The sequence below is a fragment of the Theobroma cacao genome, chromosome 10, assembly GCF_053813885.1.
Source record: "Theobroma cacao isolate CCN51 chromosome 10, ASM5381388v1, whole genome shotgun sequence".
NCBI classification, from domain to species: domain Eukaryota; kingdom Viridiplantae; phylum Streptophyta; class Magnoliopsida; order Malvales; family Malvaceae; genus Theobroma; species Theobroma cacao.
This window is the reverse complement of record NC_142648.1, coordinates 9,977,867-10,049,955: the sequence shown is the minus strand read 5'-3', so window position 1 is coordinate 10,049,955 and position 72,089 is coordinate 9,977,867. Positions and strand designations below refer to the sequence as shown.

General features: G+C 32.6%; 2 protein-coding genes and 1 long non-coding RNA gene across 4 annotated transcripts in view; 1 reads left to right on the top strand and 2 right to left on the bottom strand.

Moving 5' to 3' along the window:
• LOC18586698 (pleiotropic drug resistance protein 2) overlaps nt 1-1,901 on the bottom strand; it is an 8,922-nt gene extending 7,021 nt beyond the window's left edge. Inside the window, exons 1-4 of the mRNA XM_018128626.2 lie at nt 943-1,901; nt 662-782; nt 393-481; nt 137-221 (exon numbers count right to left, since the gene is read on the bottom strand). Coding sequence (XP_017984115.2) covers nt 137-221; nt 393-481; nt 662-782; nt 943-1,337 — 690 coding nt within the window. The 5' untranslated portion in view covers nt 1,338-1,901. The remainder of the gene's footprint in view (nt 1-136; nt 222-392; nt 482-661; nt 783-942) is intronic.
• A 32,464-nt stretch (nt 1,902-34,365) lies between these two features.
• Nucleotides 34,366-39,319, bottom strand: LOC18586695 (Enhancer of polycomb-like transcription factor protein). 2 transcript variants are annotated; one of them, XM_007010206.3, is made up of 4 exons: nt 37,836-39,319; nt 36,303-37,619; nt 35,227-35,338; nt 34,366-34,897 (listed from the first exon to the last, which is right to left on the bottom strand). In XM_007010206.3, exons 1-4 carry the CDS (start codon nt 38,469-38,471, stop codon nt 34,608-34,610), a joined length of 2,355 nt encoding a protein of 784 aa, XP_007010268.3. In that variant the 5' UTR covers nt 38,472-39,319; the 3' UTR covers nt 34,366-34,607. The 2 variants fall into 2 exon arrangements, with proteins under 2 accessions (XP_007010268.3, XP_007010267.3); XM_007010205.3 differs by having other exon boundaries at nt 34,366-34,846; nt 37,836-39,313.
• A 9,170-nt stretch (nt 39,320-48,489) lies between these two features.
• LOC148760363 (uncharacterized) lies at nt 48,490-54,317 on the top strand. The gene is made up of 3 exons (XR_016023148.1): nt 48,490-48,687; nt 52,699-52,791; nt 53,343-54,317. It is a non-coding gene; the product is annotated as an uncharacterized LOC148760363 (long non-coding RNA).
• Nucleotides 54,318-72,089: the final 17,772 nt, after the last annotated feature.

Genomic DNA, 72,089 nt, shown 5'->3' with positions numbered 1-72,089 from the left:
AAAGGTGAAGGACAAGGACAGAAAGAAACAAAAAAAAGTAAAAAATCCAAAGACTGTTGAGATTGTAACTTGTAAGAACTCGGAAGTCATGTTTTTAATTGTATATCTCATTCATAAACTACAGATGCTGACAGACCCTTAAATCAGTGTCGGTCTTCCCAGCAAGTGCCTGCAGCAATGTAGTTTTGCCAGACCCTGGAGGTCCTAGAAGTAGAGCCATTCTGTGTAAGAGAAAGAAAATGAGATAAATTGTTAGGAAAATTCAAATTAATTGAAGTTCATCTGAAAGCTCAACGTGTGGAATTAATCATCTTGAGAAGCATGAATAATTGATTGGTAATTGAGAAATTTAACATGACGCTGTCTTAATCTTAGGAAATTGAAAACGATACCTTGATGGTTTCACTATTCCACTCACATCACGGAGAATATTGACCACTCTTTTCTTAGAAGGGAAAAGCTTGATTAAGCCAAGTGCTCCCTATTTATCAGAAAACATTACAAAATTTTTCATCAGTACAAATCCAAACTTAGGACTTGAAGTGTATATATGTACATATATAATTTCTCCAGAAACATCTTTAAAAACTTATAAAAATGTTAAACAAGATTCCATTAATCCAATTTACAGGAGCATTTATTTGGGGAGAGGAGAAATCACCTCAATTGTGTTCAAGGTTGCATTCAGCAAAGTTGGAAGAGCCCTGGTTCCAAGGTAAGCATCTCCTTCTATAGATAAATGCTCAAACCTTACTTCAATTCTTGGAACATCAATTCCCACCCTTTTCAATGAAAGAATAACATCTTTTAATAGACAAACCAAATTAATTCAAAATTTCAGAAAAGTAAGGAAAGAGGAACTACTACTGCACTATCAAAGGATAAATGTTGTAATCCCAAAAAAGAAACAGGCTAGTATGAGATATAGATATAGGAAGTCACCTATCATTTCTCTCTCTAAGTCTAAGAAGAAACCTCTCATTATCCTCTTCAACAACCCTTAGTACACTTTGCATGAGATTCTTCTTGTCCTGCATATCAAGATTGGTAATATCAACTTCCTCATAGCCAACCTTTCCTTCATCCAGAACATGCTTCAGCATTCCCTTTCTCAAACGATCATAAGTAGGAAGTCTTTCAATGGCAGCCCACTTGAGCTCCTCCTCATCTTCTTCCCTCCCACTTCTCTGGAAAACATCTGTCTGACTATTCCATGCCTCCCGGATACTAGCTGAAGCCCAACCTCTTCTGCTTCCTGAACCCAAACTCATTTTCCGGCTTATTGACGGGCTGCTCATCGACCTGGCAAGGTCATCTCCAGACAATGCTGATGCCATGATGCTTTTTCTTTTTCTTTTTTTTTTTTTTGACTGCTATTACAACTCTTAAGATTATAGATTACCAAAAATGTTTTATAAAGCAAACTTCAAAAGAAATCAACATACGAAAGTATTGAGGGTAGCTTAGTTTTTGAGAGTCAACAATTGTTAAGAAGAAACTTAAAGCACCACAGGGGAAGCGCTGGATAAAGGAAGAATGGTGCTTGGTGGATTCTGAAGGTTGCTCAAGGCATGGTTTATGTAGCTGAAGATGGTTACAGGGAGAGTGTTGTACTGACAGAAAAGGGTATTCCGGAGTTTGAAGAGAGTTGAAAGATTTTCATGAAATGATCCTGAGTTTTGTCAAGTTTCATGAAGACTTGAGTCATCACATTGTCTAGTATTTCCCAGGGCGTTTCTTTCAAGGAATCCTCGACGGCCCGAAGAAGACAGTAAGAAAATATTGATTAGTAAATGGAGACGTTCCCTTCTCTACAGTTGGCGGGCAGACAATATTCTGGTTTTGAACTTTGACCTCTTTGAGACTTCCATAGAAGCTAAAGCTAGTATCCTACCCAATCATGCTAGACAAACATTCCATATTTTGGCCACCAACATATTCTACACTTAAAATATTTGTTAGGCTGATTACAAATTATTAAATTATCCACTTGTTGGATGCCTACCCTTTATCTTATCCGATTAATATTTTTGTGGTTTTTGCTTCTTTTCTTCCATGCGAAACATCCCAAGGTCGAGAGATCAGCTCCAAACGTTTTCCATGTTTGGAGCGAATCCCTCTTAGTGTTCGCTCCGATTGTGAGATTTGTGTGTAAATTAATAAAGAGTCACATTCATTCTCTTGATTGGAGGAAAGGTATATTCCAATTAAACATTTCAAGTAAAATGTCCTAATATAAAAAAGGTTATCTTCTTGAAAAACATAAAATTAATTTATCTTCCGTTTCTAAACAATGACATAACTTAGAAATCAATCAAATATTTAAAAAAACTATTTGATTTATAAACAATATACTTGAAAAAAACTCTCGAATTATTTAAAAACATTCAAATAAGTTTTTATTTTATTATCTTCAATTAAACTCTTACTTTTTTTATTTTGAACCAAATGAGCTCTTATAACTAATGGTTAACTAATTATTGTTAATCTTATTACTCAAAATACCATTTGTCATTTAACATACACTTTTTAACATTTTCCTTAAAGAAGTGAGTTTTAAGCATTGCTTGGACTCTCCCTTGAGAAAACGAGGCACCAACTGATTAGATTTTTTTTTTTATAATTAGAGGAACCCTACTCTTTAAGCGAGAGATCTTATACATCAACTAATAAGTCAAATATTTAGATGCAATTAGATTTTATCGATTGATAAGAAAGAAAGTTGCAATTATGCAATTTGTTTTATTGCAGCTCATGCGTGGCCTTAACAGCAAAACTCACAATTTTGTTTTCATACAGCAACTAGACATATAAGCGGATTGGTAGTCCTTAAGTAAGGTTTGCATTTGTCACACTATGCCAATCCTTTAACAATGCTCCCACTAAAATGCTAAGAAAGTGTTTTCATAATGTGGCGAATTGATTAAAGTAAGAAAAAAAAATTATTAGAAGGTAATATTATACTCCCTCTGTCTTTCTTTTTCCCATTTTTTAAATGTCTCAAAATAATTTTTCCCCAGTTTTGAAAGTCAAATATTCTTACATTTTTTATATTACAAATTTATTTTTTATGAATTTTTTTTCGCATTAAAGGTTATTGAACATCAACATTATTAAAAATTAAAAATTCAATATAAAATACACGAAAGTACAAACTTTTGGATTAATTTTTGTGACAATTAAATAAAGAAATATTTAAAGATGGAGGGAATAATAGTATAGTAAATAAAATGACAAAGTATACCTGGCATATAGGTACCAAAAACCATAAAAACAAAAGAACTCAGCACAAACATGAATGTTGCTTGTTGAATTATAAAGTTAACTTGGAACCAGAGGGTAGTATACATAGTTTTTAAAATATTTCGGAACAGAACAAGAAAAGGAGGTCAACGAAACACAACCAATAAACACATTTACTGAAACCACCGAATCAGCAGATTCCTCCATACCCTTCGCCGGCAACGCCACCTTTTCAAACTCATTAGTATCTATAATCAACACAGCCAACCTGAACTCCATACTGTGAATCCTCGACGTGGTTGTGGCCGGTACATTCGCCTTGCTTGTGACCTGCACCATCGCACAAGCATGGTCAAACCGCCTGTGCTTTAATGGATGATCATCAACCCTCAAAAACTTAACCCAACAAATCTCCAAGAACCTAAAAAATTCTTCATGCCACACATGCAGTGGGACACTCTCAATCCAAACAAAAATTAGGGTTGTTAACCGATAGGGTACCTGTTAATTTTGAGGTATCCGAACTCTAACCCTATAAGTAATAAAGTACTCAAACCCTATTAGCTACCAAAATATTTTTCAAAATTACTACTCTAACCCTAATCCTAATACATCTCCACTACCTTATAATAACCTTAATACATCTCCGCTACCTTATAATTATCTTAATCCATTTAAAAACCCATTATATAAAAAAATTATTAAAATCCTCTTCATGGGTATGTAATTACTCGAACCCGAATCCATTAATAATTAAATTAATAAAAATATACAAATAATAAAATTTAAATTTAAATAATCAAAAATAAATATCTCAAACATAATTAATAATTTTAAAAGTTATAATTTCTGTAATGTTAACACAACATAGAAAGTGAATATGTTTATATTTAAACTGTAAATATACTAAAAGTATTTGTGTGTATATATAATAGTAATTATATTTCTTATAAATAAACCCAATACATATAAAGTACATGTATTAAAAGATATTACAAGTTGATTAATAATCATAAATATATGGGTTTGTCCTTAATTATATGAAATTAAAAAAACTAACTAGGTTTCAAAACTATTATAATCTCATAACTTATTTTTAGATTTATATATTATAAGTTTATATAAACAAATATATATATATATTGTAATTAATAATTTTATAAGTTATAATTTTTGTAATGTTAACACAAAATAGAAAGTAAATATGTTTATATTTGAAGTATATATATATATATATATATATATATATATATATATATATATACAAACACACTAAAAGTATTTTAGTATATATATAATAATAATTATATTCCTTATAAATGAACATAATATATATAAAGTATATATATTGAAAGACAATTACAAGTTAATTAATAATTATATTTTCTTGAATTAATTTAATTAACTATATGGGTTTGTCCTTAATTACATGAAATTAAAAAAAATAACTAGGTTCAAAACTATTCCAATCTCACAAATTCTCTTTAGATTTATATATTATAAGTTTATATAAACAAATGCATATATATTATAATTAATAATTTTATAAGATATAATTTTTATAATGTTAACATAAAATAGCAAGTAAATATGTTTATATTTAAAGTATATACATACTAAAAGTATTTTAGTATATATAATAGTAATTATATTTCTTATAAATTAATACAATATATAAACTATATATATTAAAACATATTACAAGTCAATTAATAATCATAGGTTCATGAATTAATTTAATTAATTATATGAGTTTGTCCTTAATTACATGAAATTAAAAAAAATAGTTAGGTTCCAAAACTATTCTAATCTCAAAGGCTCTCTTTAAGTATTTATATTATAAGTTTATATAAACTTATGAGTAAATATATTTATATTAAAAGTAATATATATAATAGTACTTATATTTCTTTGTAATATCATATAATATTCATATTATTTAAACATAATTAATAATCTAATAATTTTTTAACTTAAATTTATTAATGTCATCAAATTAATAATTTGAGTAACCATACTTTTTGTATATTTGTTAGTTTTTAACAAAAGGAATTGCTTGCAAAGTTGGTAAAAATTATACATTTTTAATTTAATTATTTAAGTAATTATCAAGCCCAGCTCTATTATATACTTGTCATGTCATTCATGTATTTGATAGCATGTCTGCATACTTGGAATGCCTCGAAGAATCGTTAAAAGTCGGTATCGTACCTAATGATACAATTAAGTCGATTAAAACCTCGAACTAGTTTGAATAGAGATTTTAGGATGTATTTGAGAGTTATTGAACCTTAGAATGTCTTATTATGGTGATTCGAAGTTCAAGGATTGATTTGGAGTTAATTCAGGAATTTTCATAACATAGGGGCAAAATGGTCATTTTTTCACCCGAAGGCAAATTTGGGATGGTGGATGAAATTTTGATCAAGTTTGACTATTTGGAACATAATTTGAGCTTGAGAAGTGAAAAATTTTAATTCTGACAATTTTTTGAACATAAGGGCAAAAAGGTCATTTCACGTGTCCATAAGGACATAATTAGAATTTTTGAAATTTTACACCACCTTGACACTTGTCAAACCCATGAAATTCATTTTATACTTTGGATAATTGAGGGATTTTATGTGGTGGAGAAGAAATGCTTAATTATTAAGTTTTATGTATGGACTAATCACATGGTGACAAGTGTTAAGCTTTAATATTATTATATTTTCCTTTATAAACACAACTAAAACTCTCCCATCTCATTTCTCTTGGCCAGCCAAGGCAAGAACAAAAGGGAAAAAGCATAGACCAAACCCTAGAGAAGAAAATCAAGAGAAAATTCATTGGATTTCAAGGAATTAAGCAAATAAAGGTAAATTTTCTTAATTCTAGCTTGTGATCTACCTTTCCTATGCATTCTTTTTTAATTACCATGGTTAAAATTCAAGATCTCATGAAGGATTCATGACTGACCAAATTTAGGGAGAGAAGATTTGATGATTTATTTGGTTAGATTTCAAGGTATCTTAGTGTTTTTAGTTGTTTGGTGATGTTTAGCATGAAAAACAAGCAAGAAATTTCATGCCCTTCACCCACACTCTTGGGCTGAAATTTTCAAGAGAGAAATTGGATAATGGACTTTGATGAATTTCATGCTATTTAAGTGTTTTTAGTTGTTTTATGATGTAAGGTGTAAAAATCAAGCATGAAAATTACATGTTCTACACTAAACCTTCAATGGCTGAATTTTACAAGGAAGATATTGATGATGGATTTTTGTGATATTACATATTATTTAACTTGTAATTGATGACTTGGAGTGTTGAAAGTGGAATCAAGTTAATTGGAGTTGAATTGGATGTATTGGCCAATTAACCGGTGTATAGATTGAATTAGGCCAATACCATTTTATTTCGATACATAATTGAAGCTACTTAGAACACCATATTTAGATAATAATCTGAACATTTCGTATCCCATTTCATGCATTCATATAGAGCCTAAATTAGTTTTATAACGGTTTAGTACAAATATAGTAAATTGCTTGTTGTGCATTATGTTTAGGTGGTGAAACTTTCGATAAGGGTAAGGAGATTGTACCCGAAGATCGAGACTAGAAGTACTTCGACTCCTGATATTGTGAGTAATCTTATTATCGTCTTAATTATCTAAAGTAGTTTTTATTCGTTTTTGTGATTTTATAGAAAAATGAGTTTAAATGGTAAATCCTTATGTTTTATAAGTAAAACGTGATTAAATGAAATGAGTTTTATAAATCATTTTGAAATTGAATGATGATTTTAGAAATTGAGTAATTGGAGACTGTTTGTTTATGTTGTAAATTTATGGTTTGAATTGAATGGCTTATGGTGATATTGGCATGAATGGCTGAATTGGAAATTGTATGAATTGTTTGTTTTGCCTTAACAGGCTGGGTACTAATATAATTGCCATATCATGCTGTCGAAACTTTTATTGATTTGGTGGGATATTGATTAGTCACTGCAGTGGCGGGTTTTCGTGGACCAGCCTATTAGAGAGGGGCACGGTAAACCCTATTATATTCTACCTCGATACTAGAGGTGCGGAGGATATCTCCTGAGGTAAAGCTTTAGAGTTCACTACACGCTAAACCACCACGTGAGGGTGAACTCAACCAGCGCCAAGGAACGGCTATGCTTTTAAACGTAAATATGTGTTTTATGCGTATATGAACTTTTCTTTAACAGCCTTGGTGGACTCGGTTGAATGCCCCGGCCAAGGTATCCCTGAGAATGAGTTTTGGCACGAGCCAAATTTTTAATAAATTCATAAGCCATGTTGATTATTTGAGTGAAATGAAATTATTTTATTTAGTTGAAATGAGTTTGAAACGTTATGAATCATAGTACGATGAACTATTTTAAGTTGTCTCCATTTACTCAACTTTAGATATTTTAGATGATGTTTGTTTACTCACTAAGTTATATAAACTCACCACCCTCCTTTTCACTCATTTCAGGCTCAGGATAGTCTGTAGATAACTGATTTCGTCGAGGATCTACTTTAGGATTTACATCCTTAGAAATCCAAGGTCTACCATCTTGTACATATTTGTTGATTTTAGGAGCCCACATGTCATTGTAGAATATTTTGTATACCTGGCTACGTGTGCCACTGTATGTATGAATTTATTTTGCTTTTACGTTACAAAAATTATTTATGCAGGATTCTATAAATATTGTTTTATAAGAAAATGAAATATTTTTTCAATATTTTTATTTAGTTTGATTAGCCATAATTTCATTCTTAATGGATGATTTAGATTACTAAAATTATCTTTAGATAAGAAATGTATATTTTTCGATCGTATGTTATATTTTTACCAAGTTTCAAAATTTTTAGGTGAAAATGACCAAAATACCCCTGTATGGTAGAAATTATTTTTTGTTTGTTTTTATTTAAAAATAGTTTATATTCCCTTAAAATATGATATTTAGTAACTATTGCTCATAGGGGAGATGTAAAACTGATGCGAGAGCCTTGCGAGGTTTCGATCGACATTCCGGGTAATGAATGTCTATCGAGACATCGCGGCTGATGTCACGGGCTCGAAGGGAGTACCGGGTCGTGACAATAATAATAAAATATTTATAAATGGTAATTGGGTTCGGGTAACGGGTAACCCAAGAGGTGGTACTTGAACTCGATACGGGTAGTGAAATCACTACCTGAACTTGTCCTAAACTCGATTATCAGGTACCTTAACCCTATATAACTAGATCGGATATCTGTGGGTACCCTGTAATAGGGTACCCATTACTATCCCTAATAGAAATTGTAATCCTCTGTTGGTTACCATTTTGGGAGTAAGGGTATTGATACTTAAACCACTCATTGAAAATAGCTTTGAAATTACTTAGCAACTCTTTCCTTTCTGGTTTATCTAATGGGTTTGGCTATGAATGGTATGCTCAAAATATGCAGTGGAAAGAAAACTAAAACTTTATAACTAAACAACCAAAACATGCCTCCACCCATGGATCACTTTGGTGATATTTAACACATAAAAGCACAAAATAAATTATTATTTAGAAAGTTACCTGACAAAGTAATTCCGTAATCACAATGGCACTCCCCGAAACAATCTGACGAACACCATAAGGAGCAAAAACCCTAGCCAATCAAGTGTTTGGCCTCCAACAGTAGTACACACGATTGCACCTGAACCTTCAACAAAGGAGGGAGTTTTCAACTATACTTTGTGCTAGCAAAAAGGACAACAATTGTCATTTTCTTCTTTTTCACAATCTTAGCAGAATCTATCTTGAAAATTGATTCATAAGTAATTTTCTCTTTTACACAAAGGGAGTGGTGGCAAAGAGAGAAAACGTTTTTCTTTTTCTAACAAAAACTAGGTTTTCTTCAATTGTGAAAAACTCTCATATGAAAAATAGTTAAAAGGTGACTTATATAGTTAGGTTAAAATAACTTCAATTTTACAATTAAGCCCTCAATATTATAACACATTATAATATTAGGCCCATTACTTAATTAAACTCTTTTAATTAAGTTATTGGAAATTAAAATCAAAATTAATTTCCTTTATATTTTGCAATCAATGTCTTATAATTATATTATAATTATGTCTAAAACTTAATTAAACTCTTTTAATTAAGTTTATAGAAGTTAATTACCTAGCATTTGATTTAAATCTAACTTAAATCATCACTCTCCCAATTTAATTCAAATGCAACTATTATGTGTGACCCATTAGGTTCCCACCATGTTAGCAATGGAATTGATTTATGACTTAATTGATTAATATAAATTTCAATCAATCAATTTATAATCAATTCCATAAACAAAGATTGGCATCTAGCAATGCATCATGGCCACTTAATTGTTAGGAGAGTCAAAGGGTTCATTGACAACCTTTCATTGTATAGTTTATCAGTGTAATTCATTCCCTCATCATATATCCTAGAGATTATTAGAGCCTGGTATAGTGTCTACTCTTATTGACCTCTATATTTGTTCTTGTAGTTATAGTATTAGCTTTATAGAGAGTTATGAAACCTTTTTCATAATCTCTATGTCGCATTGGCTAAGGACTTCAATAAGTTAATGTTAACCAAGAACTGATAGGATATGTCCTCTAAAACACTTGAGGTGATGATTCCTATCCTGACCATTCATTTGCCTTCACATGCTTCATACTATACTCAAAAACATTTTGTTTTGGCATCCTTGGTTAGGCACCCGTAGGGATGAAATCCAAACATAGCACTCCACATATTATACAATCTAGTGTCTTATGTTTAAGGAGTATTTACACGACTGGCACATGAGAACTGTTGCATAGACACTAGAGTGTATTACCAAATGCACTTCTCATGGTGGGTCATGTTCAGTGGACTTGCTCTCCTAAGCAAGCACTTATATTCTAGTTCCAAGTATCTCTATACTCCAATCTATGAGATCGATTGCTTACTTCCAAAGTCAAGAACATAAAATATACCAGTTTCTAAGCATCATCGATGTCCAGTCTCAATGATACATTTGACCAAGAACATATTGAGATTATGCTTTGATGTATAGGAATCTCATAACTAGAACCCATTACAGTTTCTTTACAAGGCATATTAATCTCATGGACTCCATCCAGTTAGACTTATAACTCATTGTAATTGATGTCTTATTGATGAAGGAAAACCTCTAATCATTCAACATGAATGATACTGTTGCATGATTGGAATCAAGCCTTAACCAATCCCAATTGGCTACAAAGCTCATCCCAACATTATCTACAAAGATAAGAGCCACATTAAGGCCCCCTACTGACCTCACTTCCACATGGACACATTCCCTTTGTTGAATGTAATGCTTGCAAGTGCCAAGTAAGAAGAATGACATGTATCTCACCACATAGATGCCATGCAGGAAGTTGATTTTTTGTTGACTGAGTGAACACCATACGTGGTGTTATGTATGTTGTTATGTAAATGATGCTCTAAAGTTGGTTTGTTTAGTTTAACAAGTGTCAATCATGTTTCTATATGAATGTTTACTACCTTGTAAATACACTGATAGTTTGGATAATGGAAATATGAGAAAAACTTTGTTTCTTTTTCTATCCCTGCTTTAAGAACCTAAAATAAAAGCTTGCACCAGCAACGTATATCGACTCTTAACCATGTTCTTAACATGGTATCAAAGAGTTGTTAAGTTCTTAAGGGACCTTACTAGTGAAAGAACCTAAATACTTTCTTAACAAAACCAATAGCAAACCAGCACGACATTATGACTTTAGCTTCTAACACTACCTTCAGTCATCAAACTCCACCTGTTAGCTTTAAAATTATTGTAGTTTTGATTATGACAAAATGATTAAATTTGCTTGAACATTATTTGAGTAATCCTTGACATTTTCTTGAAATGATTTAACTCCCATACATTTGTTCTTACATAGACACAAGCTTGACTCTTGAAGTTATTGAACTATATCTATAAGCTTGTATGAGTTAGGTGTATGAGTGCTTATGGTTTTCATTCATTAAAGTTTGATTCAAAGATTAAAGGAAAATCTTGATGCACTCATTAAGGGGGAGTTTTGAATATCTTGTTTAGTGGTGAAAAAGAAAAATGAGAGAAGGAAGACTAAATCAAATAGAGTTTAATAGGTCTTCGTGTTTAATTTATGTGTGTGATGCTCAGTTTTGACTTTGTTGAATATTATGTAAAAAAAAATAGATGCATTGACTAAGGGGGAGCACCTTATTATACATAAAGATTTGAAGCATTCATATTGAACATAGACATTGCATTCTTAATCTAGGAGTGTTTCGTGACCATCAAAAATAAGAGATAGAGAATGTTGACTCTATGTGTTTTTTATGAAAGCAAAATATTCTCATTCATTGATGTCTAATTATATTGTTTAAGTGTGTAGGAGAAAGCTTAAATTCATTAATATATTTGGTATTTGTAAGGAAGTCAAGATGCTTGTTCAGTTACAAGATGGGTTAATTGGTTAAACAAGTAAAGAAGAAAGAGCTACAATTGAGTCACAAAACAGAAGCCTCTTAGTTAGATGATGATGGGAGTTAGTCAGCTAAAATTTAAAAATGAAGTTGGTTGGTTTAAGAGCAGATTAAGAGACAGAGAAGACTTAGTGGACCAAGAAGTAAGCTAGTCGACTAAGAGCCTATTGCCAAAAATCTGAACTTTGAGATAGAAACAACTTAATCGACTAAGAAATAAGTTAGTCGATTAAGTGCTCACTACTAAAAACTGGGATCAGAAGATAGAAACAATTGAGTTGACTAAGAGCGCAGTTAGTCGACTAAGATCATTCTATTAGAAAATTTGAATTGAGCACTAAAAGACAAAATAACAGTTAGAAACGGCTAATTTCTATCTCCAACGGCCATAATTGATTTTGCAAGTATTTAAAGCTTCTCCAATTGTCAAAAACAAGAGAGGGACGCCATCCATAGTAATTTTGAGCTTAGAAGATCAAAAACCTTCTCTTTGCACTTGTATTTCACTCTCATCTTTTGAAAAAGTTTTTGAGCTTAACTTTGTACATCTTAGATCAGCTAGGTGATTAATTGTACTTCATCTTTTCTCTATTTTCTGTTTACTTAGAGTGTAAGAGACACTCTAAGGGGTTGATAAAGCTTGGGTTAGCTTGGTTGTTGTGGTAGGTTCTAACTTAGTCTTATAAAAGTTAGTTTTTTGGTTTTGGTTGATCTCGTGAAAAACCATTATTAAAGGTTATGGTTGAGCCTTTGAAAAGCTATTTTGGGTTTTGGTTGATCTCGTGAAAAGCCATTGTAAAAGCTTGGTGGGAGCTTGGGAATTCCACTGTTTATAGTGATATTGGTTGGAAAATCCTTGGTTGAACAATCAAGGTAGTGGATGTAGGTCTTTGACCGAACCACTATAAATATTTGTGTATTGTCTCCTCTGTTTTACTTTTTATTTTCATTCTTTCTTAAACCATTCCTTCATCTTGCATCAAATTTCTCAGCATTGACCTTCAATTTATCCCCGATTAGGAATCAAGTTTAGTGAAAGCCAAAAAGTGCTATTCACCCCCCTCTAGCACATTTATTTGGGATCAACACCACCGGTGTTCAATGGAGAGAGTTATACGATCTAGTCTGTCAAGATGGAGTTTTATCTGTGAAGTCTTGACCTTTGGGAAGCAATTGAATAAATAAAAACCTGTTAAGTGTAAGACAAATGCTTAAGCATAATTATGTCTTATTATTAAGGATATGTCCTGCATTATTTATGCTCCTAATGATGATTACATGATGAGTATTCACTTGAAACAAAACTGTTTCCCAATGAATTGCAATGATGCATGCATGTAGACAACAGAAGTTTAACTCAAATTTTACTACTTTGTGGCACAAGAGATTTGGCCACTGTAATTATAATTCATTGATGCAATTGAGTAATTTAGGTATTGCAGAGAAGCACCCCAAACTATCAAAAAGTTGCCTCATTTGCAAAACTTGTCGGTAAGGAAAATTAGCTCAAAAACATTATCCCTCTACTAGTCTTAACAAATCAAAAGATAAGCTTGACCTTATCCACATTGATGTTGGAGGTTTTCTAAGTAAGGAGTCGTTAAATGGTAATAGGTATTTTGTTACCTTCATTGATGATCTAACCAGGCTTTGCTGGATCTTTCTTATGAAGCATAAGGTAGAAACATTTAAATGCTTTCATAAATTCAAAGCTCAAGTTGAGTTCAAATCTTGAATGAGGATTAAAGCTCTAACTTATGATAATGGATGTGAATATTCATCTTTGAAATTCACTCAATTCTTGGACAAAGAAAGCATTCTTCATCAACTAATAACACCATATGGTCCCCAACAAAATAGGGTAAGTGAAAGAAAAAATCGTACAATACTTGATATGTGTAAGTGTTTGATGCTCGAGAAAAACATGCCAAAAAGATTCTGGGCAGAAGTAACTTTTACTATAGTATATTTGCTCAATGTTATTTCTACTAAAGCAAGAAAAAATATCACTCCATATGAAGCGTGGCATGGGAACATGCCTTCTATTGATCATTTAGAAGTGTTTGGGAGCCTTTGCTATCATCATACTTGAGGAACATAGAGACAAACTTTAATTGAATGCTCCGATTGAGGTTCTGATTGGATACAACTTGAAATCTAAGGCATATAGAATATTTCTAGTTGAATCTGGTAAAGTCTTTATGTGAGACCTTGTCAAGCTCGATTAAAAGATGGTATTGTACCAAGTAGTACAACTAAGTTAAATCGAGCCTTAAACTAGTTCAAACAGAAATTCTAAGAGGAAATTGAAAATTTTGAAACCCACAGAATGACTTAGAGTAGTGATTCGGAGTTCAAGGTTCAGTTTGGAGTCCATCAGGAAAATTGACCGATTAGGGACAAAACGGTTATTTTACCATTTGATGATGAAATGGAGATTTCTAGCAAAGATTTGATCACATTTGACCAAGAATAATTATATGAAATATAATTATGATTATTGGAGTATAAAATGATGTTTAGCAGTGAAAAATTATGATTCTTGGTATTTTTGAAGCACAAGGGTAAAATGGTAATTTTACCACTAGAGGACTAAACGGGAATTTTTATAAAACAATTTTTGCCCCATTTGGTTAATATTGATCAATATTAGTGTTATTTGAGGTTGAAAAGTAGAAATAATATGATTCCGGTACATTTCAGAGAATAGGGGCAAAATCGTAATTTTTTTGTCTCGAGGGCAAATCGGTAAATTTTTCACCCCAGCACTTGTCAAGACCAAGGGATTTTAATTGTGGTAGGATTGGATAAATACCAGAATATTTGTGGTGGACAATTAAGAAGAAAAAAGTCAAAAAGTTAAAAAAAATTAGGCCAATAAGCATGTGACACGTGGCATGCTTGATTATTTTATTATTTTCTATAGAAATCAGCCCATTAAATCACCAATTTTCTCACCATATTCAGCCTAGGCAACCAGCAACAAGAACAAAGGAAGAACAAAGGGAAAAACAAGAAAACCTAGGTGAAAATTTAAAGAAAAAGTGAAGAAATCAAGGAAACAAGCTAGGTAAGTTAGAATTTCTTTAATTCTCCTTGATACCTAGCTTACCCATGCTTTTGTTCTTGATTTCCATGGTTGAATATTGAGTTATCATGATGAATTCAATTCTGAAAAATGGGTATGGTAGAGGAATTGTTGTTGGAATAATTTGATTTTAGACTATGTTAGTGTTTAGGGATAGTTAAGCACGGTTATGAACAAAAACACAAAAGAAATATTCAATTTCTCTAGGGTTCCTTGTTGGTCGAACCATGAGGGCTGAATATCAATGGGGGATTGTTTTTATTTCAAGGAAAATGGCTTGGAAAATGATGAATTAAGGTGAAACGGTTATGTAGAAAAAATTTTGGTGCTAGTGCACCAAATGACCGAATTTTTTCTATAAGGAACTGTGAGGGTTCTAATGCTGAATTTGGCTTTATTTAAATGGTATGTGGTAAATTAAGGTATTAGAGGAGAAATGGATTAATTTGGAGGTGATTTGGACACAATCGCCAATTAATCGGTGATCGGTCGAATTTAATCGATACCACGATTAAGCGGTAATCAGACGTATTTTTGCATTTACATATCAAGCATTAGTAATTTAAATTAGTTTATATCAATTTAGGGACAATATAGTAAATTTCTTGACTTTGTTATTTGTCAAGGTAGTGAGACGTCCGAAAAAAGCAAAGGAATTGCGCTTGAGGACTATTAGTCCGAGTGCACCCAGAATCCGGATTTTCGATATCGGTGAATGGACTTGCATTTCAAACTTGTTTTGGGGAATATGAAAGATTCTATCCAACTTGTCTTAGAAAATGTACCTTGGGAACAAGCTTTTGTTAAATGGTTTGATGTTGTGATATGTGATTGCTATGGATTCATGCATTATTGCAATATGATGATATATATATATATATATATATATGTGTGTGTGTGTGTGTGTGTGTGTGTGTGTGTGTGTTGTGCATGATGAATGATATTGTGTATGATGACTGTAACCGTGTGTGTGCACGATGTGGGGGGATGCACATGCCGGTGATGATGGTGGCGTGAGAGATGGATGATGATAATGCCTGTGTGCACGATGTGGGGGGATGTACATGATGGTACTAATTGTGCACGATGTGGGGGGATGCACATGAGCTGGGTGTGATTATGATGATATTGATGTTTGTCTATCAAATTATGAATATCTAAACTTATGAAATGAAAGCTCATGAATGTGATATATGGTTGACATATATGTGAAATTTGATACATTGCACTTTGAGAATTTTCATGAGTTTTATGTAGCGAGAAACTCTCGGGTTTGAGGGCCTTCACCAGAACTGGTTCTCGCTACAGCGAGAAACTTTCTGTCCATTTTGCTAACTTGTGGGTTTTTGCCATATTTTCCATTTCTTTGGTACCATAGTTGAGCATGAATTTTTGTAAAGTGATTTACTCATGTGGGGTTTACATGAGGGGTTTAAAGGAGCTAAAACAATTGCATGGTTTTGAGAAAATGAATGCATCATGATTTCGATAAACATTCCTTATGGTATGCTTGTTCCCTTCTTGTTCACTCATTGACTATTGTACTCACGTTTTATAAAAATTCATGTTTTCAGATCAGGTGACTGTTAGATCCTAGATCAAGGAGTCCTCGTAGTGCATCTCCTGGGTATGTATCTGGCATTCGATAGTAATCCCTTTTATTGTAAATGTCTCCGCTGGAAGTCATGGATCCTTTTGTATTGTGAATACAATCTAACAATGTAAATATGTGTATGCAATGTAAATTGCTAAATACATGACTGGTATAGTGCATGTATATTATTATCGATAATGCCTTTATGTTTTGGCTACGTTCACACCCGGGAAAAGGTGTGTGTGTGTATGCATGATATGATAAATTTGTTAAGCAAAGGTAAATGGATAGGCTTGCTTGGGCTTAGTGAGCTATGCTCATTGAGCTCATACGTCGATCATGGCCCGAAAAAATTGGGTCGTGACACTTTATCAGTTAGAACGCTATCTTCAATGACAATGAGAGTTGGAATTGGGAGTAAAGTCAAGTTACAGTTTCTAATGAATTTATTGGTATTTCAAACTATCAAAATACAGATTTTCAAAATATTTATGGTAATAAGATGGAAGATCAAACACTAGCAAAGGGAGTAAGATCAATCCAAGATGTTTATGAGAGGTGTCAAATGGCTATTACAGATTCTAAATCCTATGAAGGAACTGCACTTTAAAAGCACTAAATCACTACCATGAAGAAGGAGTTGAATATGATAGCTAGAAACAAGACTCAGTCACTGGTAAATAGACCTAGGAATCGACAAGTGATAAGAGTCAAATGGATTTTCAAAAGAGAACTAAATCCAAATTGCTCTTTAAATAGGTATATGCAAGGTTGGTTCGATAAAAATATTTTACGAGCTTACGAACTAAAATCCGTTATTAATCTAAGTAAAATTTCTTATTTTTTAAAATAGTTTTCTAATTAATTAATTATATATATAATGCAAATTTTCATTTTATTCTATTTATCTTAGGGTCTAATTATATTTATTGCATACCCAAGCTTTTTCTTTTAAAATATTTCTTCTAATTTCTCTTCTTTTTAGTTTCTTTTGATGATATTCACTATGCCATTTCTCATCATCTAGACATGCTTCAATGAATCAACACAAATTAATGAGTAACAAGGCTATATTGCCCATAATTGATTCAATAGTTTTTGATATCAAATAAAAAAAATCAAACCATTGGTCATCGAAATTTCCAATTCCATTTAATTGATTATCATTGATCATGACACCCTAGAAAGCTCATGTTTTTTTAATTTGTCTTTTACCCTAACTCTTAATATAAAATGGTCCTTAATCAATCTAGACAAGCCAAGTTTGCTAGATTTTGGCCAGGCTTAGAGAAAAGAATGAAATTCAAAAATTAGCAATTAAAATTGAATAGCGTAGCGGAAATAAACATAGAAAACCAAAACCTCTATAGGATCACTTGTTTTGGCATTTGATCAAATTAACATTCATGCATACAAGCAAATGATCAAAATCATACCTTTAGTAGTGATTCCCATAAATCACAAATCATGAGCCCTTTCTTGATTACACACCAAAGTCCCGTTGTCGCAAACCAAAGTTGTCCATGTGACTAGCTTTCAACAGTGATCTAGACAAGTGACAGATGAAAGCCTTCTTTAAGGTAAGGATTATGTGTATGCCGTGAAGCAATGGATTTCATAATTTCACCTTTCAAAGAATCGATTTTGGTAAAAAAGATGACAAAAAAAAACGGTTCCTAGAGTCCTAAAAAAATTGTTTCTTAGGCATAGGGAGCTTTTTACCTATTTTTTGTTAAGTGTTTCTCACCTCTAATTCTTCTCATATGGTGCAACATCTACATTTAAGTATTTATAGTTAGGTTAAATTGCTGATCCAACTTTTGGTCAATTATAATTTAACCCTTGTACTTAATTAAACCGTTTAATTGAGTCCAAATTGAAAATTCCAAATTTTCAATTAAGTACAAGTCCCATTTTAATTTCACATTGTCACCTTATTGTGTGTTACCATTAGGCCCCTAACATGTTGGCAATAAATATAAATTAATCCAATTACTTATATTTATAGATCATGAGTGGCATCTAGCAATACATCAAGATCACCCAAATGTTAAGAAAGTCAATACGGTTTAACTAGGCTTTCAGTATATAGTATCTTAGTGTAATTCAATCCTTCCATAAAAATATCCTAGATATGTTATGAAACATGGCATGTTGTTTACTCATGATAACCCATATTAGTTCTAAAGCTTCATATTGACTTATCAAGATCGCTTCGGCCAAGAAGTCTGTCAATATAAGCTAAGAGCAAGTGAGATATGTCCCCTTTAAATCACTTAGGGTGATGAATCTTTTCTGGACTACTCATCTGTTATTTCTCGTTATAACCTTCAAGTTGAAAGTATTTGGGGTCAAGGATATGACGATGCTAGTAACATGCATGGTGAATGGAATGGTTTACAAGCTTTGGTACTTAACAATTGTCCATATGCATATTATGTGCATTGTTATGCTCACAGATTACAATTAGCATTGGTTGTGGCATCTAGAGAAATAGTTCATATTCATGAATTTTTTACACAGTTAACTTCTATTGTAAATATTGTTAGTGCTTCTTCTAAAAGACATGACCAATTACAAACTGCTCAAACAATTGACATTGTAAACATGATTACTAGTGATGAACTTGAAACAAGTAAAGGAGCAAATCAAGTGGGAACTCTATAAAAAGTTAGAGATACTTGATGGAGCTCATACTTTCATTCTATTTGTAGCTTGATGAGAATATTTAATGCAACCTGCACTATTATTAAAAGTATTATTGATGAAAAGGCCAGTTGTTCACAAAAAGGTGATGCTTCTACTGTTAGTAAAATATTAGTATCATTTGAATATATTTGCATATTACACTTGATGTATGAGATCATGAGAATCACTAATGTTCTTTGTCAAGCATTACAATTATGCTCTCAGGATATTTTAAATGTAATTCATCTTGTTTTTACTACAAAATCACTCCTTCAGAAGTTGAGAGATGATGGGTGGTCTAATTTGCTTGAGAATGTGAAAAAATTGTCAAAAACATGAGATAAAAATTCTTGACATGGGTGCACTATATATCTTGGGTAGAGGTTAATCTCGTCAACCAGATGTAACTGTGGAGCATCATTATTGAGTTAATGTATTCTTAGTGACAATAGATTCCTAGTTACAAGAATTGAATTTGAGATTCAATGAGCAAGTTGTGGAACTTTTAACTTTAAGCACTGCTTTGGATCCTAATAACAATTATGAATCATTCACTATTGATGATATCTGCAAGTTAATAAAGAGTTTTTATTCTCAAGATTTCACAGAACAAGAAAGACTTATTTTGAGGTTACAATTGAGGCATTACAAGTTTGATATACCTCATCATCAAAGTTTTGAAGATATTAAGAAAGTTTCTAAATTGTGCCAAAGATTAGCAGAAACAAAAAAGTCAAAAAATTACCACTTGATTGATAGATTAATTTGCCTTATTTTGACTCTTCTGGTTTCTACAGCAACTACAAAGAAAGCTTTTCAGTAATGAAAATTGTGAAAACAAGACTCCGAAACAAACTGAATAATGTGTTTCTTGCAAATATTTTAGTTGTTTATATTAAGAAAAACATTGCTAGCCTTTTCAGTATAAAGTCAATAATTGATGAATGTGAATCCAAGAAACATCGTCGAGTACAACTTTCTTAAATGACTATTATAAGTCTTTTTTTCTTGGTGTTTTTGTTTACATGTTATATAAAATTATTATCTATTATGAATCTTTTGATCGTTGATTAAATTCAATGTATTAGTTTTAAAAATTTTTAGCTCTTAGTCTTTTTTCTCTTTGGCCCTGCCAACAAAAATTGACTAACTCCACCCCTGACTGAAACCCTATAAAAAGGATGGCCCTAAACAAACAACAACCCAGTTTCCAACCCTTACAAGATGAATTGCACAAAGCCGAAGCCTTAAACAAGCATGGTCCTAAAAAAACAAATCTCAAAAACAATACATGCCTCTTCCATTCACAAAAACCAAGCAGATCGCCTCAAGAACAAACCGAAAACATGTGATGGCCACCAACTAGAAGTAGAAAATCACAAGAACTAGACAAAGATCATAAAAAAAAACCAACAGCCATTACAAAAAAGACAACCACAACCTCAATATCGCCATACACCACAATGTTGGAGTAGAATCGTAATGGATTAATGTGATTGTGTAAATGATGGATTTCAAAATTTTCTTTTATAAGGAAGCAAGCAATCCAATTACACAAGCGAAAACACACATCATTATTATTGCAAGTAACGTAATCACATCCTAAAAAAAAATAAGCATATATTAAATGAGAAAAAATCATACCTTTTATTTTGAGATTCTTATTTTCGGGCACCACCACACCAATGAATGATTTCTCGATCAAACAAGTTTACCACTTATTCTTCAAGAATACTTTCAACTTGAACCTTAAGTGGCCAAGGTGTGGAATACTAGACTACAAGATGGCAACCGATTATATCTCTCTTTTCTTTGAAAAAGTTTAAAAAAGGAGAAGATAAGTGATGGCTGAAACTTTTTTGAAGAAAAAGTACGTTCTATTTTTTTCTTCCAATCTCTTCTCTTTTTATTAAAACTCTTGCCTCAAAGGTTTAATCAAAATGAAACACCTTTGAATCAATCTTGACCATCCATTTAGACTTATGGAAGCATCAAACATACTCCATAATTATCAAAATTAAAATACAAGAATAAATAATTTAATTCTTTAATTATCATTTAGAGTTCTTGATAAAATAAAACTCCTTATTGAATAATAACTCTTATATTCATTATTATTCATATTTATTTAAAAATAATTAATAACAAATAAAAGAGTGATAGTCAAACATGGAGTCTCATTTTATCAACATGGATGTCTAGATTCATTTTGTAAGAATCCTCCTAACATTATCTTAATTTAAGACAACTCTTGTCTTTAATTAAGACAAAAATATTTTATCTTGTCCAAATTGAGACAAATATGTTTTCTTGTCTAGAATAAGACAAAAAATATTTTTCTTGTTTTAAATTAAGAAAAACATAATTTCTTGCCTAAATTAAGACCAAACATGTTTTCTTGTCTAAATTAAGACAAACATGTTAAACTGCCATTTTTGTACACAACTTAATTAATCAAATTAAAACATGCATTCCAACTTAAACAAGTTGAATTCTACGAAACTAAGTGGGGAATCTATTTGGACATAGATATTCTAAGCTCCAATAAGCTTAAAATTATTCTTAATCTCATTAAAAATAATTCAAGCTTATTAATCATGAAATCACTCCACCATAGATTCATGGTTGTACTCTTGGATTAACTATAATTACAAGAAATAATTCAATACTTGATATTAATTATTTGTTGTCCAATTGCAAACCTATATTGTGAACCCTCATAACCATCCAATGACAAAAGGTGAAATTACCGTTTTACCTTTTATATCAATTTTGTCCCCTAGTCTCAGATTTCATCCAATTAGTGATTCAATACTCTAGATCTAATCTTTTAAGTATCCAGATGTGATTAATAGCTAATTTATCAATCCACTAGCCCAGATTAATCACCAATCTTCTTGAAATCACTAGAAATGATGTTAATGCTATGAGCTCCATTATTTGGATATATGTTCCTAGATGTTCATCTCGATTATAATCCCAAAATACGAAGTTTAGATCAACGCTTTATGATGATCATGCTCATGGTAAATCAAAGATTATAAGGAGATTAAACACGAGTCCACAATCCATCAGATTTTAGTTTTATTATAAGTAAATGCATAAGTGTGAGATCAAGATTTAAGTAACGGTTAAACATAAATTTGATTCTCAAATGATTCCAGTTCATGTAATAGTGTCATTACTTGAAGTCAACCATTTCAATGATTTAAGACTCATCATTCCCTTAAAGTGAATCACATTCATTTCTTTGAAAGTAATCTGGACACTACAGCCTTAACACAATAAATTGACCAACTTCATTATATGGTTGTGAATAATTTTTAGATTCAATTAAAATACATATCTCCTATGTATGATTCTTCATATAAATGTATTTCAATATCTCAACAAAATCATGGTACCTTAATAACTAGATAATGAATGCTTACTAAAAACAAACTCGTCGTCTTATTATCAAAATGTACTTTCATTACAAATAAATTTAATGAAATTAAATACGAGAATATACTTGCTTTCTAGGGCACCATATTCTTAAAATTCCTAACACACAAACCGAAACCACCAACCAGAAGTCAAGCTTCATAATAACCAAGCCAGAAGCAAAAACAACACATATTGGATAGCCATAACACAACAAAATGTTCCAATAAATCAACCACTAAGGGAAACGCCAATCAAAGGAAGAAAACAACTCCCCTCATCATTGTCAACCATCAAGCTTTTAGTTTCACCTTCCTTGCCTCTGTAGATCAATGCGACCATTAGCCCCTGCCTTGAGATGCCTGTTTTAGCCAAGTGGTCCACACACTTGTTTGTCTTTATGGGAATATTCACCTCCTTGACAAAATCTATCAATTCTTTCATCTTATCTAAAATCTGAAATTCCCTTCACCATCTCCATGGTCTTAACTCTTTTTTTTTCTCTTCATCCATCTTACCTTTCCCAGAAATTTACTTTGCAAAAGTTAAAACTTCCAGTACCATATCGTTGTCGTCAAACTAGCAATATACCTTTTGTCCAAAGAATTCTATCACTTAATTTTCCTCATGTAATGTATAAAGTCTAAATGATATATAAAATAAAAAAACTATTCATGTCAAGCCCAACTCTATAATATACTTGCCATGTCATTCATGTACTTGATAGCATGTTTGCATCCAAGTATACAGATGCCTCGAAAAATCGTTAAAAGTTGGTATTCTACCTAGTGGTACAATTAAGTTGATTAAAGCCTCGAACTAGTCCAAATATAGATTTTAAGATTCATTTGAGAGTTATTGAACCTTAAAATGTTTTAATATGGTGATTTGGAGTTTGAGGATTGATTTGGAGTTTAGTCGAGAATTTTTATAACATAAGGGAAAATGGTTATTTTACCTACCGAGGGTACAATTGGAATGTTGGACGAGATTTTTGACCAAGTTTGACTATTTGGAGCATAGTTTGAAATTGTGGAGTGAAAAAATTTTAATTCCAACATTTTTCGAGTATAAGGGTAAAACGGTCATTTCACATGTCCATGATGACGTAATTGAAATTTTACACCACCATGACACTTGTCAAGCCCATCAATTTCACCTATTATCACTTTATACTTTGGATAATTATGAGATTACATGTGGTGGTGAGAAATTGCGTAATGGTTAAGTTTTTAATCATGGACCAATCAAGTGGTGACATGTGTCAAGCTTTAATATTTTATTAATTTTCCTTTATAAACCAACTTAAGCTTCTCCCATTTCACTCTTATGGCCGGCCAAGCAAGGGAACAAAGAGAAAAAGAAAAGAACAAACCCTAGGAAGGAAAAATTCAAGAGAAATTGTTGGATTTCAAGGAATCAAGCAAGTAAAGGTAAGATTTTTTAATTTTAGCTTGTGATCTACCTTTCCCATGCATTCTTTTTCATTCTCCATGGCTGAAATTCAAGTTTTCAAGAGGGAACCTTTGCTGGCCAAACCTAGAAAAAGAAGTTTTGGTGATGAATTGTGCTAGATTTCATAATATCCTAGTGTTTTTAGTCATTTTGTGATGTTTGGAAGGAAAAATAAGCAAGAAAATCACATGTTCTTCAACCACCCTCATTTGGCCAAATTTTCTATATGGCATGTTAATGATGGATTTGGTTGTAATTCATGTTATTTAGTTAGGAATTGATGAATTATGATGTTGGATATCAAAACCGATTATTGAAAAGTATAGTTCCTTTAGAAAATGGCTTGATGGAAACTGAGAAAATCATAGTAAATGGATTTGGGTTTGATTCCTAATGATATATATAGATTTATGAGACTGTGTAGACATTCATTAGTATGTTAGTTCAGAAGTGAAATGAATTTTGGAAAATGGTGAAGTTAGTCAAAAATCAAGTTCATTGTAATGTTTTGGTATATTAGATTATTGGGAGTGTAATGAAAATATTTTGAGTTGAATCGAATGTTTTGGTTAAATCAATGGTGTATAGTTCGAATTAGGTCGAATACAAATTCATTCCGATCACAATTGAACCTACGTAGAACACCGTCTTTAAGTGACTATCCGAATATTTCTCATTCAATTCCATGCATTCATAAAGAGCCTGAAATAGTTTTATAACAGTTTGGTATAAATATATTGGATTACATGTCGTGTATTATGTATAGGTGATGAGTCCTCTGGTAAGGGTAAGGATATTGTACCCGAGGATTAAGAATAAGAGTACTCCATACTCCCGTTATTGTGAGTAATCAGACTTTCATCTTAATTATCTAAAGTAGTTTATACTCATTTTTATGTTTTAAAGAAAAATGAATTTAAATTACAAACTATTATGTTTTATAATTGAAGTGTTGATTAAACGAAATGTGATTTATAACTTGTTTTGAAATTGAATACTGGTTTTGGAAATTGAGTAAGTGAAAACTGTATACTTGTGTTATATATTTTTTAACATATGGTTTGAATTAATGGCTTATGACAATGTGATGGCAAGCATGGCTGGATTTGTGTTTGTGTGGAATATATGAATTGTTTTGCTTTGCCTTGATAGGCTAGTAATATTATATTAGCCATGTCATGCTGTCAAAAATTTTATTGAATTGGTGGATTATTTGATTAGCTTACTGCAGTGGGCGGGTTTCCGTGTACCAGCCTATTAGAAGGGCACGGTAAATCCGGTTATATTTTATCTTGGTACGAGAGGCGTAGAGGATATCTCCTAAGGTAACGTTAGAGTTCACTTCATGCTGAACCACCATGTCAAGGTGAAACTCAGCCAACGCCAAGGAACGGCTATGTTTTAAACGTAAAAAACTTATTTTATGTGCATATGTTATTTTAACAGCCTTGGCGGACTCGGTTGGATGCTCGGGCCAAGATGTCACCAAGTATGAGTTTTGGCACAAGCTAAATTTTTTAAGAGAATCATAAGCCTTGTTGATTATTTTTTATGAAATGTAATTGATTTATATGGATTGAAATGAGATTTGATGTTATGAATCATATTATACTGAGATGTTTTAAATTGTCTCCATTTACTCGGCTTTAGATGTTATAGATGAAATTTGCTTACTCACTGGGTTTATAAAAACTCACCCCTTCTTTTTGACCTATTTCAGGCTCAAGATAGTCTGTAGACAACCGATTTTGTCGAGGGTTGCTTTTGGATTTGCATTCTTAAAAATTGAAATTCTACAATCTTGTATGTTTTCGGTTATTTTGGGGTCCACATGTCATTGTAGAATATTTTGTATACCTGGCTGCATGTGCCACTGTATGTATAAATTTATTTTGCTTTTACGCTACAAAAATTATTTACGCAGAGTTCTATAAATATTGTTTTAGAATAAAATGGAATATTTTATTTAATATTTTTATTTAGTTTGATTAGCCAAAATCTTATTTTAAATGGATGATTTAGATTACTAAAATTATTTTTTTGATAAGAAATGTATATTTTTCGATCGCATGTTGTATTTTCACCAAGTTTCAAAATTTTCAAGTAAAAATGATCAAAATTCCCTTGTGTGGCAGAAATTACTTTTGTTTGTTTTTTATTTAAAAATAGTTTATATTCTCTTAAAACATAATATTTAGTAACTGTTGCTCACAGGAGAGACGTAAAATTGATGCAAGAGCCTTGCGAGGTTTCGGTTAACATTTCGGGTAATGAATGTCTATCAAGACAGCGCGACGATTGTTACAGGCTCGAAGGGAGTATCGGGTCATGACAATTCAGATTATAGAAGAAATACTAATTTCTTCTAGAATAAAAGGAGAATATTTTTAAACAATTACAAATTCCCACCAAAAATATCCATAGACATGAACAAGAAAAAGATTCAAATTCAATAATGCTAAAAATATTAAAAAGGGATTTTCAAAAAAAAAAAAAGGAAAAGAAAAGAAACTTTTCAAGGTCAACACACACCCTACAAAAGATTGATCTCAAATTTAGAAAATTAAATTTAAACATAATATTAGTTTTTTTAAGGATAAAAAAACTATTCCAACCTCTTTTTGTGCAGATCTTGAGACCAATATAACCGGATCAATAATCATCTTAGACTTGAGATTATATCAAGTGTCTATGAAATAAATTCTCATGTCACAATTGGGTTAGTGATCTTAGACTTGAGATCATGTGATTACCTTTTATGTAAAGTGTTATACTTTGATGTTGCCTAAAGTGGTGCTAGCCAAAGATGTTCAAAAAGGATAGATATGGGGTTTAGCACGAAACATATGAAGGGAAGTCAAGGACCAATAGTGGATGGTCAAATTATGTTTTTAATCCTCATACTCTATAAAAATATGTATTTAGTCCTTGTATAATAATTTGTATAAAATGAATCCCTACATCTTTCAAATTTGTTAATGTCAGTCTAAATATTAACATTTTTAAAATTTCACCGTTAAGTGTACTAATGTGGTGTTTGATCAAGTTAACATGACATTGACCATGCAGACGTGACACTCATTGGATTGATAACAAGTTCTTATAAATGTCCTTTGAGAGGTCTAAAAGGAATTCTAGACTTGGATTTTGTTACAACAATTGCGGTGGTTGAGGAAGAGCTGTTTAAGAAATGAGAAGGAATTGAAAGCTTTATTTGTGGATGCTTTGAGAGGAGAGGGAAAGAGAAGGCAATATGTCTAGGTCGAAAAACGATACGACGTCCTACTACTCTGGTGATTTCTCTTAAAGCTTTTTAGATTGAAAATTTCATCTAATTGATGTGGGGAGTTTGGCCACATCAACAAAGTAATAAAAAGAGATAAATATTCAAAAAAAATTTTAAAAAAAAAGGTAAGCAATACAAGGAGAGAAACAATTTTGACTAGATTGTTTGGCATTGACTGTAAAAATTTTAGCTTTTTAAACTTCAATGTCAAGTGATTTTGTTTGTAAATGTCTGAGGGAAACAATATCTCGCACATGTTGGTGAATTTTTTTTTTTTAGATCACTTGGCTTTTGAGATTTTATGATGGAGTAAATTATTAGGAATAAAAATGAGGTCTACGTTTTTCGTTAGTTATAGATTTTAGATTAGCCAATTCAGAGTGAGTTTGATCATATGATTAACTAATTTTTTAAGAAGAAGAAGCTTCATTTTAATGATTTTATCTACTATTGAAGTAATGAAAACTTTCTTTTTATTTTGTATTATTTACTTTTGTTAGTGGTTCTTATTATGTTTTAAAAAGAACAAATTAAAACACATAGTCAATGTCACGTCAATATGGTCAATATCATGTCAACATGTCAAATGTGTTAGTATATACCCTTGAGCCAATTGGATTGGTCAAAAAATATATATTGTCATTTAATGCATATTTAATTGCATAATTATATGTGATAGAGGTTTTCTTTCATATTAATGTAATAATAAGGATTTATTAAGTACTAATTGGATGAAGCCCATACAACATAAAAGTCTAGCTAGAGAATTGTAAAGTTGTTACAATTATGAGATCCCTATGCATTAAAGCCACGTTCCTAAAATTGTTCTTGGTCATTGTATTGTCAAGACAGGGCATTGACAATGCTCAAAGACTAGTACATGTTAAGCCTCCTTACTTGGGAAGTAAGCAATCGATATCATAGATTGAAGTATATCAGATATTTGAGGATAATATGTAGGTGCTTGTTAGAGAACAAGTTCACTGAACATGACCTACTATGAGAACTCCATTTGGTATTTCACTCAAGTTTTTATGGAATCTATTCTCATGTGATAGTCGTGCAACTAGTCCTTGGACTTGAGACACTAGATCATCTTATATGGGGAATGACATACTTTGATTTCACCCTTATGGGTTTGGAGGTGACCAGATACCTAAATAGGGTGTTTTTAGGTATGCCATGAAGCATGCAAAGGTCAATGAGTGGTCAATAGAGGATTCATCACCCCAAGTGATACAAAGGGATGTATCTCATTTGTTCTCAATTCTTGATTAACTTGTATAAAGTCTTTGGCCAAAGCACGATGAATTTGAGGAAAGTTAGTTTCTTAATTTCATAAGGTTAGTCATGAATTATGAAAACTAAAATGGAATGTCATAAGTCAACACTGAGACATGCTTAATGACATATCCAGGATATTTGATGAAAGAACCATATTGCATTGAGAGGCTTATCACTGAAAGGCTTTATCAAATTCTTTAATTCACTCTCTAACATTTTGGTGGTCATGATGTATTGATAGATGTCACTCATGATCTGTAAATATAAATCAATTATCAAATTGATATTTGATTAAGATTTATATTTATTGCCAACATGTTAGAAGCCTAATGGGTCACACACATTAAGTGATATGATTGGGATTAAATAAGGATAATTAATTAATTTTGACTTAATTGAAAAAGATCAAAATAAAGTGAAAAATTAATTAAGTTCACAAAGATTTAATTAAATTAAAATACAACTGTTGTATTTAAGGTTACAAATTAGTTTGGCTATATAAATATGTTATGTTAGCAAACTAAAACTCTAAGCCTCCAACCACTTCTCAACTATTTCATAAAATAAGAAAAGAAAAATAGTTATCTTTATCTAACAAAAATAAAATTCGGTAAGAATTTTGGTTTTTTTTTTTAGAAACAAAACTTGCTAGCACAAGTAAAATCTTACCTTTGAGAAGTTTTTATTCGGTCACTGTGTGAATTACTGTTAAAGGCCAAATACTTGGATAGCTGAAGATTTGGCAAATCCTAAAGGTGAAGAAGCAAAGATTTTGATTTAATTGGCTCTTAATTACGATATCTAGAGAAAGGTATGTAACTCTTAAACTTATGAGTGTTCATAATTAATTTGAAAGTTACATGAAAAACACAAACATTGATCCTGTAGGATTCAACTGTTTCTCTGATTAAATGCTAGTTTATTTTTTCGTTGTGTTATATTTTTAATTTATTGATTATTTTCATATTTGAGCATGAGATCGAATCCCAGCAAAATGTTATGTCAACACATTTAACATTAGAATTTGAATCGTGTTAGTATTTGGACTTATATTAACAAATTTGTAAAGTACAGAGACTCAATTTACATAAATTATTGTACATGGACTATTTTTACATATTTTATAAAGTACAAGTACTAAAAGTATAATTTGACCATAGACAATTCATCACCTTAAGTGAAAATAAAGAGAATATCCCATTGTAACGTGATAAGTAATGACTCATCAAAGCCCTAAGTCTATGCAATTCAAGATGTTGACAAATGGTTTGTTCACAGTCTCAAGATGAGTTCAATTACTAGGATCATGTTCTGAAATGTAAAGACAAAATTATAGTAAACATTGCACCATACTCTAACTCTTACCGGGATATTAATTACACTACAAAATTATGTACTAAAAGTTGAGCCAAACAAGTATGACTCTTCTTAACATTAAGGTTGTCATGAAGCATTACTAGATGTCAATTTTGACTTATAAATGTGAACTAATTAGTTTAGGAATTGATGATGAATCCAAAGGGTTTGGTTCATTTAATCCTAGCTCACCTTAAATTATATGCCAACATGTTAACAACCTACTAGGACACACACATTAAAAATGTCCATTGAGACTCTAAATAGTGGTTAAATTAAGTTGAACTTAATTAAAAGAAGTCAAGAACTAGCTTATCAAAGAAAAAGTAAAGAACTTCAAAGACTTAATTGAAAGTTTAATTAGTCTTAAGGCAATTATACAATTAGCAAAATGGTTAAGCATAGTCCTATAGGCTTTAGAACTAATTAATGGCCTATAAATATGAGGCTTATGCTATACTTTGATGGGTATGACCAGAACTACTAAACTACAAGAAATCATCCATAAAACCCTGAGAGGCTTGTGAGGAAAATTAGAACGAGTTCCTGTCCTTGAGAATAGGCCTAGCTATCTTTGAGCCATATGAGTCGTCGATGATCATTCTCAAACTATTAGGCATTTCTTTTCTTCTTTTGTTGACTAAGACTCATGTACTATTGTCTATTAATTAAGGTTTAAATAATGGTTGTTTGAAATCCTGTGGATTGGCTAAGGAGAAGAAACCCTATGGATCGCACCTAATCCATTTTGCCACTGACTAATGAACTTTGGAGTTCTTGATTGTGTTTTGGTTTCTTTTGGTTAAAAAAAGTACTTATTGCCATTTCCCTAGCTAGCATTAAGCTCTACAAGTAAAAGCAACCCTACTCTCCATTAGAGCTATTCATAGTTGTCATTCATGTGGATCACCATTAGAGGTCATACACTTAGATAGCTTATGGTTTGTTACAACCCAACTTGGTGCAAGAGGATTAAACTATGTCGAAACCTTGTAATTTCGACTCTAAGGATTTAGGACATGGTTGCCTTTATCCTCTAATTAAGACTAATCCATGATAAATCCAAAGTTTTATTTTGCTTAAGGGAGAAGTTTTAAATTTTCGTTGCATAATGTAATATGACTGACTTATCTAACTCAACATGCAACTTAGAGCCAAGTTTTTGCTACCAAGTACTAGATGCAACAACATAGTTATTGTTGACTTGTATGCAAGTGAGCTCACCGTCATATATCTTAATCTTAAATGTTTTTCCATCAATAATAACAGATGCATGGATTTTTAATTGCAACCATTTCCCTTATATATGTTGCAAGCCTAATCTTATCATTTTTAACCCTAATTATCTCTACCCTTTTTTTATTTACATAGTGAAAAGGACTTTCCCAAAGTGATCCACATTGTTAAACACCAAGTCCTCAAATCTTACTTTTCCAAACTCATCAAGTTCATCAAGTATTCTGATCGAAGTCATATTAATAGTCATACCCTTCCCTATCTATACTAGAACTTCCATAATTCCTTTCAATATCACTTTCAAGATGACATTCATCATTATGATCAAGCACCATTATATCCTCACCCTCAAGATTGTCAATACTAGCTAATTCACTATGTTCATCATAACTTTACATCCAAGTATTTGGTTGATTAATTGGTGTATAATCCCCTCTGTAAAGAGCAGGGTTTGAATCTCTTTCCCTCAATTATAAAAAAAAAAAAAATTGATCGTAACTCTCAACCATCTAGTTAACATCATCACTAGTAAAATCATATTGTTCGTTCTCAGCACAGCCCATTTCAAATCGATTGCAATATAAACTTTTAGCCATTAGATTGTCATAATCAACTCTAACAATGTATGAACTACCAACACATACATCTACATTTGACTTGCTATAGTCCATTTTTTCATTTCCTCTCACACTACCATTCCCACCATCTTGCAAAGAGTCTAACTTATTAATAGTATCATTAACAAAACCAATTTCATAAGCTTGTGTTGAAGAATAACTGCCTTTTTTGGAAGACTTGAACATTGTTTCAAGAGGAATTGTAGGTGGATTTTCTTTGAACCTTCACACGTTTGGAACAAGTGAAGTACTTCAACATCATTTTTCAACTCTAAGAATTCTTTCGAGTTTGGATACCGCCCTTGAATTGCTATTGTCATTTCCATGCTAGTATTGGAATCATCTATAGTAGTTGCAACGTTTGTTAACTTGAAGGAGTACTTATCAAGATCAACATTTTCGATAACTTTTCGATTCGAGTTAAAAGTGGACCACCAAGTCATATAACTTTAAACTCGCCATCAACTGCTGTTCCAACAAAATTTTCTTGTTATAAAAGCATGTAAATTCTTTTGCAATGAAATGGTTCTCTTTGCAAAGTCAGAAAAAAAAAATCTTGCAAGTAGGGTTTAAAAAAATCCAAATTACATTTTATTAGAATTTCACTTACCAATGCAAATGAAACGGTTGTTTGATTTCTAATGCAAAATGACATCTTCAAAGCTTTTCTACTTTTCTCAGGCTTTTCCCTTCCGATGAACTACCAACCACCAAACCATTACAGTTGCTAATGTAACAAAGGTGATAACTTTCCTACAATACGTCTTGACTGACGTTGCTTAAACTGATTTAAGAAAGCCAGAAACTAAAAACAATCCTTGTTCATTGGAAGATGCACCGAGGGTTTGGTTATATATGAAGAAGAAAAAGTGTGAGATTAACACACCAAATTAGGCTGACCTCAAAGACTCTATTGCAAGAAACGAGCTTTTATGTTTTAGTTCATGGTAGTTTAGTAATTGAACCAACTCTGCGAAGGTCGTTTGTGATTTTGGGACAAGATGTTTATTTTCAAATCTAATAGATTTAAATTAAATTATGATAAAATTTTGAGACTCTTGATGGAATTTCACTAAGTTTCGTGGCTTTATACTTGTGACAAGCTTGTTGCTTTTAAGGGTTTGTAAGCGATGATTGGTGGGTACAATAAGTACATAAATAGCAATGTGCTAACCCAACCTAAATTGCAATATATGAAATCAGGTCATGACCACAAAAAAAAACATCCAAAGAAAAAAAGTCGACAACTTTAATTTGTAAGATCAATTTAAATTTATTAAATAATATATAAAAAATTCAATTTAAGTAACAATATAATTTGCCACCGATTTTTTTGCTAACCAAAGATGCTGATAAAAGAGTTGTCCATGAGCTAGACCGAGGTCCAATGGAGCCAACACCTTTGAAGACTTAAGCCTAAAATAGACATAATATTTAATCATAGAATAATATAAAAAATATTTTAATATTTTATTTTAAATAAATATTATAATTGCAATGTATTATTTGTATATTAAGAAAGAAGTTGCCATCTTCTGTACCACGTACAGGCTTTTGACGTGGGAGTGGGATAACTTCAACTGAAATTTAACAATAAAAGCAATAATCCAAAGTCAAACCAAAGCGTGAATCAAGCAAAACTTATTAATTGGCTCCTAACGTGGCTGGCATCATACCACAAGATTAAAAAAAATTTAAAAAGTGGAAATAGAGATAAAAATAATAATATTAATTAAAAATAAAAAACATCTTCAGAATCATCACACACAAGTGACTCACAAGCTTAAATCGAGGCCTAAACAAAATATTTTAAATTGAGATATTATTATATAAATCAAAAATATAAATTTAATTCGAATGAATTTAGATGGACGATCGAGATGCAAACTCATGCTGAGCTTTTACAGGTGTCAAGCAGACCCAATTCCATGAAGTATTATACGTCACACTTTGACTTCGAGTAACCTCAACTAACTGTGATAAGTGAAGGGCATTTTCAATATTTCATATCTTTTGACTTTGGGGGCCATAATGATCATGTTTAATCGCATGTTATTTAAATACATTATTAGTGCCGAAGTTAGTGAACTATGTTTGCATACTAATTAAAAATGCTTATAAGAAAAATTAAATTCGTTACTCAAATTCGTTAAATACCCAAAATTATATAACTCAAATAATTTCAATAATTAAAAATCTTATAAAAAATTAATTTTATATTTATTAAGTTTTAAGAATTGATTAAAATGGCTAAAAGTTGTGTTTAAAATAAAAGGAAAAATATTTGTATCTTACAAATTACAAAATTTTTGAAACATTGGATTAATGTTATACATATGTATGTATATGTATAATCCAATTTGATTTGAGTTTAAAATAACATAAAAGTGTTACCAAAACCTAATCCAAATCAAATATTAAAAGCATTACTCAAATCTACCTAATAACCGAATATAAAATACCCGCACCCTACCCATGCCATGAATACTCTTATATCAAAACATTAACATCCCTACACACAAATGCACAATGCATCAAAGGTGTGGAAGCAGATAAAACATTTTAATATCTTGTTCAAAGACTAAAAATTTCCTGTAATTCTTCCTTTCAGATTTCTCTACCAAATTACCTGGCAAAAAATTTTGGTGTGATGTTACAACAATACAGAATGTACATTCTATTTAAAGCTATACAATATTACAGTACCCTTTTCCAAAGTCGTCTTCCCTGTCCCTGGGCTTCAAAAACAGCTATGCAGCTTGTGATTTCCCAGGAAATAAATAACCCAGATTCCGGCAAACATCCCACTTAAGCTACGAGTACCAATATCTCATAAATCAAAAAAATAAGCAACGGCAACATCTGAAGATTCAGTAAATCGAGCAGCTTCAGCAATTCTAAGTGCCATCATGGCTTTGTAAGTTGCCAAATCCGCATTTTCCATTAGTAACTGTGTGCGTTGGCGTTTGAGGACAGCCAACTCAACAGATCTGCTTGCTGAGACTCTAGCTTCTTCAAGTTTAAGCATGGCGTTCTGTTCAGCCATGGAATCTCGTTCAGCTGCCAATGCTGCACAATTACAAATTATAGAAGTTTCAGCATTGTATCTGAAACGAGGTCCTACAGAAAACAATACAAAAGAAACATGAACACATACAAATAGACAAAATAGGAAGTGTTGAAATAGGAAACAAATCCGAAACTAGGTCCTACCACAAACAAAGCTAAAGAGGGAACATACATCCATCAAATTTATTAGCACAACAGCAATTCTCATGAATAAACAAATCTATGTATTAATGCCACTGCCTGACCCATTACCTAATATAAACGTGTAATTTATCACATAGACATCATCACAGGCATGCAGAAACATAATCATACATCAAAATCAGACTCAAAACCTCAAAAATTTAGCATGGCTACTATTATCAGAAAATTTAACATACCTTGCAACAAATATGGTTGCTTGCCTCTTCCATGGCTGGCCTGACGTTTAAATGACCTCCTTTTACGTAGAAAAGGCTTTGGAACTAGAGGAGCTTTCTTGACCTGATGACCCTGTTAGAATGGAACATTAATTTTGGTCAGATATCTACAAGAGTCAAGTATATTCCATGTTAGCAGTTGCTTGGATTGGTCTAGTTGTGCACAAAAACACCAGAAGGCAGAGCAAGGACTTCAATACGGCAGTGTAAATATTTGGAATTCAATACATTCCTTGGATGACAAAGGTATATAACATGATCACAATGTTTGATTTTTCAATATCATGGCACCTATGGCGCAGTGTAAACATAATCACATGATAGAAGAAAAGTTCCAAATTCTCAAAGAACTAATCTGATGAACAGACCATAAAAGAAAGTTAAAGGCAAGTACACTTGGGTGCCTTGTATTCATCCAACATGCAAGAAGGTTGATTCAAAATTGTAGGCCTCAGATTAATTAAACTTCAATTGAGGAAAAAATAGTTATGAAATTTCCTTCACACCCTGTTAATTTTGCTGCAAATTTTATATATATATAAATATATATATGACTGTGTCTTAACTCGAATCTAGTATTAAATCACTTTGGATGTGTAATTTACTGCAAGCAATCAATGCAACTGCTATAGCAAAAGATCACTTTTGACCTTGGAAATACAATTTCATGAACTAATTGCTTGACAAAATATGGAGGAATCAAACAATGTAAGGGGGAAAACCCTTCTGAAGGCGAATATCCTTCCATGTCTAAACTTCACTGGAAATTGTGAGGAACAAGTGCACTTGGAACAAGAGCTAGAAATTTCTTTATTTATCAAAAAAAAGTGGCGTACAATGATATTATAATACAACTAAGTGAGTGCTAATTTCCCAAATGAATCTACAATGAGACGTATTTCCATAAAGAAATTTTGCAGCAACATCCAATTCCATAAAGTGTGAAGAACTCCTACAAGGCAATCATACACCAGAAAAACAGAAAGGAAATATTGCAAAGATGAAATGATAAATTTAAGACATAATACTACTTTTACCTGGAAAACCCTAAGCAGTGCTGATCGTCTCTGCTTCCTTTTTCTCAACCAGTAAGTATGAACAGCTTCAACCAGTCCTCTAGTACCCAGATCAAGACAGAGATGAGCAGCAGCATTCTCATTAGAGTAATCATCTGGACTACAGAAATAGGCCTTCTCAAAAGCATCAACCATTAGCTCAAAACAATCCTCTGAAAGATGCTCACAATGACCATTTCCAGAAAAAAACTCATTATTGAACTTCTTTAACCATTCCTCATCTTCTGAGTCCATGTCATAATTTGCCGTCCTCTTTGCCAAGGCTCTAGATACCTCATCACCATCTAAAGAGATATAGAAATCTGGTCTGCAAAACGGCACACTGCGTCTATCCTCATACCCTGGAACTTCATGAACCCCAGGCACAGGGATGGCCTTAACAGTTGAAGCAGGCACATTGCGCTCAGAACATTCTTTGTAAAGATCCTTGAAAATAATCCAGTCCTGCCGATTTGGAAACTCAAGCTTCCAATTATCATCCCCAGTCCAAATTATAGCATGAGTGAAACGGTTGCAAGAACTAGGCCTCATAAATTTATCTGCCTTGCATGCAAACTTAGTTGAACTACCTTTTTTTACTACAAGAAGCCATTCTCGTGATGCAGAGAGCTCTAAAGTGACAATTGCTCCTTCTTCCCTGTAACATCTGTCAGCTTCAATGACCAATATGTTGGCAGAGCACTGTGATGAGTCTACATTTTGCATTAAATCCGATATGGAAGAGCCCACATCACTTACGTTTGCCACAGAACTATTGCGTACTGAACTCCTAAGCTTGTTTTTAGAAACTACAGAAGAAAAAGGAATGCCATTTCTCCTACTACTGATCAAATCAGACATTAGAGCACCATTAGCCTTGTGTGTACCAACAATAGAAGGATTTCTAGCTCTCCTTCTCCTCAGCGAACTCCTCCTCTTCTGAATACTGCGAGAACTCAGACCATTTCTACATTGAGCATTTCGACCTGTTAGTTTGGAAGCTCTAACAGATGGATGCAAAACAACTTTGCTCCCAAGATTATCAATCTCAACTGCAGCATTTCCATTCGTACTCTTGCAAACATCTACAACGGAAGTTACACATGGTTCATCTTCTTCACTGTCGCTCACTATTTCATCACTATTTACAGGAACTATTTGTATACGCTTCAATCTAAGAACCTTACTATAATGCATATACAGAAAATAACGGGGAACTGCAGAAAAATCCAAAGAAAACAACGGAATAGAGTCTTTGGCCCCAAAAAACTTGCATATTCCAGTTCTATTTCGAGGTCCCTGAAAGAAATTGTATAAAAGAACCCCATAAATAAAATGCTCATAACAGTACTAAAGGGGGCATTTTTAACATACTAGGTAATAAAAAAAGAAAGTTAACTTCGTTTTCCACATAACTAATTAATTCTCCTTCAAAATATACATACCATTACCACTTATAATTAAGGGAAAAAAAGTGCCAGTTTTTTGCATGGCAAAAGGAAAAAAGGTACTTACCCAGAAGAAATTAACACCATTTGAAGAGTAAACACTAGATATTGGCTGAGACATCAAAAAGGCAGCAAGCTCAGACAACCTTACTTCTGCCCTTTTCACATAACCCAAAACCAAAATCAAAAAATTGGAAAAACAGCCATTACAATCCCCATTTTCCACAACAAAAGAAAACATTTTAGGCTCTTCAACATCCTCGTTGGTGTTCCTATTCTCAATGGCCTGCCTTCTGGAAATCTTTTTCCCATAATTTCCCTGCTCCGAATTCCCTGAAAGATGTCCATTTTGAACCCCATTTCTCTTCCTTTTTCTAGTATACACAATCCCAAACATCTTATCTACACTCCCACTAGTGTTTAAGGCTCCAGCTTTCATTTTCCTGGATTGTTTCCTTGGATTCTCTTCGTTGCCTAATCTTTTGGGCCTCCCACTTACCTCAGCAGCAACACCGTTTACTTCACTCTTCGGGGCCTTTTTCATCAAGTTGTAGTTTTCATCACCTTCATTAGCAAGCCTCTTGGGCTTGGCCTCACCAGAATCCGGCCAGAGTCGCCGCCCAGAACGAAGAACCCGGGCTACCTCCGAGCTCTTCACCATCCTGAATACCCTTGTTGTCCGCCTCATCCCCACCGAAGGCATCGCCGTTAGGTTAATCTGCCTACACCTAACACCTCGCTCGATCTTTCCTAATACCAATTCCCTAACCCCCGAGTTGACTCAGTAAGTACGTTCCGAGTTGACTCAGTTTAGACACACGAACCACCTAGCTGACTCAGTCGAGACAACAAACCAGCCCCGAAAAGCCCCACTCAACAAACCACCCCGTGAACCCAAAGAAACGTGTCCAGAAACAGAATCGAGAAACGACCCTTCATTTAGGAAGCGGATCTAGACGGATAACTCAACGATATTTATACAAAAACCAAACCTACAATTCAGAATAACTCGGACAGTTCTGACTCAGCTATAGAAATGTTGTTGTTTCGTTTTTTTAAAGGAAAAAAAAAAGGAAACTAGTGTAGAAAATTACAACGTAGTAGTGAGAGTAAACAATAAGAGAAAAATAAGACAACGTCGTACAGAAAAAGATCGATCAACTCCAAAAATTAATACAACAAGGGAAAAAAAAAACCCACGGCCTCTGTTCTTTACCAAGAGAAAGAGGAAAAGAAGATGGGTCTCTCTCTACAACTAGAAATGAAGAGAGAGAGAGAGAGGGAGAGGAGCTCAGGGTAGAGAATAGAGAGACTGAGTTTCACGTGAATCCCGGCTTCGGAAGAGAAAGAAAGAGAGAGAAAGATGGAGGCTAGGGTTTATGATGATGTGATTAAAAACCACTGAAGAGGTAGAGCTAAAGACTAGAGAGAGAGAGAGAGAGAGAGAGAGAGAGAAGGGGAAAAAGTAATTGGAAAATGGAAAACGAATTTGCCGAGTGATGAGAACCGTTGATTTTGGAAAATGGACGTTTTAGATTATTCGATGGCGCCAATGACCGGGGCCTTTTTCTTTACTTTTTGCTCTCTAGTTTTGTGTGTCTCTCTGTATGTTTGAAGAGAGAGCAGGGGATATTTTTCTTCCAAGGTTATGAAGTGACAAAACTAGCCTTTGATGTGATGGGTTGGGAAAAGGTTGGAGGCGATTTCTGATGGCGGCCTTGCAGAATTTGCGTGGAATGCTGGAGGCGCTAAGGCGGTTATAATTTGTTCTACAGTCTATTAGGAGCTAATACAGAGAGGCGGTAAACCGATAAACAATAAAAAGAATTGACAAGATTTATAATTAATTTATTAGAATTTCGGTTTTCACAATAAATCTTATTACTCATTCTTACCAAACACTTTCACTGTTTTTATTGCTCTTAAATGCATATCTTTCCCCTTTTTTTTCTTCTTTGCTTTGAAAAAAAAATAAAGTAAACTATACGATTAGTCCTTATATTATGTAAAAAATATAAATTTAATTTTTATATAATAATTTATGTAAATTAAGCCCTTATATTTTATTAATTAATAATTTTAATTTTTAATTCTAATATCATTAAATTTAACTGTTGAGTACGTTGATGTGATATTTTTAATTACGCTGACATTGCATTATTATAGATGATGTCCTATAATGCTGACATAGCAAAACATTTATCTAGTAAAAAATTACTCTTTTCATATGAGTTTAACAAAGAAATTAAAAAAATTATCCTAACCCTAAATTAAAAATTAAATGAGATTAACAAAAAAATTAAAAATTTAAAAAAATAATTAAGAGAGCAAAAAAATCTATTGCCGAAGAAGGTAGAGAGAGAATCAATTGGTTTTGACTCTGAAATTGAAGATAGGGAAAATAATGGGTTTTCTTTTTGAAGATTCAACTGGTGTTGAATTAACAATTTTTCATTGAGAATTCAATCGGTTAATACAAAGGCCTTTGTTGAGAAGCATCAGTTCACATCGATTGCTACTGTCAAAGTTGCTCTTTTGGATAAGAAGATTGGTTTAACTAAGAAAATAAGTGCTGGCACAAGCATGGTGAACAACAAAGTGAGGGAAATGGACTAGAAGTCTCAAGTTTCCAAGAAGACCGAGTCTGCATTTGCAGTTGTTGAGCAAACAGTTAGTAATGCTAAATCTGCTATTTTGTCAAGAGAAATAAATATAGATGAGATTGCAACAAAGTCTTTGTATTAACCAGTTGAATTTCAAGGAAAAATTGCTTTTTCAAAACCAGTTGAATCTTCAAAAAGAAAACCCATTATTTTCCCTACTTTTAATTCCAGATTCAAAACCAGTTAATTCTCCCTTTTCGGCAGTAGATTGTTTTCTTTCTTTCTTAATTGTTTTGTTTCTTGAAAATTCTTAATGGTTTTTTTTGTTAATCTCATTTAATTTTTAATTTAGAGTTATGGTGTTTTTTCTAGTTTCTTTGTTAAACTCACGTGGGAAGTTAAGCGTTTTTTTACGAGATAAACGTTTTGCCATATCAACGTTGTGTCATATCAGTTTGGTCAAAATGCCATGTTAGTATATTTAATGGTCAAATTTAACGGTATTAGAGTTCAAGATCAAAATTAATAAATTAACAAAGTATAAGGATCCAATTTACATATATTATTATACAAGGATCAAATCTATACTTTTTGTATAGTATAAAGACTAATTGTATAATTTAATCAAAAAATAAAAGAGAATATCACATGGCAATCAATTGAAAAGGACCCTTCAATTGAGAGTTGTAGTGATTGATGATTGGTAACTTTCTCATTACTTTTTCTTAAATAAAAATGAACAAGAATAGAAAATCGATAGTAAATAAGGAGAGATTGGTTTTTAGGTAGTTGAAAATTTAATCAAGATGCCATTAGGGAGGGTGTAGCTGAGATAATAAGTTTAGATGAATTATCTTTTAGATTTGTGGAAGGTAAAGGGTTTACACATTGTATGCCCTTAACATTTCCTAGATTTCGTGTACCATCATGATGGACAATTGCTAGGGAGTTAAAAAAAAGACAACTGAAGCAATTATTGAAAGCATATTATTAGAGTTCTCTCACCACAAACACATGAACTTCATTACAAATAAATAATTATTTGTTTCGCACAACTCACTTTATAGATAATGATTGAAAATTATAAAAAAAAAATTAAATTTGTCTCCCATTTCTAGTCATAAAAGTGAGGCAATTGTAAAGAAAATTGATAAATGTTCATATGATTATGGGGTTCAAAAGGTTTTCTCTATTAGTGTTGATTATGTTAGTTTTGATGATGTTGTAATAAGACATTTAAAGAAAAATTTTGACATTGTCAGAACTAGTATCTTAAAAGGTAAATTTCTTCATATAAAATGCATTGCATATATTGTTAATCTTATTGTGAATGATGGATTAAAGGAAATGAATGAGTTGGTTGCTTGTGTTAAAGAGGCAAGGAGATATGTCAAGGAATCTCTTAGTAGGTTAGCCAAGTTTAAAGAGTGTGTTGTTAGTGAAAAACTTAAAATAAGAGTTTATTATGTTTGGTTGTTAGCACAAAATGGAATTCTATTTATATGATGTGGGATGTAGCTCAGAGTTGAAAAGGATTTTGAGGCATTTGATTTAGTTTATCATTATTATAGTGTTGAGTTATTGATGGGAGATCATGAGGTGCCCAATGAAAATGGTTAGGCAAATGTTAGGAGAATTTCTCTTTTCTTGCAACAATTTTGTGATTTTACTATAAAAGTATTACATTTTTCTTATTTAACCTCTAACACTTTTCTTGATTGTATTTGTAAGGGGTATTACACTTTGAAATAATAGTAAGAAATTTCTAATGTTGATTTTCAATTGATAGAAAATAGAATGAAAGACAAATTTGATAAGTATTAGGAGAATGTGGAAAAAATAAATTTGGTGTTGTACATCACTTTGATTTTTAATCTTAGGAAAAAAACTTGCTTTTGTTGAGTTTTGCTTTGAAAGAATGTATTCTCCTAAGGAAGCTTCATTGGTGAGTAGTGTGGTCAGAAATACAATGGAAGATTTGTTTGATTGTTATAAAAAACTGTTGCAACTACAGTGTAAAGTTTGTTGTGATAGTAGCCAAGAAAGTCATATTAAACAAGCCACTAATGAAAGAGAAAATCAATTTTACCTTTCAAAGAAGAAAAAAATGAAAGTGGGAATCAAAACCCAATGTGAAAAGTTTTCATTTCTACTTATAAAAGATATTAGATGGAAAGAGGTAAAGAAGAGCATAAAACGAAATTGGATAAATATTTAATTGAGAATAATGCTACTGACCAGGATGACTTTGACATTCTCATGTGGTAGAAACTCAATAGTCATAGGATTCATATACTTTCTAATATTGTTCGTGATGTATTCCCATATCAACAGTTACTTCGAAATCCACTTTTAGTACTTGTGGATGTGTGCTTAATATATATAGGAGTTCTTTAACCCCTAACCTCTTGCAAACACTTTTTTGTTTTCAAGATTAGTTATATGGATTGTCCCGTTTTGATTCGAATGACATTGAATATGATTTAGAGGAGCTTGAGAAAGTTGATTCAAGTAATTATCTTGTTTATAGTTTATACCATCATTTCATTTTCTCAATTTTTAATTCCTTTGTTTCTTTTGTTCTTTATTTAAAGGTTAATTTATCTTAGTTGGTGATGTATTTTTAGATTTGTCAGAGATTGCATCGAACCTAGTAATTGAGTAGAAAAAAGGTGTTATTGTTCTTAAGTATTATGCATATTTTCATTTATAATATATTTAGGTTATCTTAACACATTAATTTATAGTAATTATAATTTTTTTTCTTTAACATTTTAGGGGCATGTTCATATGAGATCTAGGCTGTTGATGGATTCAAAATTATCGAATCCGAGGTCCATATTATGGAATATATGGTATGGATATGTTGTGTAGCTTTTATGGATATGCTATGGATATGTACAATTTATTTTTGTTCTTGTAGAATTTATGTTGTTTTGATTATGGATATGTGTGTTTTATTTTTTTTTCTTATGGAATTTGTGTTATTTTGATTAAGGATATGTACAATTTATTGTTATAGTATTTATGTTATTTTATGCTTTTATTAATTTTTTTAAAACATGTCGTAAAAATATTAAAATAATATTTAAATTTGTTAGAAAAATAACCTACCCACTGAGAGGTCAACTCGAATCAGGATTAAGTAGTGGTTGGTTTAGTTATATTGGTTATTTGCCTTTTGATTGGTTAATTTTAATCTTCCTTCTCTCACAGTCGATTTTGTCAATTTTAGAGCATTCTACAATCAAATCGGTCGAATTGACCCAATGCTCTATTTTAAGAAAGGGGATGAGCTAACAATTGTGGCTAAAACCCCCTAAAGATTTTGTATAAATATCAAAGCAAATACCCATATAAACAAAACAAAAAAGGGTAAAATACACTTATATCTCTAAGTTTTAATTGAAATTCTAAATGAGTTCATTAGTTCTTGAAATGGACACTTCGCTCCAAAAGTATAAACACCATTAATAAATGTTATGAAAAGACTAAAATATTTTTTTTCTTTATTAATTTAAAAAATTATTATTATATTTTTTGAAAAAAATAAAAAAAAACCAAGAAAGGGAAGCATTGTAAGGAAAGGAGAGCCGATCGGTGCTCCCCAAATCGGTCGGTGCTCCCTTTGTTGGGGAGCAAGAAGGAAACACCGATTGATACTTTTTTTTTTAATTATTAAAAAAATTAATTAAAAAATAATAAAAATTAATAATTTTTAAAATTAATAAAAAATAAAATTATCATTTTGATATTGTCACGTCATCAAACTAATAAAAACACTAATGATTGATTAACGGCTGGATCTATGTGTCTAGTAAAAAATTCTTTTTGAGATAAAATGTTTATTTTAAAAACTAATGACTTATTTGAAACTTTAATTAAAACTTAAAGAGGGAGACCCAAAAATTTTTTTTCTAAAAATCAACAAATAAACACCGTCAACATAAAAGTCATAATCACAAATCTAAATTATGGAACCACAAACATATAATTAAGACAAAAATAATAAATCACCAAAAACAACAATTTGTCTAAAAAACCCACAAAAAATTATAAAACTAGAAAATTTCTTAGCCATATCCACCAAATTTTATCAAACAAATTCACTAAAAAATTAAATAAAACACAAAAACTCAAAATCCAAAAAAAAGTTCAACCGGAAAACCAAAAAAAGTCAAAAACTTTAAACTATTAAACTCAACATTTGATTGAGAAAAAAAAACTATTAACCTCAAAAAAAGGGACAAAACTCAAAAAATCAATGAAATTAGGATTTATTTAGGCGTATTTTCAGTTTGGGAACAAAGGGAAGGTTCAAAATTATTTTATACTTGATACCAAACTTTAATCATAAAATAAAAACTCAAAGATTCCATGGCCCTTGTATATTTCCCCGTACAAGGCCGAGTGGACTGGTCAAGCCACAAAACTAGTGGTCTAATCATAGCTAGAGCTCTAATCATAACTAGATTTCCCTAAATTCTAATCTATTAATCATATAATATATAGTCTACAAAATAATAACGATTTCAAGGCACTCATAAACACTTTTTCTTTTTATCATACGAATCACATTTGATTAAGGAAGAGCATCCTGTGAATTAATAATTTTTTATTTAAATGAGAAAATTTTAAAATTAGAAAAAGAAATGAATTATGGATAATATTAATGTAGAATTTTAAATTGATGAGCCCATTACTTAACTGCTAAGGAAATAGAAAGGAAATGTAAAGAAATTAGGACTAGTGGGTCCCATTTGGAATGTGTGACAAATGTTCATTCTATGATATGCGAACCTTATCTATCTTTGCCTTCTAATTTAATTAAGTCATATTTTTGTTTTATCTCATCTTCCTAAAATTAGTAATTATAGTATTTTAAGAAAATAAAATAAAGAATTTATATTTTTAATTATTATCTACAATCTTATCCATATATGTCTATTTTATAAATATAAATGTAATGTTTAAATAATTATATATATTGTAATATATCATAAAATAATATAGATTTTAAAATCATTCACAACATAAATATGTAAGCAATTAACATAAAACAAATATGTTTACTTTTATTAATATTAATCAAATTATTGTTGATATATTCTTTCAATTTATTCATTATCTAGTAACCATTGAAATTGTTATTTACTCAATTGCATATCAATTTTATTATTTTATAAAATCATTATCCTCTAAAAATAGTCAAAACATTTTTCACCTACTTTACCAACCACCTATATCTTTTATTTTATTTTCTTTTTCTTTGTTCCATGTTTTTATTTTGTTTACTACAACAATAATTTGATTATTTTTTATAATAAAGTTTTGAATAAAACAAAAGAAAGAAAGAGTAGAATAAATACAACAAATCAAATAATAACAAATTATCAAAGTATTTTTTCACGTAATATTCTAATTACCTGTTTCTTTTCCCTTACTTTCCTCCCTTTTCTTTCTTTCTCTCTCATAGTCCAAACGGCTCATCAACACAAAACCAAACTAGCATTACCCATAACATATTAAACCTACCAAAACAAAAAAGCCAAAAAAAATTAAAGAAAGCTCAATCCAAATCTCTTCAGTTCACATCCAGACTAACCCTCAACTCCAGAATACTCAAACTAGCAAGCTTTAAATTATTATTATTATTATTTTTTTTTTAATTTTTAAAATTACATTGTGTCTTATTAGATTAAATTTTACTACTTAATTGTGAATATTATACAAGTTGTGCTACATCCTACAACCAAAATTTTATAATCATTTTCAAAATTTAGAAGATTCTATCACTGATAATTCAAAAATGTAATTTTTTATTTTAATTTGAAAGCAACTATAGACAATCTTGATGAATCTCAAGTTCAAGGAAAGAATCAAGGCTGTAATGTTGATTGATTTAATCCATTGTTATATTACAGATTCTTTACAAAATCTTTGAAATATCTCAAGTTCTCAACTTTGATCAATATTCATAGTTGTAATTATAAAGTTTTCACTTATATCTTCACATACTTTTATATAAATGCCTAATCATTGTAATATCAAACCCATTAATTAAAAGGTTAATGATTTTCTCTCCATATTTTGTCTTTTAAAATTTTTTATGACATAAAAACCATCCTAGTATTAAGACCTTCGTAATATCATATTTATCTTTTCATTTCACAATGACAATGAAAGCACGATTTACTTATACTCGACACGTACCGTACGATACACGTTCAAATGAATCCTAAATGGGATCTAGCTTTTTTTGCAAGACCCCGTTTAAATTGGTGATGGGTGCACCCACATTTGTTTTTGTTTGGAGAGTGGCACTTATTATGCCACGTCATCCACTTCACAGTGGTCAATGTTTTTTTGACCTTGTAATGTCTTTCTTTCTTTTTTGATATATAAGCTTATATAGAGTTTACACTAAGTCAATGCTATATTCATGTTTAGGGTTTTAGCTACGTGACACCTTTCCAAGCCAAGCTTCAGAGGATCATAATTTCAGTAAGTAAAGTTGTTTGGCAAGGAAAGTGAAGCAAAAAATATTAATTACTACAAATTAACTGACAATTGAAAGTCTCCTCTATGGTTATGACCAATAGTTATTAAGGGTCTGTTTAGTATCAGTTAAATAACTTGTTAAAGGAAAATGATTTCTGTGTAAAATATTTTACTAAAAATTTTAATATTTTTTATTATTTGGATAACCTGTTAAAAATATGTTTTTTGTTTGGATCATCTTGTAAAAATAATTTTCCATCATGACCTATTTTCAATAATTTTCTTTAATAACACTAAAAAAATATTAACATTCATAAATTATGCAATATGTGCAAAACATATTTTCAATATTAAACTATTATATATAACTAATATTTATTTATTTCTCATCATATGGTTATACCGATTAATTTGTTAGGTCAATAAATCATAACATAGAATTTGATAATCGGAAATTTTGAAGAAAATTTTTTCTATGAATAAAATTTTACTGAAAATATAATATTTTTTATTTTAATAAATTAAAAAAATATTTTTATTACTTTGATCACTTATAAGAAATATTTTCTATCATAATCTATTTTCAAAAAAATTTTCACCATGACACATAAAACATTCATCTATTTCCAACCATTGAAACTCATCAAAACACTAGTAAATCAACTCAAACAAAAAAAAAAAAAATACAAAACTCGAAAATCAAAAAATTATTTTCAAAAAATGTAAAAAAATCACAACCATTGAAACATGAAAATCCACCTCAAAACCAACAGGAAAATACAAACGAATATAAAAAAAAGAAAATCAATTCAAAATGGGGTGAACAAGTAAAATGAACATCAACTGTTGGATTAATCAATTAGAAATAACTAAAAAGAAATTTAAAGATTGAGGATTTGAAAATCGATAATTTGAAAAAGAGAGAGATTTTAAGTTGATGTTGAAGCTAAAGAGCAGATTTGTAGAAAAGAGAAGCAAAAGAGTGATTTGAAGCTGAAGCAGAGATAGCTGGAAATAGAAATCTGTGAAAAATAGAACAAGAAGGAAGAACTAAAAAAAAGGGGAGATATATGAGTTTCATGGTGACTAGTGACAGAGACAGGGCAAGGGTATAAAGTAGCTCGTGGGTTTGTCGAAGGAGATGGGAGTAAAAAGCATGGTGAAGTCTTTTGAAAATTGTCTTATGGAGTAAAAAGGGGAAGACAATTTCTCGTGTTTTGCTTTAAGTTTTTCATTGACTTGAAATTATTTTGACCAAGCTATTTTCCCCTTTCCAAACACTGAAATAGAAGGAAATTGACTTTCAGAAACCACTTTCATGGTTACTAAATGGAGCCTAAAAGAAAAATTAATTGAATTCCAATGACACAATAAAGACACATATGTAACAAAACCTTGATGTCTTCCGTAATTTATATTTTGAAAGGTAAAAGGTTCGTATAAATCAAAATATTTAATGCTATAACAAAGTTTACTTAAACTTTATAATTTATCCCGCAATAAATCTAAGCACTTATATGGCACAAAGAATAACCAGTAAGTCTTGTCTAGTCATTAATAAAATGCGATACGTGAGTTTGTCATTTTTTAGTTTCTGAGTGACATTTTCAAATTTTCACTCCTCATTTTCCTTTTTTCCTTCTTTTGTTTTTTTCTCTCCCATAGTTGCCACCTAGGGCTTTTTGTTTTTCTTTTTCCTTCTGTTTTCGACTCCTTCTCATTGGTACCGTTTGTTCGTGCGATGCTCTCCTCGGTTCGACCTCTACCTTTGGGGTATCGACGGTGGTTTGTGCCTGTTGGTTCCTTCTGATTTAGGTGTGTGGGGGTTTTTTCCCTTCTGTTCATTTTTGTTTTTGGGTTTTCCTTAGCGACAACACTCACTCTCTCTGATTTCCTTGCGACGTCACTTCTTCGTTCTCTTTGCTGACGGCTACGTTTTTTTCTATTTTCGTATTTCGTTTTAGATGGTTCTTGAAGGTTTTTTGGTGTTTATTGATTTTCCATGAATGAAGGTTTAATTTATTTTGGTGGTGTTGTGATTTTTAATTTTTGTTGTTTATTCCATGGATAAAAAAGTGCTGTGATTGCAAGATCATAGAAGGTGATAATGGGTTGTTTGGTCTCGGTGAGTGTGGTAATAGCTTAGTTTTGGTGACAATGGTAATGGGTTGGTTCCCTTCTGGATCTTGCACTACCAAAATTTTATTCTTGCTTCATACTATTAAACTCCACTTACTTTGTACTGTAGCATATTTATATTCTTCATTCCTTTATACAGACATGTATCTTTTCAATATATTATAATACATGTAGAAAAGCTCATCATCCCTTTGTACACTTTTAAAAGAACAAAAGAACTCTATTAGTGGTGTTAGTTATTCTTTCTTCATTTTTTCTGTTGTTTAGTACTTACCTTTGGACTTTAAATTGCTTTACATTTTGGACATTGACTTTCATTTACTCATTGTTTTTTCTTAAAATGATAATTGATTTTGCGAATGTGCTTCTTAATTTGTGAAAAAATAAAGTTACTTGTCCTAGACAATGTTTCCATATCTAGCTATGTTCAGCTTTGCATGGTTTGTCACTTGAGTTTAAATGGATAGAACATTTCTTATTGCACTCATTTCCATTCTGAGAAGAAAAAAAGGTGTTTTTACATAAATGAGAAATTTAAACCATGTTTTTTTTTGTTGAGAAAAAGGGTTTCAATTTAATGCTTAAGTGCAATTTTGGAACACAATTTTATCAAGTTTTGATTCCAACTTGCACTTATCTTTTTTCTTTCTTTGAAATGAAGATGTGATGGTACTAATTACATGTAAGAATGTGTCATTGTAAACATTGTTAGTAAGATAAGCTTCAAGTAAAACAACTAAAAGGGGTGAATTAGTTATAAATTAAAAGTTTCCCCTTTTTAAAGAACTTTGAAAATGCAATGGAGATGTGAGAAATAAAGCAACAAAATAGAGTATCAACTAAATAAGCAAAGTGAAAAAAGATAAAGAGTATTCAGTTGGATTTTTATAAAGGTTCGGCCTACCAATGCTTACGTCCTTTCCCTTGATAGCACAAAGAGTTCGAATCTATTATCAACTTGCCTTTTCCACAGGATCAGGTGTAACCTTTATAACATGCCATTTAACAAGATTAGGTGTAACCTTCACAACATGCCTTTTTATAGGATCAGGCGTAACTTTTACCAGGACGTTACCTTTTCAAGTTCAAGCACAACCTTTATACAAGATATAGCCTTTTAAAGGATCAGGCAAAACCTTTTTACCTTTTGAGTAAAGGTATAACCAATACAACAGTAGTGAAACCCCACCCTAATGTAGGATTTGCTAAGTTAGAAATCCTTAGATGAGCAAGTTAAATTGTGTTTTGAAAACATGAAAATTAGTTGTGAATGGAAAATTTTATGGTGTAATGTTTTAAGATGATTTTTATGTTTGGAAAGTTAAAGAGTAAGTTTTGATCTAAGAAAAATTCATGTTTTGTTGCATTAAGATGATTTACAAAGTTTGGTGTTAAAAGGAGTTCAACTAGACATGTTTTTAAAGTTTGTTTTTGCTTTCTGGACTCAATCTATCGATAGATGCTCTTCATTTATCAATAGATACAATCCAGAAAAGGTTTATCAAAGCTGTCCTAAAGAATATCTATGGATAGATGAGCAAATCCATCCATAGATGGTCAAATCTATTGATAGATGGCTACCAAAAAACTTCCAGAAAGGGTTCTAAAGCTCATCTATCAATAGATAACTTTGATCTAACGATAGATGATGTTGTTTTCATAAAAATAAAAAGGCTAAAAGCATATTTTCACTTCTTAAACTATAAATATGACTAAATATTCGAAGGTTTCTCAACCTTCAGCAGTTTTTTTGAAAGGTAAAACCTCTCTAAAACTCTATCTATCCATTTTTAATGAAAAATAATTGCTTTTAATGATTTTGATCTTTGTTTTGAAGGTTTTATGCTATAAAACCTTTAAAGTTCACATTTTAATGCTGAAAATTTATTATTTTTCCAAAAATTTTTTGTTGAGGATTAAAGTTACAGTTTTTGTGATTTCCTTCAACATCTAAGCTCATTTAAGGTAAGTTTAGGAGATTTATGCATTTCTAGCTTAGTCTAGAGAGAGAAAGTGGCTATAGTCAAAAGCAAATAGATTTCGAAAGTTGCTAGATTAATTATTTTGAGATTATTTGTTTAGAAATTGATTGTTATAAATATTGTGTGATAGGAATGCTTGAAACACACCAAATTACACAAAATTGGAGTTGTAATCGAGCTTTCTATAAAATGAGTGAATACACTGCTTTCAAAACTATTTTGATATGTAAAGTTGAAGCATGATTTGAGGTTTAATGATGAATATGATTTTTTGCAAATATTTATGAACTAAAAATTTATTTGTGGATGAGGAAAATATTATAAAACGTGTTTTCAACCTACTATGTATGTAAATATGATATTATGTATTAGTTTTCAACAAAAGGGGACAAGCACATTATGTTTGAGTCCATTTAATTACTTTAGTCTTCGAACTAGTGTGGGTACGAGATATGATTTATAATTAATGCATGAATGTATGAGGTGTATGCTAGATATGTTGAGGCATGAAATGTGTGATGGCTTGTATGATGATTGTCATTTAAGATATTATATTTATGTATATGATGTGTTCTCCATACACTACATGAAATGTTTGAGGAAGCATGATAAATGCTATGAGATTATGTATGTAATGCATGTTTTACATACAATATGATGAAAGAGTTGGCATGAGGAAATGCCATGAGATGTGTATTGTAACACCCCTAATTTTCAATGTAAATTAAGTAAATTGATAATATGTTGTGCATGCTAAGTGTTTAAGGATATATACATAGATAAATGTGCACTTAGGCAAATTTTGAGGAAATATGTGATAAATCCCATAGTTTGAGGTTTTGATCTAAGTTTGATGTTATGGTTATGAATTTATGTGTATGGGATTAAGTTAAACAAATGATTTGAGGTGTGACATTCACAAGGAATGATTTTGGGGTGTTAAACTTGAATTTTTGAAAGTTTTAGAAGCTTAAAGCTGCCTACAAGGGAAGATGTATCGATACATACTCTCATGTATCAATACATTCTTGGCAGGAAGAACAATATGAGGTGTTCTGGAGGAATTCTATCGGTACATTTAAAAATGTATCAATAGATTTGGCAAAGGATGAACATGTATCAATACCTTATCTTAATGTACTGATACATTTGAAGCAAAAAGCACCCAAGACCATTCTGCTTGAAATGTATCGATACATTTCCTCAATGTATCAATACATTCATTTGAAATTTGGGTAGATGTATCGATACATTGCCAAATGTATCGATACATCACAGAGAAAAGGTAAAAATAAAAAGGGGTTTAGGCTATTTCACCCTATTTCTTTCACTCATTTCTTTCACCCTCACTCTCTCTAGAAACCCAAAACCCTAGCCCCCAAATTGTATTTTTGAGCCATTTGAAGCTTGAGAAACCATCCTGAAGGTAAGATTTAACATTTTTACCGATTATTTTTCAATTTAATCGGTTAATAACTTTAAAATCCAATTTTCTCCAAATTTGGTAATTTTTCCTTTTCGGCTTGGATTAGAGAATTTAGAGCTAAGACTCGTACAATCCAACTTCTAAGGTATGGGTTTAGCTCGTTAATGAAGGATTTGAGCTTAAATAGTTGGATTGCTAAGAATTGGTAAATTGTACAAAAGTTGGCATTTTTTGAAAGCCAAGAATTAACTAATAAATGGATGTTTGATGTGTTCTAAGGGAGAAATAGAGTTAATCAGCTCGTTGGCAAGCTAGACGACGATTGGAGGCTAAAGATCGAAGCTCAGTTGGGACTACCTCCAATTTATCACTGTGAGTGGGTTTAAATAAAATACATGTAATGCATAATGCACGATAAATGTGCTGCCATGGTATTAGAATGAAATATGTATGCCTAGACGAATGAACCTAGGTTAGAGAACAATAAATGTGTATATGTATACATGTGAATGGTGTGTGATTGTGTGTTGTGATGTGAGCCACATGGGTGGCGTATGCTATGTGTGCCTAGAGTAAGACGTTTAGATGCTATGATGAACCCTAAGGAATAGATTACCTTAGGTGAATCATATATTGAGATGAATTAATTGAATGATGCCTTGGAGACTTAGAGGCACTTAGAACTTTAACGAGCTTAAAGTCTTGATAAATATGAATTGAGGTTCAATGATAAATAATGTCAATGATAAAGGCATGATGGCCTTATTTGTGGATTCGTGTCTTGTTCGAGGGATGAATTCTGGATGTTGATCTAATTTATGGATGAGTGGAGTTCCTTTCCCCTTGTGATTATATGTGTGCCTACAGGGGTTGTGGTAAGTAGGGATGGTGGCATTAATCTTGCTTATGATTCTCGCTTGCAGTGCTTTAATGCCACCCGTTTGAGAGTACTCCGGGTGATGCCAATAATTTTGATTCTTCGCCAATTGTTTCGGAGCTGTGCGTGATTTGTTCTCCGTCCGTTGCTTAGTACTTCGGGTGATGCCAATAATTATGATTCTCTGCCAATTACTCCGAAGCTGTGCGTGATTTGTTCTTTGCCAGTTGCTTCGGCACGTGTGTGATCTGTTTCTTTGCCAGCGGCTTTGCCCTGAGGGTAATCTGATTTTCTATCTGATTGGCCACCGAACGTGATTTGATTGTGTCTAGGGGAGGACCACTCATTGATTTGACTTGCATATGATGTGAGGTAGCCATGGAGAGGCTTAGATAAATATGATATGATTTTGATGTGATACTTCGGTTACTAGAGTGTGCCATGGAAAATGATTTGAATAATTTTGATCGACTTCGGGGGTAAGCCTAATGATATGTGTGATGAACTTTGGAGACATTGAAGATATTGATATGCCCTCACATTGGAGACTTTAGGGATAATGATATGCCCTATGCTTAGAGATGTTTGATAGAACACCCAGATGCACAGATAGTGCATATATATTTTATATATGTGTTTGTACATATATATGTATGATTTTGAGTGTTTACACCACTCATTGAGTATTATAGTATTCGCCCAATGTGTATTTGTGTACCATGTGCAGATAAATAAACTATGGAGTTGTGTGGCAAAGGTTGTTAATAGATAGACCAGTTTTGCTATCCGGTAGGTCCTCTATTTTGGTCACTCCACTGAGTCCGTCATGAGCTTCCACATATGGTTGGCTTTGATTTATGTAGGCACGATGTGCCATTTGAACTTGTGTAAAGGTTAACATGTATGAACCCAATTTGACTGGCCAATGTGTGGCCTTACGAACATTTGAATGGACTGTGAGCCAAGGATAATGTAATATATTTGAATTTGTTATGAATATTTGATTATAAATCCCTTAGCATTTGTGTTATATGATTTTGGACTCTGAGGTTAGCTCGGGTCTAGTGGGCTTGCCTACAGGGCTCGTGTGTTGGTCACAGACCTTTGGGTTTTAGGTCGTGACATGTATATGATGTGAAATTTGATATACCTTATGCAATGAGTAAGCATGTATGTGATGGTCATTCTACATACTAAATGCTATAAGTACAAAAGCTCAACAAGTGAGATTGATTCCACTCACACGGGGTGTAGTGACGACTTCACTCCTATGATGCATTATAAATGCTCAAGGTGCAATGGGGTTATACATTGCCAACCTAAGGTTGATGGGGGTTGTACCATCACAATGTGCGAGTTTAATGTTAATGGAATGATTATGATTGTTATCTTTATGATATTTTGCATGTTAAGTTCATATTGAATAATGTTTATGATCTATACTCGATGTTGGCATGAGTATGTGATTAGAGGAATAAAATAAGCCATAGAGATAGTCCCAAGAGGTAAGGGGACCTAAGGAACGGCAAAAATACACAATTTTGCCTAGAAAATAGAGGTTTAAAGGCTATCTATTACTACATGTAGAATATCTATCGATAGATACATTACATGATGCAATAGGAAGCATTCTACTTCAATCTATTGATAGATGTTCATTATCTCTCGATAGATAAATGAGTTCCAGAATTGTATGTACTGGCTTGTTTGAAAGCTTTTCAAAGGTAAAAAGGTTTTCCAATGGTTATTCACACTTGTTTATGTAACACCCCACACCCTCGTATAAAAGCCAATAAGACCCTATCGACAAGACGTAGGGTCTATTGACATAAATTTAAGTGTCAAAGAGTGGTAACGGGTAAAAAAATATTTTGAAATAAAATATTATTAAAATATTAATGTTTTATTTATTGTTGAGATTAGTCATGGAAGAGGATTATATGATGACTCTAAGTGGGGGATAAGAAGTAAGAAAGAATTTTGAAGAAAAATAATGTAGTGGGGCTCGCGTGCCTTTATTAAATAAAGATAAAGCGGGTAAGTAAATATTTAAATACTATGGTGATATCTTGGTGAAGTGCAATTTTATATCCTATTTGTACAAGTGTAAAGGAAGGAAGATAAAAGGAAATTGGAATTAAATAAATGTTGGAAGGATCAAATTGTAAAGGATGAAAGTTTGGAGGGTTGAATGGTAAATAAGGAAAAGTTTGAGGACTTATGTGTAATTTTAATTAAATGGACATTTACTAACCAAGAAAAGTTAGATTATGTGGGATATGAGATGTACATGTGAATTCACTATTACATGCAAATTATAGCATGCTAAAAGGAGAAGTTAATGAGGAACATGTGGGATCCCCACCATGTGAAGTAAAAGAAAGAATAAGACAAAAGTTAATTGCATGTAATGGGATTGGTGCATAAGGTGGCCAAATAAGGAAGGATAAAAATGGGATGCATGTGACTTGAATGGTTGAATGAATGGCCAAATAAAATGTGAAGTAAAATTTGTGCATGAAACTTGAGTGGAGAATGAGTTGGTCCAATGGAAAATGAGGAAATAAAAGAAAAAAAATAATGGAAAAAGAATGGACAATGAAGGTGGCAGGTGAAAAGGTTTCAAAAGCCTTTTTACCTTGTGATTTTAACCACATGAAAGAAAAAGGAAAATAACAAAATGACCAAGCCTTGGGCAATCCGCCCATGAGAGAAGAAAAGAAAGGAAATTTGAGTGGTGGGGAACTTGGGAGAATCCGCCCACACCAAGAAATGGCAAAATGACGTTGCCTTGAGAAAACCCGCATATTTGGAAAGAAAAGGAGAGAAAATCGGCTTGGAAGCAAAGAGAGAAAGGAAGAAAGGAGAAAGAAGGAAGGAAAAGGAAAAAAAAAGGTTCGGTCTAGTGAACCCGAGACAAGGTAGGTAAAAAAGATTGTCATTTTTGTTTGAAACAATCTATATTAGTGCTTAAACCATATACTTTCGTATCATAACTTGAGTCATAATTATAATAATCAATTCAATCTTTAAAACATATAATCATAAGTATATACAACGAGGTCTAAAGTCTCCAGTTTAATACTTATACCAAGGCCACTATCCATTTACAATTAAATAAACAAAGTGCTATGACTCGACCTCTAACAGCGGAGTGACTTCGAATGAATTGCTATGAGATGCCTTTACTTATTAGCGATGGACCATAAGTGCCTATGACTTCACGATAGGTTGATCACTATCTGCAAAAGGGAAATAAGGGGATGAGTCTCGCAAACTCAGTGATCATTGGCTCCGTGAGCAGGGAGAAGATGGGAAACAAGCAATAAACAGATCATTATAATGATAAAACCAGAATATAAAATGCAAATCTTATAAACCAAACCACAAGGAGGATATTTGTGCCTTGTAAAAATAATATCGTAAAATCATAATATAATGCTTTTTTTGGCAAAACAGTGTCGAAAATAAGTGTAACAGAAAGAGTTTCAATCACCAAAAACATCATTGCCATCAAAATATGAAATACAGTATAAAGGTAAGCACGCTCCCAAAATGTGTGGCATGTAAAGAAATCAAAGTGTACGACCACCTAAATGAACTCATGTTTGTCAAGTAAGCACTGAAAGCTTTTATTTAAACAATGGGAGCTGCAGAGAAAATCTTAACTCTCCACCATGCAAGAGAGTACGAGTTGAAAACTCACAAGGCTTTCTAGTAGGAAAGTATAATATCAACACGTGGACCCACTTCCACATAATAACAATCTGGGAGTCTTACTCCATCGGATTCCTATAGTTATGGTAGTCTCCACAATGTTGGCCGACATCAGAGAATCAAACGGTCACTACCACGCACATCCGGGAGTCTTACTCAATCAGGGTCACTTGTGGCCTAGCCACGTATACATATCACAGGTTGTGGCCCTCGCCACGCCTAACAGCCAGTCGGCGACTCAAAGGTTCTTTTGCTGAAGCTCACTCGTGCACGAGGGTCACAATTAACTGAAGTTATAGTCGACCTACTCTTGACGCACTTGGTTTGTCAAAACCATTTTCAAAAACCACATTAAGGTTTCCAAGTCTTTCACTTGAAACCATTTGAGAACAAGGTTCAATAACCTTTCAAATTACTTTTCACATAAAAAGGCATGGTGTATTCTCTTATTCAAAGATCGGACTAAAATCGGTGCTCAAAACTTGCATTCTAAATCATTTAACTATTTCATTTAAACTATGCATATCACCCATAAATACAAGGCAAAATTTTTGAAGGCAAAATAGTATAAAGGGCTTGTTTCCCGATTTCTAAAACACTTTACGTATATAGCTCATCTATAGATATATCTAAAACAATTTTCAAAACAACTTGCATCCACAATTTCCTACGAGTTCTACCAACTCATGCTTTCCACAATAACAATGTATAAATCATTGTAAATCCATTTAGAAATCTCCTATCGAGGCTAATAGCTCATGCTTTCCACAATTGCATTTAATAAAATCCGACAACTTTTATAAAACGTATAACAGTATATAGCTATGGAATTTTTTTGAAATAAGCACCCCCACTCACCTTACAATGGCGGATATCACTTTGCCACTTATCCGGGTATGTTTTCTCCTTTAGTTGATCACCACGGTGTCCATTTTCCATTTGCACACTTTCTAGCAATAAACTAAATCTAATAATCTTAGTGTTTATCATTCCCATTTTCCTCCTTATTCAAACATTACTATCATGTTAATAACTCATACTATGCTAGAATCACCACTTTTCCTCACTTAACATTGCATATTCATATACATCTTGACACATTTTTACCAAAGTTACCTTTATCCTTTGCTTGTGTAATTCTTTAAATTATAATTACCGGCAACTTATTTATGATTCTAGCACCCATATTAACCTTTTTCAGCCATTTTCATTCAAATTCATCTTATATTTTCACACAAAACCCACATATATGACCGCAACAATCATTCTCACTTTCACTCAATTATTTTCAAGTTTACATGCATCATTATCTGTCTAACTTTCACTACTTTGTTTCTTAATCCTCCATCCACAATATTCCTTTTTCATTTCTTTCAAACAACATGCCATACAAACTTAACAATTTTCAACTAACTTATGCAAATAGATCCTTTCAACAACCATGATTCCTCACAATATTCAATTAACCGTAGGCTTTAAAACATAGTTACTGCTTTTTTTTTCCACTTTAAGTCCATCATGTACCCATGGGTTTATTGGCTTATATGTCACCAATTTTTTTCCAATCAAGCCAATCTTTGCTGCCATAAGACATTTCTCTTAGTCACTAACACATTTTCAAAGATTACTCAAGCTAAAAACAAGAATCCTTACCTTTCCTTGCTTGAATCACCAAAACCAAGCTTTTTCTTCCTTTCTCTCTTTTTCTTTCTCCTTTCTTTCTTTCCTTTCTCCTTTCTTCCAACTGATCTCATCTATTTTCTTTCCAAAAGTACTATTTTCCTTGCAAAACAAAGCCATTTTTCTTTTCAAATGCATGGTGGCAAAGGAAATGGTGTGGAAGCTTGAAAATGGCGTGGGAGCATGGAAGTGGAGGAGAAAATATCTTTTGGCTGGAGATAAGAACCAGCCATGGGATAAGGATGAAGAGTCAAAGCTTCCTTTAGAAGCTTTGACCAACTTAATGACAAAATTACCATTTTACCCTCTAAGGTTTTCACTCTTTTTAATTGTATCCTCCCACAATCTTTTAATTCCAATTTCTTTCCATTTTTCTTCCTTAACACTTGTATCAATAAAATATCAAGTTCATGCTTCAATGCGGTATCATCAAAATATTTAAATATTTACTTACCCGTGCTAGCTTTATTTAATAAAAACACACGGGCTCCATTAACGTCATTCTTCTCTAAAATTTCCTCATTCTTCTTCTCCCCCATTTAGATTGACCATATACTCATTCTTCATGAAAAATTTTGATACTGAATAAAATATTATTTTATTTTAAAATTTTTTACTTGTTTTCTTGGCATCCAAATGTCTTATTATGCCCCGATTCACTTTCGAATCACTTTTTATAAGTTAATTCATCCTTAATTGATATTCGACAAGTTCTATTAATCAACATATCAAAGTATGGGGCGCTGCAGTAGATCTTGGAATGCATGGTGACTTTAGAGCTAAATAAGCAATGGGTAAGTGTTTTAGTCTTGAAAGCATAAGTAGAAAGGAAAAATGTGATGTATGTTGATTATTTGTGTTTGTGGCAGCAATGGTTGCTAGGATTGGCATGATTAGAGCATCAACGCAGCAAAATAAAAAAAATTGAAATAAAATAAAAAACCATGCCTCATATCTTTGGATACCTTGGTTGTTTAATACAAAGTTAAGCACCACATAAAATCAAAAAAATTGTACCTTTCTAAATTGCAAATTGCAACCTTTGTGTGTAACCCATTAGGTTCCTAACATGTTGGCAATGGAATTGAATTATAATATTATTAATTAATTAATTTAAATGAATCATATTCAATTTTAATTAACTAATTTAATTCCATAGACCATGATTGACATCTAGCAATGCATCATGGCCACCCAATTGTTAGGAGAGTCAAAGGATTTTTGGACAACCTTTTAGTGTACAGTTTTTCAATGTAATTCATTCCTTCATCATATATCCCGAAGATGATAAGAGCTTGGTACAGTGCCTACTTTTATTGAACTTCATATTTGTTCTTACAGTTAGATCATTAGCTTTATGGAGACTTATGAAACTCATTTCATAATCTCCTAATCACCTTGGCCAAGGATTTGATTAAGCTAATATAAACCAAGAACTAATGAGATATTTCCCCTTGAATCACTTGGGGTGATGATTCTTATCTTGACCACTCATTTGCCTTCACATGCTTCATGTTATACCCAAAAGCATCCTGTTTTGGCATCCTTGGGTAAGCACCCATAGGGATGAAATCAAAGCATAGCACTCCACACATAAGACAACCTGGTGTCTCAAGTCTAGGGAGTATTTACACATTGACACATGAGAAGTATTGCATAGTCACTTGAGTGAAATACCAAATGCACTTTTCATGGCGAGTCATGTTTAGTGAACTCGCTCTCCCATGGCAAGCACCCACATGCTAGTTTCAAGTATCTCTATACTTCAACTTATGAAAATGATTGCTTACTTCACAAGTAAGGAACATAACATGTGCCAATCTTTGAGCATTATTGATGCCTTGTCTCAATAATACAATGATCAAGAACTTTTAGGAACAATGCTTTAATGCATAAGGATCTCATAATTGTATCCCAATATAATTCTTTTGCAAGGCATATATAGTTCCATGGGCTTTATCTACATAAGTACAAAAAGTAATTAAATCACAAACTTATGGATAAAGAACTACCTCAATGTCATACATGAATATCTCTAAATTGCAATTCTCATACAACCACAGAATGGCTGTAGGGCTTATACTAACAATCTCCCACTAGCACTAAAGCCAATCACCTATGTATCTAATACCAATGTTCTCTACATGACGATTATGCTTCTGCTGGGATAGTGCTTTAGTGAGAGGATCAACAATATTATCCTCAGTTGGTATACGCTCTATGCAAATGTCTCCTCTTCCAATGATCTCCCTAATCACATGGTAATGCCGCAATACATGTTTGGATTTATGATGAGACCTTGGTTCCTTTGCTTGTGCAATGGCTCCATTGTTATCACAATACAAAGGTATTGGATCGACAATGCTAGGAACCACATCTAGTTCAATAATGAACTTTTTAATCCAAACTGCCTCTTTCGCTGCCTTAAATATAGAGATGTATTCGACCTCGATTGTAGAATCTGCAATCGTCTCTTGTTTGGAACTCTTCCAACTCATTGCACCTCCAATGAGTGTGAACACATATCCACTTTGCAACTTGCTATCATCTTTATCAGTTTGAAAGCTTGCATCCGTATAACCCCTAACTTGGAGTTCACCTCCTCCATAAACTAGAAATACATCCTTAATTCTTCGTAAGTACTTCAAGATGTTTTTCACAGCTATCTAGTGACTTTCACCAAGATTAGCTTGGTATCTACTCGTGACACTTAGAGCATAAGATACATCTAGTCTAGTGCAAAGCATCGCATACATGATATATCATATTGCTAAAGCATATGGGATCTTATCCATCCGATCTTTCTTTTTTTTTATTCTTTGGACACATGTCTTTGGAGAGATAGATGCCTTGCGACATAGGCAAGTGTCCCTTCTTGGACTCTATCATGCTAAACCTCTTTAGCACCTTGTCTATGTATGTGGATTGGGAAAGACCTAGCAACCTTTTAGATCTATCTCTATAGATCTCTATTCCTATAATGTAAGTTGCTTTTCCCAAATCCTTCATGGAGAATTGTTTGGACAGCCAAATCTTTGTAGATTGCAGCAATGGTATATCATTTCCTATGAGCAATATGTCATCAACATATAACACTAGGAAAATTATGGCACTCCCACTAACCTTTTTATAGACACATGGTTCATTCTCATTTTTTATGAAGTCAAACCCTTTTACAGCTTCATCAAAACGGATGTTCCAACTTTGAGAAGCTTGTTTAAGTCCATAAATGGACTTTTGAAGCTTGCACACCTTATTGGCATTAGCGTTGGATATAAAACTTTCAGGTTGTGTCATGTACACTTACTCTCACAAGTTTCCATTAAGGAATGCAATTTTTACATCTATTTGCCATATTTCATAATCATGGTATGCAACAATTGCAAGCAAAATCCTAATGGATTTAAGCATAGCAACTAGTGAAAAGGTTTCTTCAAAGTCAATACCTTGTCTTTATTTGTAACCTTTTGCTACCAGTCTAGCTTTAAAGGTTTGTACCTTGCCATCTACATTGGTCTTTCTCTTAAAGACCCACTTGCACCCCATGGGTTTTATCCCTTCAGGTGGATCCACCAAAGTCCATACTTGGTTGGTATCCATGGCATCCATTTCAGATTTTATGGCTTCTAGCCATTTCTCAGAATCAATGTCCAACATCGCCTCCTCATAGGTTGTAGGCTCATCATTTATGGGCAATGCGTCATTTTCCAAGAGAAATCCATATCTCTTTGGAGCTTGACGTATTCTACTAGGCCTTTTGAGTGGTTGTGCCTCCTTGAGATAGTGGTTGTACATCAAATGTCACAATTTCAGGCTCAAGTTCCAATGGAATGTCAATTTGTGGGTCTCAAACTTCTTCAACTACAACTTTACTCCTACTAGCCCTTTCATTTAAGAACTCTTTCTCAAGGAAAGTGGCATGCCTTGAGACAAACACCTTTTGCTCAATGGGATTATAAAAATAATATCCATGTGTTTCTTTAGGATATCCCATAAATTTACATTTGTCTAATTTCGCTTCTAGCTTATCAGACATTGTACGCTTCACATAAGTAGTAAATCCCCAAATCCTAGCATAAGACAAGTTGGGCCTTTCCCCACTCTATATCTCATATGGTGTCTTATCAACTAATTTGGTAGGAACTTGGTTCAGTATGCGAGCAGTAGTTTCTAGGGCATATCCCTAGAAAGATATAGGAAGATCTACACGACTCATCATGGATCGAACCATGTCCAATAATGTTCGATTCGTTCTCTCAGACACCCTATCATGCTGTGGAGTCCCTGAATGAGTCCATTGTGCAAGAATCCCATTCTCTTTCAGATAATCCTGAAACTCTTGGCTAAGATATTCTCCTCTTCGATTAGATCTAAGAGTGAGAATACTCTTCCTAGTTTGTTTCTCAACTTTCGCTCTGTATTCTTTGAACTTGTCAAAGGATTCAGATTTATATTTCATCAAATATACAAAACCATAGCAAGAATGGTCATCTGTGAAGGTGATGAAGTAGGAGTATCCTCCTCTAGCACTAGTATTCATAGGACCACATACATCTGAATGTATAAGTCCTAGTAACACCTGAACTCGTTCACTCTCCTTAGTGAAAGGTGACTTGGTCATCTTACTAAGGAGACAACACTCACATGTTCCATAAGATTCATAATTAAATGGATCAATGTAACCTTGTTTTTGTAACTTGGTTAAACGAGTCTCATTGATGTGTTCAAGCCTATAGTGCTAGATGTAGGATAGTTTTGGATCATCTTTCTTTACTTTCTTGACCTCTATATTGAGTATGGGTTTCTTAGGATCAAGAATGTAGAGACCGTTCGAATGTGTCCCTGCACCATAATGCATCTCTCCCTTCGAGAAAGAATAAAAATTGCCCTTAATGCAAAATTCCATATCATCATATAATGCCAACTATGACACAGCTATGATATTTCGAGATATAGAAGGAACATAGTAATTGTCTTTTAATTCCAAGATCAACCCAGAAGGTAAAGGTATGGTAATTGTCCTCACAGCCGATGCATCAACTTTTGCTCAATTTCCTACTTTTAGGATCACCTCTCCCTTCGTTAATCTTCTACTCGTTTTCAACACCTTCATGTCATTACATAAGTGTGACCCACATCTAGTATCTAATACCCATGATGATGGATCAATAGTAGATAGATTCACTTCAATCATCTACATGGTCAAAGGTGAAACTTCTACAAGTTTCTCATTCTTTGACCTTGTCAAAAGGCAAGGATATCTTCCATAATGACATCTATTCTAAATAGATATTTGAGAACATTTCTCAACTTGATATATTAGTCCAAACATTTTGGCCCGAATTTCAGATGACATCAAGTATGCCGCGCAAAGTAATATGTATTCGCATACTAACAACCTAGACATTTAAAGAACATTTATGAGTAATTATGTGTTATAATCAATTAAGATGAGATAGTAAATCTTAAATTGATTGCTCCCATTATTTTTTTCAAGATGAAAACCCTCCATATCACCTCGAGAGATCTCTATAAAGATTCTCTTAGTGGGCTAGGATCCTTATCCATTCTAATCATGACCTTGAGTGTGCTCAACAAACCATGATAGGTGGATTAGGTAGGTAACTAAGCTTACCAATTGTATCTCTGTACAACTCCTAGATCAGCTAGGTGACAACACATTTCCTAAACATATCATATATGTTTCGCCTAGCCATTGCCTTTAGTTTCCATAATAATAATGTTTCCAAGCATCCGAAGTTTATGAAACTAGTTGAGTAAGACCCACCAATAGCTTAAACATACTCATGTAAAAGTTGATGGGTATGGCTATAGATGGCATGCTCAAAATATGCAGCGGAAAGAAAATTAAAAACTTTATAACTAAACAACAAAAATGCCTCCACCCATGGATCACCTTGGTGATATTTAACACATAAATCCACAAAATAAATTATTGTTTAGAAAGTTACCTTGCCAAGTAATTTCGTAATCACAATGGCACTTTCCGAAGCAATCCCACGAACACCACAAGGAGAAAAAACCCTAACCAATCAAGTGCTTGGCCTTCAATGGTAGTACACACGATTGCACTTGAACCTTCAACAAAGGAGGGAGTTTTTAACTATACTTTGTGCTAGCAAAGATGACAACAATTGTCTTTTTCTTCTTTTTCACAATCTTAGCCGAATCTCTCTTGAAAATTGCTTATGAAGTAATTTTCTCTTTCACACAAAGGGAGTGGTGGCAAAGAAAGAAAACGTTTTTCTTTTTCTGACAAAAGCTACATTTTCTTCAATTGTGAAAAACTCTCATATGAAAAATAGTTAAAAGGTGACTTATATAGTTAGGTTAAAATAACTTCAATTTTGCAATTAAGCCCTCAATATTATAACTCATTATAATATTTGACTTATTACTTAATTAAACTCTTTTAATTAAGTCCTTGGAAATTAAAATCAAAATTAATTTTCTTTATATTTTACAATCAAGGCCTTATAGTTATAACTATTTATAATTATGCCAAAAACTTAATTAAACTCTTTTAATTAAGTTTATAGAAGTTAATTAACTAGCATGTGATTTAAGTCTAACTTAAATCGTCACTCTCTCAATTTAATTCAAATGTAATCATTGTGTGTGACCCATTAGGTTCCCAACATATTGGCAATGGAATTGATTAATGACTTAATTGATTAATATAAATTTCAATCGATTAGTTTATAATCAATTCCATAGACCAAGATTGGCATTTAGCAATGCATCATGGCCACCCAATTGTTGGAAGAGTCAAAGGGTTTTTTGACAACCTTTCAGTGTACAGTTTATCAATGTAATTCATTCCCTCATCATGTATCCCAGAGATGATAAGAGCTTGGTACAGTGTCTACTCTTATTGACCTCCATATTTGTTCCCGCAATTATAGCATTAGCTTTATAGAGAGTTATGAAACCTTTTTCATAATCTCCATGTCGCCTTGGCCAAGAACTTCAATAAGCTAATGTTAACCAAGAACTGATAGGATATGTCCTTTAAAACACTTGAGGTGATGAGTCCTATCTTGACCACTCATTTGCCTTCACATGCTTCATACTATACCCAAAAACATCTTATTTTGGCATCCTTGGTTAGGCACCCATAGGGATGAAATCAAAGCATAGCACTCCATACATAAGACAACCTGGGGTCTCAAGTCTAGGGAGTATTTACACAACTGACACATGAGAAGTGTTGCATAGACACTAGAGTGTACTACCAAATGCACTTCTCATGGCGGGTTATGTTCAATGAACTTGCTCTCCTAGGCAAGCACCTATATTCTAGTTCCAAGTATCTCTATACTTCAATCTATGAGATCGATTGCTTACTTCCAAAGTAAGGAACATAGAATATACCAGTCTTTAAGCATCATTGATGTCCAGTCTCAATGATTCATTAATCAGGAACATTTTGAGATTATGCTTTAATGCATAGGAATCTCATAGCTGTAACTCGTTATAGTTTCCTTGCAAGGCATATTAATCTCATGGACTTCATCCAATTAGACTTATAACTCATTATAATTAATATCTTATTGATGAAGGAAGACCTCTAATCATTCAACATGAATGATACTATTGCATGATTGGAATCAAGCCTCAACCAATCCCAATTGGCTGTAGTGCTCATCCCAACAAAAGTGTGACCTTGAGTGTGCTCAACAAGTCTCCGATTAAAAGAGCAGCCAGGTTATCTTGCTATATGGTGGAAGACAACTTAATCATGCGTGGCATGTGACTCAATATGTACCGAGGGATTTTCTTATTTTTAACTTAGTTAAGGTCTCATCTTTGCATGCATAGCATTTATTAATTGCATAAATAAATCTATCTCATGCATATTACTTTGGATGATTATGGACTTGATCTATACTAATTTCCTTGAGCCATCAAAGGAAATTAGCTTGGTCAAACCTAGGGGATAACATACAATATATTGTAATCTTCTTCCTTGTATCTTCATGGTGCCTTTAGGTCTTCATCTTCGAATTGTAAAATAACTCCTAAACTAATCCTAATTCTACACTTATATGTAACTAATTACATTTTAGTAAAGAAACCTCGTGGTACATCCGAGGGGAGTTAGGTGAGGAAAGAATTTTATAATCCCTGAAAATCAAGAGAAAGGCCGGGTGCACAGACCCTATTTAATAAATAAATACCATGATATAGTTTAACCATACATCCATAATCATATTGGGCCTAGTCCATAATCATCCACATTCATCCATCCACATGAACATAAAATTAAAACTGTCTTATCCTAATTGTTAATCATATGAGGCATCCAAAATTAGTGTACAACTAATTTCGAGTTCAGTTTTTTTAATTCCATGTATGGAAACATTTTTCCATATATGGAAAGTCTTGACTAATCAGTATTAGTAATTAGTGTACAATTTTATGGCTTGATGCGGCATAAAATCAAGGAATTTAATTCCCAAATTTTAACCATGGTAAGCTAACATATGGAACCTTTCCATATTAAAATTTCATAATTTTGGGACTTGATTTAGCTGGTCAAAACCCCAAAAAAACACAGCCTATGTATCTTGTACATAGCTACAGTTTTTGGTTGCATATGTGGCATTATGATGCCATAAATTAAGGGATTAAATCCCTTAATTTTAGTGATCTTTTTAAGCATCTTTTGAACATATTCAAACTTCAAAATTTATCCAAAAAGGTACAACAATTGCACAATTTTAGGACTCTTTGAAGATGACTTTCTCAGCAAAATCATGACCTGAAACTACTGCTGGCAGCAATGGTTTCAATCATGATTTCACGGCCTTTCCTTCACCATTCTCAGTTGGTAATTAATCATATTGAAAAAATTTCAATTTAGATTACTTCCAAATTTTTTTCAAAATTTTTGGAGGCTTTTAGACCCTTGTTAAAAACTAAAAATCAAACCAAATGCAAATCTTGACAGAATCAAATTCTATCACCAAACTGCATCTTGTTTCCCATGAATTTGAATCCTTTTCTTGCTAAACTCTTTTGTGCATCTCATGTACATATTGTTCTTCAAAATTGAGACACTTAAATAAGATTTGTTGCTGAAACAAATAAGTATTAAAAATCAAAACTTGAATATGTGATAAACTACTTTAAAACATAATAGAAATTTAACACTTATTTGCTCTCTTCCAAATCCCTCACATCTAGTCAGAATTGAAATGAACAATATGTCATAAACTACTTTAAAACATAATCGAAATTTAACACTTACTTTGCATTAAAATGAGCCAAGGGAGGCTCTGATACCACTGTTGGGAATGGCATGATTAGAGCATCAATGTAGCGAAAAAAAAATTAAAATAAAATAAAAATCATACCTCTTATCTTTGGATCACCTTGGTTGTTTAATGCAAAGTTAAGCACCACATAAAATAAAAAAAAAGTTTTACCTTTCCAAATGATATCGTAATCAATTGGATTCTTGTTGGTGACAAAACGTGAATACCTTTTTTCTGAAAGAATCCCAATCACTCAATCGCTTAGCCTCCAATGATGCACACACGATTGCAACAGATCCTTCTTAGGGAGAGAGCTTTATGCCCGGGCTTGTTCTAGCAAGTGGACAACGATTTGTCCTCTTTTCTTCTTTGATTTCTAGTAAAGAATCAATGGAGAAGTTTTCAAAAGAAAATAAACTTTTCAAGAGTAGCAGCACTCAAGAGAAAATCCTTTTTTTTTCTTTGTGTCCTTCTCCTTAAAAAAAAAAAAGTGGCTATAATGTGATATTTATATCTAGGTTTAACTTATTGAAATTTACAAAATAAGTCCTTAATATTATAACAATTATAATATTTAACTAATACCTAATTCAACTTTTTTAATTAGGTCCTTAGTAGTTAAAACATGAAATTTGATTTAAGTCTAACTTAAATCATTACACTCTCAATTTAATCCAAATTACAACCTTTGTGTGTGACCCATTAGGTTCTTAACATGTTGGCAATGAAATTGAATTATAATATTATTAATTCATTAATTTAAATGAATCATATTTAATTTTAAATTAACTAATTGAATTCCATAAACCATGATTGGCATTTAGCAATGCATCATGGCCACCCAATTGTTAGGAGAGTCAAAGGGTTCTTTGACAACCTTTCAGTGTACAGTTTTTTAGTGTAATTCATTCCCTCATCATATATCTCCGAAGATGATAAGAGCTTGGTGCAATACCTACTCTTATTGATCTCCATATTTGTTCTTACAGTTAGATCATTAACTTTATGGAGACTTATGAAACTCATTTCATAATCTCCTAATCACCTTGGCCAAAGATTTGATTAAGCTAATATCAACCAAGAACTAATGAGGTATTTCCCCTTGAATCACTTGGGGTGATGATTCCTATCTTGACCACTCATTTGCTTTTACATGCTTCATGTTATACCCAAAAGCATCTTGTTTCGGCATCATTGGTTAGGCACTCATAGGGATGAAATCAAAGCATAGCATTCCACACATAAGACAACCTGGTGTCTCAAGTCTAGGGAGTATTTACACAACTGACACATGAGAAGTATTGCATAGACACTTGAGTGAAATACCAAATGCACTTCTCATGGCAAGTCATGTTTAGTGAACTCGCTCTCCCATGGCAAGCACCCACATGCTAGTTCCAAGTATCTCTATACTTCAACCTATGAAAACGATTGCTTACTTCACAAGTAAGGAACATAACATGTGCCAATCTTTGAGCATTATTGATGCCCTGTCTCAATAATACAATGATTAGGAACTTTTAGGAACAATGCTTTAATGCACAAGAATCTCATCATTGTATCCCAATACAATTCCTTTGCAAGGCATATATACGGTTCCATGGGCTTTTTCTACATAAGTACAAAAAGTAATTAAATCACAAACTTATGGATAAAGAATTACCTCAATGTTATTATGAATAATAAAATGTCATACATGAATATCTCAAAATTGTAATTCCCATACAACCATAGATTGGCTTGTAGGGGTTATACTAACAGAATATTCGAAAGGTCCAACGGTAATGCCAGTTGATATGCTACTACTCCAACCTTATCTAAGATCTCGAAGGGTCCTATATACCAAGGATTTAATTTTCCCTTTTTACCGAACCTCATTACCCCTTTTGTTGGTGAGACCTTCAAAAATACATGATCCCCCACTTAAAACTCTAAGTCTCTCTGTCTGTTATCAGCATATGAATTTTATCTACTTTGTGCTGATAACATCCTCTGTCGAATCATGCGTATCTTTTCGGTGGCATTCTACACCAACTTTGACCCCAAGAGTTTCCTTTCTCCCACCTCTAGCCACCCAATGGGTGACCTGTACCTCCATCCATACGATGCCTCAAATGGTGCCATTTGGATGCTAGCTTGGAAGCTATTATTGTAAGCAAACTACATTAAGGGTAGATACTGGTCCCATCTGACCCCAAGGTCCATTACACATGCCCTCAGCATATCTTCTAATGTCTATATTATTCGTTCAGATTGCTCATCAGTCTGAGGGTGGAAAGGTGTGCTAAAATCCAACTTAGTGCCCAACGTTTCCTGCAACTTTCCCCAGAACCTATTGGTGAACTGTGTCTCTCTATCAGATACTATAGAAATGGGGACCCATGCAGTAGTACTATCTCATCCACAGAAACTCAAGCGTACTAGGCATCCCCGTATGTGGTTTTAATTAGAAAAAAATGAGCTGACTTAGTCAACCCGTCTACTATGATCCAAATCGAGTTGTAGCCCCCACTAGTTTGAGGCAAGCACGTTACAAAGTCTATTGCAACATGCTCCCACTTCCATTCGGGCACCGATAATGGCTGTAGTAGCCCTGTGGGCCTTTGGCGCTCTACCTTAACTTGTTGACAAGCTAAGCACTTAAAAACAAACTCAGTTGCATCTTTCTTAAGTCATTCCCACTAGTATACTTCCCTCAAATCTTGATACATCTTTGTAGCTCCCAGATGTACCACGTACGCTGCCATATGTGCCTCTTCTAATATTTCTCTCCTTAATCCATCAGTACCAAGCACATAAAGTCTGGTTCCACACCTCAATGCTCCATCTGTGCCGTTAGTAAACATTTTTCCTTTCCTTTCCTTCCTTAAGGGTCCTCCAAGGCCTTAGTTACAAACTCATCTTTACTTCGGGCTTCTCTAATCCAGTCTATTAAGATAAGTCTAACTTTAAAATGTGCTAACAATGCATTTGGCTCTGAAACTTCAAAATGCACACCCATATCTCCTAAACCTTGCATCTCCCGAATCAAGGATCTCCTATCTATAGATATATGTGCTAGACTCACCATCGACTTTTGACTTAGGGCATTCGCCACTACATTAGCCTTACCAGGATGATAGAGAATAGTATAGTCATAATACTTAAGCAACTCCATCCATCTACGTTGCTGCAAGTTAAGATCCTTCTGTTAAAATATATACTTTAAGCTATTATGGTCTGTATATATTTCGCAAGTCTCACCATACAAATAATGTCTCCAAATCTTTAAGGCAAACACGATTGCTGCCATCTCCAAATCGTGCATGGGGTAATTTTGTTCATGCCTTTTAAGTTGTCTTGATGCATATGCAATCACCTTCCCATGCTGCATTAATGCACACCCTAAACTTGCGTCACAAAATACCGTATAACCCCCTGTGCCTTGTGGTAGGTTTAATACTGGAGCTGTGGTGAGATAAGCCTTAAGTTTCTCAAAGCTATCCTTACAAGCATCTGACCACTCGAATTTTGTATCCTTATGCGTCAGCCTAGTTAGAGGAGCAGCTATTTTAGAGAAATCCTTCACAAAATGACAGTAATAGTCAGCCAAACCCAAAAAGCTCTTAATCTTCGTAACCGATGTTGGCCTTGGCTACTTTTCCACTGCTTTAACTTTTTTTGGGTCGACTTGTACCCTATCCTTAGAGACCACATGTCCTAAAAAGGTAACACTTTTGAGCCAGAACTCACACTTGGAGAACTTGGCATACAATCGATGTTCTCTCAAAATTTGGAGCAGTATGTTAAGGTGTTGCTCGTGCTCCCCTTGGCTCCTCAAGTATATCAAGATGTCATCAATAAATACCACCACAAATTTGTCCAAATAAGGCTTGAACACTCGGTTCATCAAATCCATAAATACTGCAAGAGCATTCGTAAGTCCAAATGACATTACTAAAAACTCATAATGCCCATATCTTGTTCAAAATGCGGTCTTGGGTATGTCCTCATTCCTGATCCTTAATTAATCGTACCGAGATCGTAGATCGATTTTTCAGAAACATTGTGCTCATCGTAGTTGGTCAAATAAATCATCTATTCTCAGAAGGGGGTACTTATTCTTCATGTCACTT

What these genes read in the sequence shown, in the direction of transcription:
- LOC18586695 (XM_007010206.3), bottom strand. Translation starts at nt 38,471, where the DNA reads ATGCCTTCGGTGGGGATGAGGCGGACAACAAGGGTATTCAGGATGGTG. An exon ending in ATGGTGTTAATTTCTTCTGG is followed by an intron (nt 37,620 to 37,835) that starts GTAAGTACCTTT and finishes AATTTCTTTCAG; the next exon opens with GGACCTCGAAATAGAACTGG. An exon ending in GCAACCATATTTGTTGCAAG is followed by an intron (nt 34,898 to 35,226) that starts GTATGTTAAATT and finishes TGTTTTCTGTAG; the next exon opens with GACCTCGTTTCAGATACAAT.